The sequence below is a fragment of the Homalodisca vitripennis genome, chromosome 3, assembly GCF_021130785.1.
Source record: "Homalodisca vitripennis isolate AUS2020 chromosome 3, UT_GWSS_2.1, whole genome shotgun sequence".
Classification (NCBI taxonomy): Eukaryota; Metazoa; Arthropoda; class Insecta; order Hemiptera; family Cicadellidae; genus Homalodisca; species Homalodisca vitripennis.
Genome location: NC_060209.1, coordinates 113,932,012 through 113,998,303, shown reverse-complemented (window position 1 = coordinate 113,998,303; position 66,292 = coordinate 113,932,012). Strand labels below are relative to the sequence as shown.

Genomic DNA, 66,292 nt, shown 5'->3' with positions numbered 1-66,292 from the left:
TTTACATTCAGATTCACTAATGGAGTGTTCCTTTCCTCTATATAAAACAAAAAATCCATCTTTTTTAGTTTCCTTAGCCCTGATTAATAATTTTTATAAATTGAAACAACTCTTCCAGCAAGACCACTCTTTGCATGGTATGGACTACTGGTTATAGGTTCAAAATTCCTATCGTAAGCAAAACTTGGAAATTCCTGGCTACTGAAGGGGACATTATCATACAAAGATATCCAGTGAGCCAAATCTAGACAACATTGTTTTAAGCTTCTCAATTATTGAACTTGCTGATTTCGAACTATTTTTCTAGTTTAATCTAATTAGAATATGTATCAACAACCGTCGTATAAGTTTTTACGGCAAAATAAAATGTCACAAGAGATTATTTCCCAAAGCCTTCTCGGTTGTGAAAAAGTTAACAAAGCTCCTTTACATTTTTTTAAACTAAATTTTCACACACATTACAGGCTATCACAAGCTTTTCGAATTGAGAACTCATACCAGGCTAAAAAAACTACGTGCTCTAGCTAGCAATTACACTTGTTAAACCCAAGTGAGCTTCATGGACAAGATTTAATATAATTCCCCTTAGTTCTAATGGTACTACTATTTTACGGACAATAAATAATTATCCTTTTTCTTATAAAATATTGTCTATAACTTTCAAAAATATTTTTCTTCCAAAACAATAATTTACTATGGACAGGCGACCTTTCGTGTACATAAGTAACAATTGTTTTCAACATATGGTCTTGTTTCATTGCATCCCTAGTTTTGTGTCTTTAAACTCTGGCATGCCAAGCTGGTTACTTAAGCTATTAATAACAGTTGTTTTATCGAAGACTTTTTTGTCATCGGCTTTCTCACTTTAAGTATATCTCGACAATATTTCTGTAAGCTATAACATTACTTTTAACTGGAAGGTACTTAAATCTAACATCATACTTAATTAATTATAACTTCAACTTTTGTAGCGTACTTCAAGCATTATCCGTACTTTTGTCCATTATGCCCAAAAACTGACTTATGATCACTGTACTTAGTAACATAGTTATTTCACAATGCAATTGTGAAACTTAGTAACTGCAAAACACAAAGCATTCAATTCCTTATCAATAATGGGGTATCTTATTTTACTATCGTATATTGCTTTAGAGCAAAAAGCTACAGACGTTTAACTTTGCATTAGACCAGAACCTACGGAATGATTACCTGCATCAACAAAATTTCAATAGGAACTTCTGGGATCCATTATGTTTATAATTGCTGTTTTTATCTTATTTTTTAGGTTATTAAAGACTTTACTCTGATCCTCAGTTCACAGCCAATCGATATTATTTGTAAACAACTACCTTAAGGGCCCTGTTACTTCTACCATATTTGTAACAAACATACAAAATAAATTGGCTATTTCTACGACTGACTGCAACTCTTTTTTTATTAGTAGGCTCATTTAATGCTGAAATTGACTTTTCTCTCTTTGGGTCTAGTTCAACTCCTTTTTCAGAAAACACCAATCCTAAATATACTTCTATTTAACCTTAACATATTTATTAAGTTATATATTAATTTAATTTATGAATTTTCATTATTAATTAATTGTACCCACCATGTACTGCAATTTATTTTCATTACATTTCACATTACACCTCTAGCTCTCTACATTTCTTTAGTCAAAACTTGGCCATATTAGGATTCATTTCATGTAGCAATGATAGAATCATCAAAATAAATACCTAGGTAGCCTACTTTGTTTGTGTCTCAAAACGATTGTGTATTGCAACGTTGAAAACCTTTGGACTTACACAGAGCCCTAATGGCAATGTATTGAACCTATACTGTCCTAAGGGTGTTGTGCATGTTGTTAACAGACTACTTTCCTCCTATAACTCTATTTGGTAAAATCCATTCTTCATATCGATGACAGTGAAATACTTTTACCCCTAAGTAAAAGCTTTAATTTACTTGTAGACGAGACGGTATTGGAAACGAATTACTTTTAAAACATTAATTAACTATGCTAAGTCAAGACAAATTCTTAGACTCTTATTAGGTTTTTCAACAATTAAAATGTTGTTTATCAAGTTAGTAACATGATTTACTGGTATAATAGTGCCTTCATGCACCAATCTATCCAATGTTTTCTTTCAGCGTAGGCATAATTTATTGCGATACTCTGAGTACAGAACTGGAAACTGCTATTTCATTTAGTTAAAGTTAGATCCCATAACCTCAAAAGTCTGTCTTGAAGATTCTGATCTCGAACACCAAAGACAATTCTCGTCTTTTTTTAATGTGCCTCAGAAAATTACACAACTTCTCCAACAACTTCTGAATATCAGTGACGAAATTATCAATAGGGTACCCTTGCCTCGAGCACGAGAGAGAGAGGGGGGGGGAGGGAGAGAGAGAGAGGGAGAGAGACAATTTGTTTATTTATCCTGCCCAGGTTTAGACCGAAGGTCTACTCTTCCACCTGGACAGGCTGAACATATAAGTACAGTACATTTTACTTTGCAATTGAATTGCTATTGGTTTCCAGCATTACATATTCATTCCTTCTATTAACTACATGCACATGCATTATTATATTATACTACTACATGCATTATTCTAACTCACTAAGTCAAACTTTGTCAATACACTTTTTCTTTTTCTTTTTTTAACTCCTGTATTTCTTACATCCAAAATTACTTCAACTACATGCAAAAAAGGAACTTATCTTAAAGTCTACTCATACCTAAGTAATAATGAATTTCTCAATTTTCTCGCAAGAATTTTTTTCTTTTTCAGCCTTTTTTATATCATGTTCCAGGCCATTTATCAGTCTTATTGATGTGACAAGAAATGACTTATTGTATACTACAGTTCTGTGGATTGGAAACTGAAACAGTTCTTCACCATACCTCGTATTTCTAACATGAGCACTATGCATTACATGGTCATAAAATAGTCTGGTTTATTGTATTTAAAAATTTTTAAAACTAAATTCAATACACCTAATTCCCGTCTTTCCTTCATTTTTAACCATTTTAACTGCTTGTAGTATGGTGTTACATGCTCATCATATTTTAAATTAAAAATGTAACGTATACAAGAATTTTGGGCTTTTTGCAATTTATTATTTAGTTCCCCATTGATATCACAATATGCTGCAATGCCATAATCAATAATAGGAAATATCAATGACGAGACAAGTTGTTTTTTTTACTTCCAAACAAGGTTGAAATCGAAGACGTCTAAATTGGTATAAACATTGATAAATCTTTTGGTCACGTATTCAACCTGATTATTCCAACATAAATTACTATTCAATCTTAATCCTAGGTTAACAACATCTCTTTCAAGCTTTATAGATTGACCATTTATTTTGACTGGAGCCACTTCTTGTTCCCCAACACTATCGAGCATTCTTTTAGTTCCAATTATAATTGGTTTACATTTAGCAGTGTTGAGGTTCAAGCCATGACTCTTACACCACGAATAGATTGTGATTAAATCAACATTTAGCAAGTTAGTAATAGTATGATTGAGCTTATTTCTATCACAATGGATATATAGTTGCATATCATCTGCATACAGTATCGTATTACAAAACATTACATTTTCACTTATTCTATTTATGTACAGACTAAACAACAAAGCGGACAATGTTGAGCCCTGGGGTACACCGACTGTATTCACTCTCCAATTAGATGTAGATCCCTCATGTGTTTTTACCCTTTGCAGTCGGTTAGACAAATATGATGTAATCCATTTTACAGATTTATCACCAAAATTATAGGACTTCAAAATGGATATAAGCAATGGGTGGCTAACACAGTCGAATGCTCTGCTGAAATCTAACAGCATGAGCACAGTAAGTTGTCTATTATCAATAGCCCTCCTAATATCATCAGTCACTTTAATTAATGCAGTTTGTGTGCTGTAGTGTTTTCTGTAACCAGACTGATATTTAAGCATAATATTATTTTTGTTAACAAATTCATTTATTTGCCAGTATACAAGCTTATCAAGTACCTTCCCCAATACACACAATATATTTATTGGTCTAAAGTGCTTACATTCTAATGGACTTAATACTTTTGGCAGGGGCAAAATGTTAGCTTTCTTCCACTCATTAGGGTACACATTGTTACAGATTGAGTAGTTAAATATATGACACAATACATGCTTTATACAGTCGTAAATCATCTTAACAAATCTAACATGAATTCCATCTGGTCCAACCGCATTTGACGAAATTGTATTCAGAGCATGACCAACTTGCTCTTCTGAAATCTCCCTGAACATAAAATATTCACGATTGGGATTCATTTGACTTGCATAATAGCCAACCAAGTTAATATCTATGTCATTGTCAACACCACAAAAATAATCGTTCAACTCGTTCAGGTTGACCTTTGGTTCAATGCCCTTATCAGTATGTTTACCAGCACCTTGGCTTTTCACAACAGACCACATCTGTTTATTAGACTTGTCTGGTGAAATGAGGGATTTAAAATATTGGTTTCTTTCATCTCTTAGCTGCCTCTTAACACTATTTTTAAGTTTCTCATATCTCTCCCAAATATCAACATTTCTTGTTCTAGTATATTTTTTTATAGAGTGCATCTCTATCCTTCATCATAGCTCTAATATGACAATTTAACCAAGGACATGCAGGTTTCTTTTTACATATTTTCCTTTCCGGAACATACTTATCAAATAGAACTGCTAGACTATCACTAAGTACTTTGACTTTGTCATCAATAGACACCAGCTGATACAATTGATTCCAATTAATATTTGTGCACTCAGTTTTGAGCTCCTCCAATCTTATGTTCTTAAAATCTCTGACTAAACATATACTTTTATCAACTACTAGCGGACCCGGCGCGCTTCGCTGCGCATTTCAATAAGTTTCCCGCGGCTTCGCACGCAATTTCCGTTGAAAAAAACAGTACACTATATTCACTTATTCATTTTCTATCACATTCTAAACATTGCTGAGATAATTGATAGTCGTTCCTTCGTGAGCTTCTTGGGCGCATTATGAAGGTATGTACCACATTCCTGATACTTCTGTCAAAAAAAACAACTAAGGTTGATTTTATAACATTCTTTATATTTGTAGCCAACGTAAGATAGTAATTATGATATCTGCATTGCTCTTCTGATCAAGCATGAGCATGGTTTATATTAAATAAATATTGCAGTTAAAGGTGAATTTTTACGTCAAAATTTGAATTGTATTATCTGGATAGTAAAGTCTATGTTTAACAGTGATTGCAGAAACAGTTTAAACAAAATTTGTCGTTTCTCTTAAGCTTACTCTATGCTTTTAAAACTATAAGTGTAGTAATTAAATTATATATAAATATATTTTTTGTCGCATTATATATGTTTACAAAGAACAGCTGATTAAAAATTTGAAAAGACTCTTTCACTTAATAACATATGTTTGCTGCAATGCATTTCTTACGGGTATTTCTGTAACCAGTGGGGCGGAATCCTGAATCGGGAAAGGGATAAAAAGTATCCTATAACCTTCTACAGATCAAGACGAACAAATTAAAAAAAAAATTAGGCGAATCCGTCCAGCCGTTTGTGAGTGATGCTGTTACACACGAACAGTTTCATTTTTATATATATAGATCTTAACATTTAAGTCTATTTCTACATAAATCATATAGTGGTAAGATACTCCAGCTGCAGGAGTCTGACCAAAACTCTTAACCTTGCTCATGTCGTTACAAATAATATGATCAAGCCATGTATCAGAGTTTGGTAAATGATAAGTGGGCTGCAATGGCAAAATTGAAAAACTCAAATTGTTAGCTAAGCTCAACAACTGAGATTTTTCATAATAACACCTACCACAACTAAGATCTATATTAAAATCACCTAAGACTAGAATGTTTTTATATTGAGGAACACAATTAGCTAATACATCAAACAATTCAGTTAAATGGCTTGCTTTTGGTGGCCTGTAAACAACACATATCAATAATTTCCAGCCATGTGATACCTCAGCAATTAAATATTCTGGTTTTTTGCAGTAGGGTGGTTCAGAAGATGCAATTATTTTATAGATAAATACTTGATTTATGTACAAAGCTATTCCCCCTCCCTCCTTCCCTTCTCTATCGTTTCTAACAAAATTAAAACCATTCAATTTGTAAGGCAGAGACGATACCGCAGGCTTCAAAAAGGTCTCGGAAACAGCTATAACATCAAAGCAGTAGTTTCTCCACTAAGCACATAAAAGATTCATAGTGAACAATTTAAATTTTCAACATTGACGTGTGCAGCCTTAATACATTTTTTGAGCCTACCTCTCACTGGGATTACTTTTCCCCCATTAATTGAATTATCATACATACTGACAGACTATGAGCATTCGCAAAATGCCCTACAAACAAAGATCTACAGAAGCCACAAATAAACTCTTCAAATAAATATAACGAATACAATAATAAATACACAATAACAAATACAAAATACAATAATAAATACACACTACACTGCAATACAAACACAACAATTAGTAAACAAATACAAGCCTAAGACATTAATAATACAGGTTTTAAATACTACAAATACAAAGTATAATTTTCCCTGGAACTTCATGTGCAGTCATGCTAATTTCTCCAAGTCATTGAGGCTCTCAACGATTACATAGCGGTCCCCTTCACGTTTTCTTAGAAAAATCCGCCCGTTCTTCATCCACAAATACTCGTACTGCTTAGACTTCTTTACATCACGTGCAGCTCTCAGGAGTTTGCGGCGCTCTGACGTCAGAGTGTCGTTAACGTAGATAACATGTCCCTCTCCACCGTGGAAACCGAGGTCACGTGAGTTCAGATGTTTCTTCTTCCTGCGACAATCCATGAAACGCATTTTGTCCAGCTTGCGAACAAACCGAACCAAAATACCACCTGGCGTACCAGGATTTAAACGAGAAGATTTATAGCTGAAACAATTATCAAGCATCTCCTCTCCAAACTTGAAGCCTATTACATCAGACATACATTCTAGTAGTGCTACAATATTTTCACCCTCTTGAAACGGTATGCCCTGAATTTCAACTTCGTTTTCTTTCCTTTTTGTTCCAAATCATTTAATTTAACAGCCAGATCATCAACTGTCTTCTTTAAATTAATATTCTCATGAGACAGGGCTTCAATATTATTCACCACCGAAATCAGCCTATTTGCGACATCCTCAATTTTCTTTGTACTTTCCTCAAGCCATTCGGAATACTTCTGCATGACACACTCAAACTGTTGATTGGTTTCTTTCACTTCCTTCCGAAACGAAAACATTTCATTCATAATATCACGCAAGGTGATATTGTTTACGTCAATAGTGGTATTAGAAAGTGAGAACCCAATAACCGCATCAGTCTTATCAGTGGGGACAGATACAATAGTCTTATCAGTAGATAAGGACGCAACATCCATCTTTCCAATGGACGGAGGACATGCTGATGCAACTTTCCTCGTTGCCTGTTGTTTCCTGCTATCCCCGCACAAATGACAGGTCCATGAGCTTTTAACCTTAAAATAATCATCCTTGCAAATAACCGGGACTGTACACTTGAAATGATAAGCATGATTACAACGCACACACAGTGCTCTGTGGGCATTATTAGAGAAACCTTTCTTGCATTTATTGCACACTTTTTTGTTCGTACTGGATTCCGAATCTCCATCTGATCCGAAACCCTGCGAAAAATAGTCTGATTTTTGACCCACAGGTGTTAATGGTGTACTGTCACCGCGACTACCTTTGCTCTTATCGCAACTAGGACATTTCCAGTTGACCGCAGTACTGATAATGTACTCATAGTCTGCGTCCTTAATATTCGGTAGGCACACTAGGTGATATACAACACAACAATAAAAACATACCAAATGTTTTTCCTCAGGTGCAACCTCCTCACGACACTCAACACAATTCATGGCGATAGTGAACAACACTTTATAAATAAATTAAAACTCAAAACAAGTGTTGGAGGAAAGTAATTGAATGTCAAAACACTAACGGTTAGGTTAGGTTACGAAACACGTCCACTCTACTCCGCTGCAAGACCACAACTGAGAGGGGGAGACTACAAAGAGAGAGAGGGAGAGAGAGAGAGGGAGGGATATATATATATATATATATATATATATATATATATATATATAGAGAGAGAGGAGAGAGAGAGAGAGAGAGAGAGAGAGAGAGAGAGAGAGAGAGAGAGAGAGAGAGAGAGAGAGAGAGAGAGAGAGAGAGACCTGTTGTAGATACATTCTTCCGTGGTTTCACAGTACTGATCAAAAGCTTCCAACATTGGTTTTGAGATTTTGTGATCTCCAATTTTTTTAAACTTACATCAACTTGATTTTCTAAGGCTTCATTCACAATGCAATTTTAAAGCATTGCCATTTTGACCTCCTTCGTTTTCTTTTCATTACCAGAAACTTCTAAATAGTTCTCAAATTTCTGTTTGAATAACTTCTAGTTAGTCCCTGTACTTCGTGCTAGTCTTCCCAAATCAGGAAATATGATTAATCAAGACCGATTTCATTAAAAATTTTCTTCATTGAATTGATTTATCACGGGTTCAAATAATCCTGACACAATGTTAAATATTGTTGTGGATTAATTATGACAAACAAAAAACAAGACATGAATACAAAATGTTCATTTGTTAATAACAAGTCCACAGCAAGGAAGGCAAAAACTTCATACAATGCTCAAGAGTCATTAGCTTAGAGAACAAGGATTATTTACATAATTAACGTTACAGTTAGTTATATGAGCAATATCATACAAATGATATTAGTGATGTTCCGTTCCCGCCATACATTGGGTAGCACAGATATGTGTGAGTGATACGTTTTTACCATTTACTGTACCGTGTAAGTTCTGCTAGCAGCCAGCCAGAAGTGAACCCTCCTGGAGTTGTACATTAAGATATTAGTTCGGGACTCTTGTAGGAAAGAACAAATTTTATATGGATATTTTATAGCTGATTTCTAAAGGTACGCTAAAATAACCATTAAAATGTGAAATAGGTAAAGGCTTATGATTTTACAATACATTAATTGTTATTTATACTGAACATGACTGATGATAAGGAAGGCACAGCCTCAAGGTAAAATATTTTTATGAGAACATTATTGAAAGCATATCTTTTACAAAATTTGACCTAATGCATGTTTGGACAAACATTCTCTGGTTTATACCTTAAACTAGAGTTTATATTATCTACTACAGCGCCGGTCTTTTTTAAATACGTATTGAAGGATGCATTTTGAAATAGTGATTCTATACGTCATTCTAACTTAATGATTTCATTTTAATGTCTGGTAAAAAATAAAGAAGTCTTTGTTTTTTGTTTAGATTTTCACGCGATCCATAGAGTGTATACCTAGTATTATTGAATGTCTTTTTATCTGGTCGTAATTGCAATATTTTTGTGTTGCATACAGACTCGGCCCTTTTGGTTACATTGTAGAACATACAGTATTAATTTGCCTACCATGTTAGATCTTTAGTCTTTGTAAACTACAACCAATAACAATTTGACACACAACAATTGACGAAATATTAAAGGCATTGGTGATCTTTCCAGTGTAAACACATGGCTCTACGTGTTCTTCTGTTATGAATTTGTAGCTTAGGGAGACCGCATCTTTATAACTATGCCATTGTTTGTATAATAAAATACTTGAATACCTTTTATTAATCAACTTCATATAAAACCTTGGTAAGCTTATGTTATTTGTTATTAGTAAATAAGTTTCTGAAAATTCTTTTGTGCTCACGGAGTGCAGACGACTCATACTTTATTGGGTTAGTCCATTACTAAATCTTTTTACATTAATTATTCATACATAGGCTAATTAGAAAAACATTTTAATACAATATAGCAAATTAAATATTTAGTTACTGCAGATTTGTTATGTATTATTTTGAATATTAAAAATTAATTGTAAGTGAGTTAATCATCTTCCAGATTGCTCAAAAGAGAATCCTCTAGAAGCCCTAAGATAAAAAACTAGCCAAGGCCTATACCAATTTTATTTCATCATTCCCTACATTATTTTGTTAGTTTTTATCCCTAGTTGAGTTGGGATATTTTTTGTAACTACACAGGCAATTACATCACCTTGATTCATTATAAAAATTAATGCAATCTTAAATTTCTTTTTACAGCATAACCTAATTTACTATAATTACGGGCTGCAGTATAATAAGCCGCCACCTCGTCAGTCAAATCATCCACAAACAATCAATCATCGATACTTAATATTCACTTATCGAATACACCTTTATAAATCATATCCTATAGACAACCACAATTAGCCTATGTTTTAAATTTAAATAACTAATACAACGAACATAGTTATAATCACTCGTAAACAAACTATTAGAACTGGAAATAGGAAAAACTAAAAAATAATAATGAAATGATAACAACTTAAAAATCATTTATAACAGGAAATACAAAATATATACGTAATTATTTGTTTTCTCCAGTGTAGCAATGATTAACCATTTTCAAAAATTTTTTGAAGTATCTTCTCTAGAAAACCATACTTCTCTTGTGCACAAATACTCACAGAGATGATCTGCAAGCAAGTCAGCTGATATGCCACTTTTTAAACTTTGTTCCATGATCCTCCACGAGCAGGATAGACTTGTATGTTATCTATAAAACAAAATACGTCTATTATAAGTGAAAAAAGTGTTCATAGTAGATACAAGTTAATTATTATTCAAAAATCTGTATCAGTTAGTTATATGAAAAGTTATAATTGAGTAATATTGTTTCTCAATATCGATATAAAAAACCCTAGATAATCTATACTTTTATATGTAATAGAAATGTATTTATTTCAAATTGTATTAAATAACTAAACTGTATTTAAACCACTCTTTAATAGTGTAGTATTTACAATAACTTCACAGGGTAGCATTAAACAAAATTCTAGAATTGATCACCTGCTATTACTTCTCTTTGATGCATATATTCTGCAAGATGATCAACAATTCAGTCACTTCTGAGACCAGTTTTTATGGATTTCTTAGTAACTCCCCAAATTAAATTTTGTAGTTTGGGTGTTTGCAGAAGTTAGTGGATCTACAAAGTTTGTACTGTGGTTAGCATTAAAATGGTCGAATGGTCGTAACCTTTTATTTTTAAAATGTTCAAATACAATTTTGGCCAACATCAGCAATATCTAGAAACAATATCAGCATATTCATCTCCAATGTCCTTTTTGTTGTCACTAACCTACAACTTACTACTTACAAAAAATAACAATTGACAATGACGTCTAGCCTACTCAGTACATAATGAAATAAAATCAGCTGGCAATGATTAATTATGAATATCTGTAGGTTAATGTTGAATTCAATAATATCAATATTTAAAATCGATAATCATGATTCGATTGTGACGGTGGTTGCTTATTATACTGCAGCCGAACATACTTTATTTAAAGTTACTGTGAAAATATTTGTCACCATGACGATGTCGGAGAGAATGAGACCACTCTTACCCTATCTACTATTTGTTATTAGCCTATATAAGTAGATAAATACGTAAGTACATATTATAAATATAAAAAGTTATTAAGAGGTAACGTGAACTGAGCTTGAATTTAGGTATTATCTCCAGAGATGGTTTTCTTGTTTGAAATAGCGTGGGATGGCACCTTGGTGCCATCAAACTCCACATTGATAGCAAGTTGCATTTCCAATCAGTAATTTGAATTGACAAAATTTTTGTGGCAAATCAGTTTTTATTTTATAAAAAAAATTTGGCTAATAGACTAAATGAAAGCAGGTGACTTGCAAATTTACATTGTTGCTAATATTTGATATTAAGTACCATCCCAAAATAATATTGGCAAAGGACTGACAAGTAAACTGGCATAATTCATTGTGCATAAAGAAGTTTAACATGCTAATTAGCAATCTATGACAACTGTTAGCTGTCAGAAATAGCAGTACAGGTATTACAATCATGCTGTGAAGAGACAGTGTCACCATTAAACTTTGACTACATAGTTTTACTGACTTTAGAGGAAAGAATGATCATTATCTATTGACTGGTGATAAAGGAAGTTATAAATACGTAACATATATTTCAGTTCTAATGAAATTGATTTTTAGATTAATTTGTATTTATTGCTTGTGTTACAGAATAATGAAGACCTTAGTTATTGCGACAGCTCTAATTGCAGCCTTTTGTCAGTTGGCTGAGGGAATTGCCGTGATGAGTGTTGATTTAGGTACTGAATGGATGAAAGTAGCCATTGTATCTGTGAGTACAATAATGTGTTATTAATATGTATATTATTATAGTTTTTTATAAAATATAAAAAGGGATATTTAAATTTAGATTTATTACTTGAATAGGAAGAATATTTAACTCTTAAGTTAAAAAAAATGTCACATTACAGCAAAACTGTAACACACCTGTATATACGCACTAGGCTATTCCATCTGTGAGAAGTAATGAAAATATAGAAAACAAGCTTATTTCTTTGGATTGAAAATAAAGGTGTCTGGTTTATGGTCCTATATTTTTATTGTCCTCTGTGCAATTCTAATTCATAACGTACAAGGTGTGGCTAGAAAAAAATTGGACTGAGGCTGAAAGAAGACTTATTTACAAATATTTATATTTGGATATTATCCACTTTAATTTCAATGTACTTCCCTCCTTGCAAATTTTTCACTATGAATAGCAATGCTTCAGATTATTTTCCGTAATACCATTCATGCCAATTCAGGTTAGTAGGGTGGATAGTCTAAGATGGAGATATTGTGTTTGGGTAAAAGCATCTCGAGTGACAAAGCGTTGTTAGTGGGAGGATGGTTCTGGTGGAGGATCCATGACTTGTTTTTTCCACAAATAATTCCGTTTTCTCTGTTCATGCTCATGTAAGGTATTCAGAACACGATGTAGTAATGTAGTAATGAGGGTGTTTAGCTTCTAGTAGTGTTCGATTTCTAAGACTATCCAACTCTTGGGGCTGACCTTGGTATACTTTTTCTATTACACGTCCTCATGAGATTTTCTTCTGACCCTATAGTAAGGTCAAAAATATTTTAAGATTTTAAATTGTTGACAACTTTTTAACTCTGTGCTGATGTATGGTTCAGATCAGTAATCATGTTTCATACAGAATTATTTTAGTTTTGTTGTAATTGTAATTAATGTGTTAAATTAGTATTCTATTACTGTATTAGTAAATTACCAATATTGTTTTCTTTTTGTTGTTGTTTCTGTTCCATAGTATAAAAACATGTCATTGACCTGGACTTTTTAGTGACATAATGGTACTTTTCATTTTGTCACCGTAATAGGCTTATAGAAACCTTGTTGGTTCTACCTAGAGGTTAAATGTAAGAAAGGACCATATGGTCCTAATTTCGCCTCAATAAAGAAGTGTTTCCTTCTTTCTTTCTTACTTTTGTTCTTTAATTTTTTATCTGTAAATCAAGGACACTTAATGTATTGTTTCATGTTATTATTTAATATATTTTTGTATAGGCCTAGAACTATTTTTGGACAATAAATTGTGTAAATGTTTTGTAAGTCATAAGTTCTTATATATTTTTAAATTTCATAAATAAGCTACTAAAAATTAGTTTACAGTTGAATTGTGTTTGATTTCTATTTTCCATATCCTGTTCCGACTACAGACTGTTTGCAAAAGTGCTTTATTTTACATAAACATCAAAACCCCAATTTTAGACTATTAGCTCATTATTTGCTGAAAATGTAATTTTAATGCAAATATTTATTCTACTCAGTATACTTAAAAAAGTACCAAACAATACTAATACGAGCAGAATACTGATATTCTTTTAATATTTTAAAACCTAGTAGTGATCTAAATTAATCTGTATTTAATTTTTTGTGGGTAAGTAGATTGTTAGTATTGTTAAGATGTAATATTATGATTATTGCATATTTTGATTGTGAAATCCGCCATCTTTTTTGTAGCCGGGAGTGCCAATGGAAATAGCCTTGAACAAAGAGTCCAAGCGCAAGACACCTGTTTGCATTTCCTTCCGAGATGGTGAGAGGACATTCGGTGAAGATGCTCAGACAGTGGGTGTTCGTTTTCCACAAAATAGTTACAGTTACCTGCTAGATCTTGTGGGGAAAAATGTAGAAAATCCAGCTGTCAAACTTTTCCAGAAACGCTTTCCCTACTACAATATAAAACCGGATCCAGACAGAGGCACAGTCGTCTTTCAGCATGACAGGTAATAAAATTTTATTTTCCAAGTTACTAGATATCTAAAAGTGTGAAAAAGCTCTACACTTCTCATTGTCAAAATAATCAAGACCATAACAATTAATACTGTATATGTTTATAAAACGGTTTAGGTAATTTATTAAAACGTTCCTTATTTGTATATTCAATAAGGACTGTGATTCAGATATCATGAATTGACATGAACAACCTCCCATGACAAATTTTCATATAGGTGTAAACTTAAATATTTGATAAACTGACATTGCATTAGAATGTCAAGGGATAACTGTCTTCACTACACTCTTTTTGAAATGTTAAAGATGCAAAATAACCTTATTGAGAAAGAGAAAAATTAATGAATATTTTTGGATACATTCAAATAAAGCTTGTTACAGTTGAACCAAAGAGATATCTTTTGTAAATTATCTTGCATTGTTTTGTCAACATATTCAAAGAGTTTGAACTGTATGGCAATGCCATATCATCAGCAAAGCTGTAACACATCCATTAAAAATATTGTTTGCAAAAGTCATTAATAAATACTTTCTGGACAACCCTTGTATATATCTAGATTCCTATATGCATATAGCAATCCGTATTGTAAACACAAACTGGCTTTGCTCAATATATGCTGAATATATTTGCAGTGAAACTACATACAGTGTGGAGGAGCTGTTAGCCATGATCCTACACAAGGCCCGTCAGTTCGCACAGAGCTCAGCTAACCAAGCCATCAACGAGGCAGTGATCACAGTTCCTGGCTATTTCAATCAAGCTGAGAGGCGAGCTGTGCTCCAAGCTGCTCAGATGGCTGACATCAAAGTGCTACAGTTGATGAATGATTACATGGCCGGTATGTTTTATGTCTGAGTCCAAAAAGGTTTAAAATTATATATTGTAATTTTTAAATGTATATTTTTTCAAACTGTGGAGAAATATTTTGCTCTAGGAGGGTAGTTTCTGGAACAAAACGTTCTAGGATAAAAATATCGTATGATCTCTAGAGCATACGATAGAGCATGTCAAACGGCACGTTAATATATTATTGCAATGCAATTTATAGCTTATTCCTTACACTGTTGGGTTCGCTCCACCTCATGAAAGCCAGAAACTCAGAAGATTAGTCAGCCCTCTTTATTTAATTTAAAATTTAACACTGCTTTAAAAAATATCATTTGTAGCACTTTTTTATATTACAATATGTCTTGTTTTTATATTAGTATATGCTAATACAAAAATGTATTTTGTCTGGATAAACAGACTCAATCCAAATCAATAACAATTGATTGGTAACTGTATTCTAGACCCTAAAACAATATATTTTTTTTAAATATTTTACCTAGAAATAAAAAAAGAACACAATAATTAACATTTTCTAATACACACCAGTATTTTATATTTTGTACATTTACAAGGGAAGAAAGAAGAGCCACTCTATTCCGAGTCACTTGATGATAGCCTCCGTCAGTCATCCTGTTGATTGGTAGCATAAAATAAAACCTAACAAAACTGGCACTTAAGAGTAAATTCGTTCTTTCTCTTCCATGTGAGTCATGAATGCAAAACCTCTGCATACATACACTGTATACTTTGTGATAATGCTTGAACAACCTTTATTGATGGATATCCGGCGATCACTGATTCTAGGACACAAATCACACCTTTTTAATGTGTTATTACAATGATAAATACTATGTAATTTCTTATATTGAAATTGGGTATATTAATTAACCCTAAGAATGCAGTGGCCATTTTCAAAAGAATTTTCTGGAGGACAACGTATAGTTTTATTATTTAGTAAACCACATCAATGCAACAACAGATAATTTTAGTAAAATTCAAATGTTTGAGAAAACACACATTACCCAATGGATTCAATTTGTTATTTTCTACAATGGTGTGATACATATCACTTTACGCTTTTAAATATATTTAAAGTTGTTTTACTATTAAAAGTTTATTATAATTTTTGTAATTTTAATAATGAAAAATACTTTGTAAAAAGTACTGAGTAGTAATGCTGTTCCAAGTAGTCTAGTAGTATATTTCCCATACAATTTCATTTTTAAGATACTCGTGTTTTTGATATCTCAAATAATTTGTGAATATGTGGAATAATATATTTTTTTTTTATTTTAACGGTGTATATCTTTTTCCAGGTCTACTGTTTTTAAGTATTTAAAGTATTTCTATTTATTTTTAATGTAGTTATTAATTAAATCAAGCCCGTCAATGGACAATTTTTATTATTTTAGTTGGAAGAGAAAGAGTTAATGTGAAACTTAATCAGTAATCCACTGACTGATTAGAAGACTGAAAAATATGTTTAACTTTATTATCCACTTAAATTAATCACTTAATCTAAATTTAATTATTATTAATTCATCAACCAGTCAACAGGCCAATGACCATCATAAGAAAAACACATTGAATAACCTCTTGTAATTGAGATTAGTAAACAGATATTTACAATGTATTACTGTTACAGTTGCTCTGAATTATGGAATCTTCAGACGTAAAGACTTCAATGAGACTGCCCAATATGTAATGTTCTATGACATGGGTGCTTCAAGTACCTCAGCTACCGTGGTTAGCTATCAATTGGTTAAAACTAAAGAGAAAGGGATTGTGGAGACAAATCCTCAAGTTTCCATTTTAGGTGTTGGGTATGACATTTTTTCATTTTAGTTAATAGTAGTTTTGCCAAGTTAAATGTTAACAACATATTTGTAGTAAAATCTATAGATGAATTTCATTTAATACAATAATTTCTGATAAGCTATGCTAGTTTTGGTAGAGTTTTGAGTGTAGAAGAGATAAGATTAATAAAAATATTTAAAATATCACAGAAAAATTTTTTTAGCTTGACACACTAAAAAAACTAACCTTTATATGTAATAGCTTTATCACCATCAGCCAACGTGACAAGGCCAAGGAGGCTTAAATTTACTACTTTCAGCGAAATTAATCGGTTCTCGTTTGGTTGGCTGAAATTTTCTAAAAAATTCTCAAGATGTGCATAAACGAGAGTAAACCATATAAAAAGTAGCAAAAATTAAAATTTCACTTGTTGACTGTAGTAATGCAGCGTAAGCACATGAAAATCGTTGGAATGTTTTTAGAGACATTTTAAAAGTTAAAATTTAACTGTATCTCTGTTTTTTCTAAAATAACAATCAATATTCTCTTCATTTTGAGACATTCAAAACCCCTAGTGTAATTTTATATCTTACTATTAACAAAAATAGTTACTTGTAATTAAAAAATATACAAATCAGTGTTAAACATAATAATTATATGAGAATAATTAAGTCAAAAGTATAAGGGAAGCTGCTTTTTTTAATTGTGGAATACATACTTTTTATATTTTTACCCATTTTACTTACTGTTGTTCTTGTCTGCAGCTATGATCGAACACTTGGAGGCTTAGAAATGCAAATAAGACTAAGAGATTATCTTGCCAAAAAGTTTAATGAGATGAAAAAAACAACTAAGGATGTGTTTGAAAATCACCGGGCGATGGCCAAGCTGCTGAAGGAAGCTGGGAGAGTAAAGAATGTTCTTAGTGCCAATGTGGATCATTTTGCCCAGGTGACCCAACATTTATTTAACATTTTATGCATTATTATTTTTCATTTACATGTTATTGACTAGTGAGAACCTCAATAAATCACCTTCCAGGAATTAGCAGGCTTAAAATTTAAATAATTACACTAGTCAAGTCAAGTCAAAACATCTTTATTTATATTGCACAATCCATACAATGAATAGTGTCAAAATACATGAATATTACAATTTTTAAAATACACAATATTGTAAACTATTAAAAATTGAATTTTGTAAAAAATAAAATAAAAAAAGGATATTAATGAGCTTAATTAATATTTCACTAAATTGACTGTTACAATTTTAAGGCGATAAATGGGTTTTAACCGATTCTTTGTTTAAAAAAAAAAATTGCCCTTAAACCTTTCCAAAGTGAAAATTCCAACTCAATTTATTATCTTTGTAAAGGCTTAAACATTTTGTCTGTTCTGTCTGCTCTATGATTTCATCATGAATACAAATTTGAAAATAGGTATTCCGCCTATTTTGCTTAGTGCTGAATGATATAAAATTGGTTTTGTCTTGTTTATTAGCTATACGTGAACAAATCTTGAATGTTTGCCAGTTATATAAGAGAATCTGTAATTGTGTCTCTGTCTCTGAAAAGATGGATTAGTTTAGAATAATCTGCACAGAAACCCAGCTGGTTTTTAAAATGACTTAGTTCGGTTAGACATTTTAGCATATTTTTCAAATAGCAAGTGAATAACAATAGACCAAGAATAGACCTTTGGGGTACTCCATATACTCCACTGTCTGTGAATTTGACCGATACTTCAAGATGTGATGATTGTGGACATAAGATATTTCTGCATATTGTTTTCTGCAAGTTTAATAAAATTTAATTTCTCTTTCCTAAGTTATTTAATTTTCCAATCATTTTAAAATGTAAAATACTATCAAACTCTTTGGATGGATCCATAAAAATTCCAGCCACTCTATATATTTTCCATCATTTGGCTCAATTAAAGACTCTGCGAAACTATCAAGGCAGCTAGTTGATATACCATTAAGAAAACCATGTTGCTCGTTATTGAACACTAATTTATAACATTTTGCTACCCAATTCACTTTTACTGTGTGATTGGGGCACAATTGCCGCCATTACTGGATATACAATTTTTCATTCACTGTTGTTTGTTGATATTTTATTTTGAGTAATTTTAAGCTACAGTATATTAATTAATTGACTGTAATAAATTGACAGATAGAAGGCTTGCTGGATGAAATCGACTTCAAGCTTCAGGTTACCAGAGAAGAATTTGAAAATCTTTGCTCAGATCTTTTTGAGAGAGTAAAAAATCCAATACAACAAGCTCTCAAAACTTCAGGACTTACCATGGATATTATTAGTCAGGTATGATATGATGCAGCTTATGATGTAGAAATAAAGTGAGGGTTAGTGGATGCATTTAATTTACATACTTAGATAATGTTATCTACACAGCTGCTTTTTGTGGTTCAATCTTTATTGGAATAAAATTAGGCTATTGCCGCTTATACCAATTTAATGAATGTTCAAATTCATTTGGTAGCATGTTTTTATTTTAAAATTATTTCAATGTGTGTAAATAGGTCTTTTGTAATAATATGGTTCTACTTATACTTACAACATGGTGAAAAAAGGTTGCTTATTGTTGATTTTGGTTTTATATATCCTTATTATATATAACAACCCAAATATCAGTGTTTATTTTCAGTTCACTGTGTAGTATATTTAGGATACACAGATTTAGTAAAATATAAATACTAGTTCAACAATAAAGGAATATACTAAAGCTGTTAATATAATATGAGGGTAAATGACCATTTTGATTAGATATGACTAAATTCAGCAAACATACATTTTTTTAAACCAGAGTTGTTATCAACATAATATCTCTCCAATTCATTAAAATTTTATTTGAGATAGTTGTGTAAATAAATGAAGAATTCACTCTCAATGTTTCATACATAGCGTATTGTACCAAGGTTTAAAAGGTAAAAGATAATTGGTGTCTTATTTTACTAGGTGAAGTTAGGACTAAGAAGCCCTCTCTAACACTTCACCTTGGTTCCAACTGTGATAAATTTTTAATCCATCTGTTAAAAAAAGGAGTAAGAAGAATAAATTAGAAATATATTGTAATTGATATCTAAAGAAGAAGAATATAGACACCATTTCTCAGAACATAGAGTTACCATTTGTATGTAACACAACAAAGGTCATCTTTCTTTCTCTATTAATATAACTCTTTGTATATAAATTTTCTTACAATGAACGAAGGTGCTGAATAATCAATACATTTAGTTTTATAATATAAAATTACAATTTCATTATGATTTAATTTTAATTTAGTAATAAATTTAGTGTGAAGTATTTTTTAGAATACCAAAATATGAAATATAAACAGGTTCTAAAATACCTTTTTTTATTGTTTGTGACTTGAACTTGAAACGGGATGCAAATCAACTGATGTTGATTTTCTAGTTCACTACTGGACTTATATTTATGAATAGAATCTTTACAATGGGGCAACGAAGGAGCAATTTGCAAATTGCCTTCTTAAAGTGGTATAATGTTTTGTGTGTCATAATATTAATTACCCAAACTGAAATGCCTCATTAATTTTATCATATCACATTAGCAAACAATCTCCTAAAGTTCATTATAAATGTATTTAGTCTAATTAATCCCTCCCTTTCTGATTTAATAAATTCCTTGTTTTAGAAATTTTAATTCCAAGTCATAGAAACCCATAAATAGAAAACCCAACTAACTGATTATCATTTTGTGTTATAATCTATCAATTTAAATTTTATCATCAATCAAATTATAGTAGTAGATATGGGATACGACTTTGTTCTTAAAATATAGCTATATCTCTGAACCTCTGTAAATTCCTTTACAATAGAATTGTATTATTGGATTATTTTTTAATATTAAGAATATTTTTTAATATTATTAGACAGTCTTTAAAGCTTTAAGAATGATAAAAATTGGATTGATGGTACTTTGGTTTAAATAATACTTAGATTAAAAAAGGCTATATAAGAATTTGAAATTCAAGAATCAGTCAATTTTTTTAAGATTTGGAATTGGATTTGAAATACGAAAGCTCTGGATTTGCCGGTCACTATTCCAACTAAGAAATTTTAATTTTTTGATCGGCTAAAATTTGAGCTGATCAGACTACTTAAAAACAAAATCATGTAAAATTTCCTTGAAAATAAAGTTGTACTGGATTAAATTATATAACAATTAATATATTAAGTTGAAAAACATTTTTAAGGGAGATTGTGCAAGTAAACATGTGCAGTGCACCAATTTAGTCCAGTATATTAAAAAAAACTGCCAATCTGTTTATGGCAACATATTTGGCAATTTCAATGTCAATGTTGTTTCAGTACTGTTAGAAATTACAAAAATGTATAAATGGAAAAGAAAATAAACCTTTTTCTGAATCCCACTTTTAACTTTAATAAGGCATATATTTTTTTTCCTCAATAAAAGTAATGTTAGTCGTACATAAGTTTTTTCGTTAAACAAAAGTTTAAAAAACTGTTCTGGGTTGCAAGTTAAAGGGTCTGACTTAATAGCTTCAACTGTAGTCTATGGTTGAATGTCTTGTACGGAGCTTCAGTTGTTACCAGCACAGCCGTGGGACACAGCTAATCAAACTATTGTTGTGATACAGGTGGTGCTGGTAGGAGCTGGCACAAGAGTGCCCAAGGTGCAGGAGAAACTAACAGCTGCTGTTCATATGGAGCTCAGCAAGAATCTTAACACAGATGAGGCTGCATGTATGGGAGCCGTGTACAAGGCAGCTGATCTCTCTACGGGTTTCAAGGTCAAAAAATTCATCACTAAGGATGCAGTCTTATTTCCCATTCAGGTAAATTTTTTTTATTTGAAAATTTAATGTTGAAGTATAGTAAACACCAGCTGACCTCCCCACGCTTCGCTACGGGTTTTTATGATGGTGAAAAATGTCTATTTCAGGCAGTTACTATTTGCTTCCGGTTTAATATATTTACAGTGTCTAATTTGAGCTTGCTTTATTATTCTGACTAAAGAAAGTATACACATACACGGAAACCTACTTCTGTCAAAAAGAGTCTACTATGTCTCTTGCAATCTTCTTTCAGCCTAAGGTATTTCCAGTGCCATAGTTGAGTTTTCCTTGTCTTGACGAAGATAATATATATACTTAGGACTGAGAAGTGTACTATGGTCAAAAGACAACTCCTGGTATAAGGGGTAAAATATCCGATCCTACGAAAGCAGCGGGTGGCTTGGAAATTCCTCGAAAGGAATGGGTTTTATTGAATCGTTTTCGAACTGGGGTTGGGAGAAGCAATCACTGGAAATTCAAGTGAGGTATCACTGACGACCAGACGTGTGACTGTGGCGCAAACTCTCAGACAATTGAGCACATTGTAAACGACTGCCCTTTGCGATTGTTTTCTGGTGGTCTGGCTGGTCTGAGTGGTTTAGAGGATGGGTCTCTAAACTGGCTCAGTAATTTGGATTTAGCTTTGTGACGGGAGATTTTAATATTATTTTTAATTTATGACTCAAGAACTTTGTTCTTACGTACTTTTTAATAATTGTAATTTTTAATTTATTTATTTATGGATAGCTGCCTTTGTCCCCCATACGATATATATATATATATATAGGGGTAAAAAAATGTATGCAACATTTCAGTAACCATTTGTAATTGGTTTTGAGTTGTAGAAGTCTTGTTTTGGGGACTGTTGTCTGGAAAAAATGGCTCGTGGAAGCACGTTTGTGTAAAAATGCCACATCACAATGTCAAGAAAGCTTCTTAGTCTCCTGAATATCTACACATTCTTTCACATAAACATTCACAGTTATTATGAAACAAATATTATCATTAAAATAGTGGTTATATTAATTAAACATATTGTTGCGCTGTCATAAAACAATATTTACACAATGCAGTTGATTAAATTTAACTGAATATTTCAACTAATTTTCTCACAACTTTGTTTTTGTTTGTGTTTCTTTTTTTGATGGGATATTTTGCTACTTTAGTAAGGCGTAGACTGGAGGGATTTTCAAGATAAAAACTATCCTATCTTTTAAGTTGGACCAAACAATACATGTTTACAGAATTTAAATGAAAACGGCAGAAGTTTCGGAGATTAGTGTAAACGAACATCTTTACACGAGATTTTTATATATGAAGATTGTTCTTAACGTCATACAGCTGAGAAACATTTGCTATGGTGAACACAAGGATAACAATCTGGAATCTGGACACTGAAGATTTATTTCAATAAAATGTGGATTTCTCTCTTTATTATAACAAAATTATGTTTAACAGGTAGTGTTTGAAAGGGAGTCTTCGGAGGCTAGCAGCAAGCCAGTTAAGAGGATGCTGTTTGGGCCCATGAACCCATATCCTCAGAAGAAAATACTAACATTCAACAAACACCAGTCTGATTTCACATTCACCGTGAACTACGCTGAACTGGACCACTTGCCTGCTGATGAGATCGAGTAAGTGCTACTTATTTATATTGTAACAAGTAATGTAGTCAAATTAAATAGTATATGGCTGTGTAAGGTTAACAAGTATTATAGATAGATGTTTTGTGGTTGTCCTGAATTGAAGGTGTGAATATATTCCAATTATCAGGCTAGAAGTAATAAGTAAAATTACAAACAGAAGTCACATTCTGTTAATTTTAATTACCATCATATTTTATAAAAGCTACCATATTGAATGACGATTCTTGGAGCAATTGGAACAATTTTTAATTCAAGGCAACTAGTAATACTTACACAATTTTTCGTAGCAAAATATATAAATTTACATTGAAAAATTGTGTTATTATTACTAGTTGTATCAAACTACCTTACAGTATAAACTTATAAATAGCTTAAAATTTAGTTATAATCCTGTTCGGTAAGATATTCCTCAATAGAATAAAATGGTCTGTCCAAAATTATGTAATAGTTACAAACATGAAGCTACAACTTTATATAGTATGAAGAAATATTTAGTAATATAATGTTTATTTTTTTATCATAATTGGTTTTCTATGTTTAAATATCCAATTACAGTACGTTGCCTAAAGTTCTGTTTTAAACTTCATCACAAAGTTGTATGAAATATCTTTTTATATATTTAATAAGTGTGAATATGTATGTATATTCCTAAAATCGATTATTGTAATTGTAGATTTTTATTTTTTAAGTTTCAACAAACTATAAGGAACATAAATAAGTTTACAATTAATGTTTATAGACATAAACATGTTTATATAACTCTAAAATTACATTTGATCTAACAATGAGTTCATGTTGATCTCTTTCCTTAAAGTTGTATTTATTATTTATATAATGTTCAGTGTACTAAGAAAAACAATTAAAAATGTGTGTTGACAACAGGATGTTAGGTTCTCTGAACTTATCATCAGTGAGTTTATCGGGTGTGGTGGCAGCCCTAGAGAAGCACAAGGGTACGCACACTGAGTCCAAGGGGATCAAAGCCCACTGGACCCTGGACGAGAGTGGACTGCTGGTGCTGAACCAAGTTGAGCAAGTGCTGGAGCGATCTGTCACTGCTGAGGAAGCGGAGGCTGAGGAATCACCTCTCTCAAAACTGGGCAGTACCATCAGTAAGCTGTTCACAGGTATATCTTACATTCATCTTTTGCATTTGGTTGATTACAGTATATTATTTCAATCAGGCAACTACTTTGTAACTGGTTAATTTATTAATATTAAATCTTATTGATTACCTAATTTAAATTTTCAGTAAATGTTACAATATTGTTGTTTTTTTTTAGAGTTGGGCATTATGTCTGTGGGTTTATATTGTGTTATTGTGTAAGATTTACTAATAAAAAAAATCATACTCAGTTTCTAATTGTTAAAACAGTTTACTTGTCTTAAGATGCATTTTTAAACAAATTTAAAGTTTATACCGTATATTTCTAGCTGTGTTCAGGTCGTTTTGTACATTCCTTAGACATGTTGTATTGTGAAAAAGTAATTTTTATCATCTTCTTTATTAGCGAGCATCTTGTTCAGTGTTCAGTCATTCTAAAGTGACACTGACATGGCTAATGAGGTGGAGAGTGTTAATATTGCTGACCATTCAGAAGAACTCGTATGTGAAATGTCTTCAATCAGGATAACATTCGACAAGGAAATCATATTTAAACATTCTTGGGATATATCGACCACCCAGTGCTCCTCTTGACAATGCCTTGGCCCTGTTAACTGATACCCTCAGCTTACTTCCTTGTGACAACAGTGGAATTTGTATTGTTGGTGATATCAATGTAAATTGCTTGCTTCCATCAAGAGAAAATGTAGCATTATGCGAAGCACTCGCCACCTTCGATGTAACCAGAATACCGTTGCCTCCTACAAGAGTCACTAATACCTCTGCTACTTCCATTGACATTGTCTGCACCAATCTTAACACTGACAGAGTCAAAGTCATAGTGGAAAATACGGGCCTTTCAGATCATATGGGACAGCTTTGCTACGTTGACGCCCCAATAAAGAAAAATGAAGCTTTTAGAACTACTCACAGACAATTTAATCCTGACAACCTCCAGCACTTCAAGGACATCCTGTCACTTCAATCATGGGACAGAGTCTATCAGGCAGCCACAGCAGACGAGGCTTACATGAACTTTATTGATACCCTGACAATAGCCCTTGACATCACATGTCCACATAAAATTTGCATACCGAAAAAAAATAGAGGAAAAATTCTAGCCCTACACAACCCAGAAGCTAATAGCCTTAGAAAAGAGTTCATCCTGGCGCTTGACAAATATAAAAAAACTGGAAGTGAGCAAGACAAAGTGGATGCGTTTAACAAGAAAAAAATGTATGATCTAAAACTAAAAACTCTAAGACGGGAAGAAAATGAAAGCCTTATTGCTGAGTCAAGTAATAAATCTAAAGCCATCTGGAATGTCATCAATAGTGAGAGAATTTCAAGAAAAGACAGTGCAGGGGCAAGATGGCAGATTGATGTTGGAGGAAGGGTAGAAGAAGACCCAGACAAATTGTGTGAACACTTTAATATCTTTTTTTTCAATATAGCCGAGCAAACTCTACTGCAAAACAATCAATCAAGAGCCATTGTTATGAGTGATACTTCTTTTCTTGGAACTTCACTTATGGAATGGAAACTCACTTCCTTCAGTGAAGTTTTTAACACTATAATGTCACTGAAGTCAACATCTTCTTCAGGTATCGATGACGTGAGCTCTAAGCTGCTAAAGTTTTGCATTGGTGAAGTATTTTTACCCATTACAGATATAATCAACAAGTCTGTCTCAGGGAATTTTTCCTAGCAAACTCAAAATATCTAAAGTTTATCCCCTTCATAAGCAGGGAAGCAAAAAGGAGCTACAAAATTTCAGGCCGATATCCCTAATCCCAACTATTTCAAAAATCATAGAAAAAATAATTTTAACCAGAATTCAAAACCACCTTAAACTCAACAATCTCCTGCCTGATAGACAACATGGGTTTATCCCTGGAAGATCAACCACAAGTGCTTTTACCGATTTAATAGAACACATCATTGACAACTTGGAGGAAGGGAACACAGTTACAAGTGTTTTCCTTGATTTAAGTAAGGCGTTTGACTGTTTGGGCCATAGTTTAATTATCAACAAAATTAAATCTCTTGGTTTTGGAGGGACTACAGTCAAGTGGTTTGAGAGTTACTTAACGGGAAGAGAACAGGTCGTTGAAATAAAACAAAACCTGGATGGAACAGAGAGTACTGCAAGATCTGGGCCCTTGGCTGTTACAAGAGGTGTTCCCCAGGGTTCAGTGTTGGGCCCGGTTCTGTTTTTTCTTTTTACTGCAGACCTACCTAAGTATTTGGGTAATATAAGCTACCCAGTCATGTTTGCTGATGACACCGTTCTTGTAACGAGTGGCAATGCCATTGAAGACCTGGACATTTGTACCTTCATATCAGTCAGTATGGCACAACAATATTGCTCAAATAACGACCTAGTTTTTAACGCTGCAAAGACAAAATATCTCGCTTCTGGACGATTAAAAGAATGCTTGACTGAGCCCCCAGATCTTCAGAGAGTTGACAACACAAAACACTTAGGCCTAACTCTGGATCAAGGCCTCTCCTGGAGCAATCACACCGACCAACTGTGTTCAAGGCTTAGCTCTGCAATCTTTGCAATGAAGAGGATTAAATCCATTGGTACCTCTATCGCTTTGAAAGCCGCATATCACGCTCTGTTCGAATTACATGTTCGATATGGAATAACTTTGTGGGGAAGTTCATCTGCCGGCAACCTTCATCGTGTCCTGGTATTACAGAAGCGGGTTATGCGGATCATGGCAGGACTACACCCACAAGAATCTTGTAGAGAGGCTTTTAAATCTTTTGAGATACTCACAGTAGTGTCCATATACATCATCGAGGTAATCACCCACGCCTCAAGAGAAAGATTACCAAGGGTTGGTGACGTCAACAGCTACACAACAAGACGGGCAAATGATATATCCCTTCCAGCGCATAGAACAACCCTTTACACCAAGAAGCCTTCCTATAGCGGTGCAAGACTCTTTAACATGCTTCCAGAAAACTTCAAAACATGTGACTCTAAAACTCTGAAGAAAAGACTGCACAGCCTGTTGATAAACTCTACAATTTATAGTTTGAATGAGTTTTTTAATTCTGTTAATGCTATTATTTAAGACATGCATGTGTATGTATATGCATTCATATATTTTCTCCTCATATATATTTTATTTTACAGAAATGTTAGTTAATATCAAATTTTAAAGATATTTTCTCTTTGCATTTATAATAGTTTTAAACTAGTTTACCTACTTCTTAATGACATCAATTTTTACTGCATGTGTTGACTCTGTAACCATTCTTGATGAATGTGTGAATAAAGATATTATTGAATTGAATTAAAATATGCTGTGTAATTCTTGTGCATCTTGATCTTACTTTGTTTAAGATTTTCAGAAGTGTGAGATTGTATTACTTCACTAATATTGTTCTACAATTTTTCAGGTCCAGAAGAAACTTTGAAAGAAAATTTGGAGAAACCCGTCCATGAAGAACAAGAAGAATCAAAGGAATCGGACTCAACAGGAACAAAAAAAGAGGAAGAAAGCGAAGGAAACAAATCTGCTGACAGCAGTAGTTCAGGAGATGAGAAGAAAAACACTACCAACAAGGAAGAAGATAAAAAGAAACCTAAGGTGGTTGTGATTAAAGAGCCTATTGTTGTGAACGTGTCAGAGACTGTGGTTCCTGCAATGGGTGAGGAACACCTCCAGCAGTCTATTGCCAAGTTAGTATTTTTTCACCTTTAATATGCATTATAAATTGTTTTAATTAAAAAATGTGACAATAATAGTCATATAATGAACTGTGATCAAATGTCTGTGTGGATTTGTTGCATCACAACTGTTGTAGTGTAAATAAAATATCACTATGATCAATGTGGCTTTTATTGATTGTAAAAACGATACAAAACATTATTAAAATGTTCTTACTTCTAAATAGATTTGAAAATATACAATATTTTAGATATATAGATTTGCCATGTCTTGATGACAGTTTTTTTCAAGTTTAATACATGCAATTAGCCTTCTGAATTAGTTAACAGTACAGATAAAATATTTAAAAGTTCTGCTATAACAAACTGTATTAAAGTATGTCTTGAATGTATTTTCCTATTTATTAGTGACTGCATGTATAGCTGTAATCACTGATATAAAAGTATTGTACCTTATTACATGCACATGGTGCATATCACAAGTGTCTGTCTACAAACAAAAATTTGCAGATGTGGTACTTCCGTGGTATTACTAATCACTCCAAATTTTTATTTTTCTTTATGAGACTTGATTTATCAAGTAAAACTGCATAAGAACGTAAAATCATACAGAAAAATTAAAATTGGCCTTTTCAAATACTAGTTGTGCTCACAGATTTACAGTCACCAAGTTTATATATCACTTTGTTTAATGATAGAAAGTCAATACTAGATACAAATCTATAAAATGGGGGATTTTAGGATTTCTGCTGGTCTGATCAATTTAATTTATTTAAATCGGTTTCCCTATAACAACAAAATATGATACAAAACATTAGTTCTAGTTTCTAACAGTTGTATTGGTGAATGAATTTAAAATGGTTCTATTTAGTGTCCTGTTTTATGTTGTCACCTTGTGACACTTGTGTCCCACATACCTCCTTTTGTTTGTATTCTATTGTACCATGTCTTTTGTTCATATACACCTTCATGCTACATACTTTCATTCATTCTGTGTCATACTACTTCTTTTATTTGTTTGGTTCTTTATTCTTGTTACTTCTGTTATATCTTTTTTTTATGGTTTGTATGAAATAATGAAATATCTATCATTCTTGAACTCCTAAGTTTTTTGGATTATGTGTTCAGATTCTAGAAGCCAATTCCTTTTATCTGTAATTAATAACTGGTTTAATTTACAATCCAAACTAATTCTAAAAATTAAATTCTAAGAATTTAAATTTACTAGGAAATAAAGACTATACAACCTTAACAAAAATATTAATTATCGTTTATTACCCTTGATCATAGGCATTTAATTCACATAAAACGAATTTTGAATTAAAATTATTTTGAACCCTAATGGTCCTAGATGTACAAAGAAAACTTAAACTAAAAACAATAGGGTTTTCAGTGTAATGTATTGAGAATTAAATGTCTGTTTGTTCTCAGAATTGATGCACTGAACCAGTTTGATGCAGAGAAGTCAAGAAGAGAAGGTGCTTTAAATGCTCTCGAGAGCTTTGTATTTGACGTGAAGACTAAACTGGAGGATGAGGAAGAGTACAAATCTGCTGCCACTCAAACTGAATTGGAATCAATAACTAAACTGTATACCGAGGTGAGATGAGTTTTCAGAACAGGGTTTTGATATTGTATTCACATGCTTTATTCGGTGTTGAATGTTTCAAGTTTTAAACTAATATTTTAAAGATAATTACGAAATGTTTCAGATGATGGAATGGCTGGACGATGAAGGCCTAACAGCAGATGCTAACAGCTATGAGAAAAAGCTGAGTGAACTAAAATCACTCACTAAGCCAGTGTGGAAAAGAGTCGCTGAGGCGAATGAGAGGCCAGAAGCCATCGCAGCGCTCTTGGCCACTATCAATGGGAGCAGAAACTTCCTCACAACTATCAAAAACATGTCAGAGGCTCAGGTCACAGACCCTGCAGACCCACCCATGTTCACACAGATTGAGTTAGATACTCTAGGAAAAGTCATCAATGAAACACAGGTACATTTAACACTTAAGCCTCTCACTAGCAGATGAGAAATGTCTAACAGAAAGTTTCAGTTCTGTACAAACTGTTTCTGCAAATGTTTGGTGGTAAGAAAATATTTAGGATAGTGGATATTATTTGTGTGTTTTAGATGTTTTGGTTTAAAAACATGCCATTTGACTGGAAAACAATAGGGTTTTCTTTTTGTATTGTTTTGCCTTTTGTGGCAGTAATTGTGGTTATCTGATGGATGTGTTATTTTACATCTGCTATTGTTTTATGAATAAAGATTTAGTTTGTGTTTTCCTTTTGTTACATTTTAACTCAAAGTTGTTTTCCATAAAAATTACACTTTGTAAGAAATGAAAATGAACACATAAATACATCTATTAAGACTAGTATGTCCAAGAACTAGGGACTGAGTAAGCATGTATGACGTTTGAAAGAAAGAGTGAAATTTTTATTATTTCTTCTTAAAACGGCAGGATTTCATTGCTTTAAAATGATGCTTAATTCTCATTTGGAATCATTTTAATGTTGCCTAACATATTTAATTGGTACTTACAGAATCACTTTTGTATTACTCAACTTTCATGTCTATTTAAACTGTTTGCTGAAACATGCTAAACCATATTATACGTATCTTTATATCAATATAGGTTATAATATAACTAAATACCTGTATTCTATTAAACATGAGATAAAAATAACACACACTACAAATCCACGTGCTGACTTATTATAAATAATTAACCGGAATTCGACCTTCACCATTTGGTCAATGTTGACCATTGTTACTAAGGAAAACTATCATGCCAAATTACTCCCAATCAAAACAAAAACTTGAAATTAATCTAAAAATTAGTTGATCATAAAATCCTTTTAATCTTTTTAATCTTAGGGCCATAGTCACCAATCTTCACTTGATCTTGTCTCATACCATCCCCTACACTAGGGCATATCGATGGCTTGGTTTAGATTCAGTTTTGGCAGGATTCTATGTACACAGATTTGTCCGTTTATTGATTGATTGATTTTGAGATAAATTTGTTGACATAATTCATATCGATTGAATTTTCATCGGAAAATTAACAGTTTTACTACAAGCTTACATAGCTGAAATGTGAGTGAGCACAGACTTACATTTCAGCTATGTAAGCACAGACTGTCAGGTCCTAGGTAAACTGCTAATTAAAACTTAAAATATTAATTATTTTTGTTTAAGGAATACAAAAAGTTAAAAGTAGTTTTGTATAAACTACTTTTAGATCATGAAAAAGGAATAGTGATGAAGTGTAATATTATATGGTAAACTTTTAAAACTCCATTCCATTACTTGTTCTGTCACTTTCACTGTTCATAATTTAAATGAGTCATGTGGATTTTCTTTGAATTGGTTTTCTAAATTGTTTTGTGAACCGTAAATAATTTTCATGCAGCCTATATTGAGATCTTTAAAAGAAGATAATTAGATCAGATAATTTCAGATAACGGTCATGCCAAGAATATTTTATATATTTAATTTTTTGTTATCAAGTAAATTTAGTACTTACACACTTTAGCAATGGGTAGATTTTCAAAAGAGGTTCTGCATTGACAAAAATCAGTTTTTCAATCTTCAACCTCAATACTGAATACTGATTGTTATTGGGTTATCACAGCAATACAGTAGGTCAACAGACAAATGTTATGTGGTTCTAACAAAGTAATGTACTGCAGTGTAATTTGGACAAATAACTCGACACTGTTCTCGCTAATTTATTTAATCTGCCCAAGAAAGATGAATTCCATCATCGATAATCTATCTAAGGAAGTCAAGAATGTGTCTAGTAAACTTCTTGAGCTAAAAAAACTTCTAGTAAAACCTTGACTACTGGCGGCTGAAGAAACTATTGCTACTGTTGTGAATGATATTGCTGCGTTTAAGCAAGGCCCGCACACTGCCTCTACAACTGCTGAAGATATCCATGAAATTAACAACAGATATAGTTGCGTTAAAATGTCATATTGCACAACATACTTGAAATTCGGTTTGCTGAACCACTGAAGAAGAAAGAAGACGATATTTGCCATCTCAAATCAATAGATTTAGTTAATTATAACCTGTAATTGAGGTAAAAACTGATTCTTTCACCTTCTACAGACTTGGAAAGTACACCAATAAGAAACTTATTCTACAAAAGTAGTTTTTAATGCCGAAGCTGAAGCTTTAGATTTTATTAAAGCCATGTCCCAGACCAAATTTGGATTTACCAGATGTCTAGGGATAGAACTGCTAGTGAACAAGGTAGGTCCTTCATGCATCGCTTGTTACAAAAAACTGTTAAACCCAGTGGCTTATAATAGATTTTCAACTGTACATATACAATGCAAAAGAACATATTCTGACTTAAAATACCAATTGTATTCATGCCTAAAAGTACATATTTATTCAGAAAACTTGATTCCTTAAAGTGTACTACTGTAAATGTAGAATCTAAAGCATTTGTGTTTGAACAGTTGACTGCAAGACTTCAAACACTCCTTTTTTTCACGTTGTAAGGACTAAAGTGACCTATGTCTGGAGCACACGTGATATCTTTGGTTCTATATGTGATTCTCAAGATAAATGTTGGCATATCAACCATAATGCTCTATTATTAGTGCCAACTTAACTGACAATTTATTATCATTCTACTTTTTTATCAATTTTAGTCATAAGTGTTAGGTATATAATATAATTAATTAGTAATTGTGCATTGCTAACTTTTATATGTGTTTGTTCGTAGGAATGGCTTGACAAAATAGTTGTTGATCAAGAGAAACTAGCACCCCATGAAACTCCAGTTCTAACTGTCAGGTCTTTGGTTGAAAAAATGGGCACTCTTGACAGAGAGGTAATATAACTGTAAATAATACAAATTCTTTTTTAAGTGTAAAAAATTTACTTGAAATTTAAATTGTACATAAAATGTTTGTTTAATACTAAAACAAAATAATTTAATTTTAAATTATAAAGATCAGTTGAGTTATTATATCTAAGAATTGTAAGATACATAAATAAACAATTAACATTTATTTTTGTATCTACCATCAACTATCAACTTTGTTAAACAAATTATAGTTTATTAACTACACAAACTCTAAGACATTATCTCCCATACAGGTGAATGGTTTTTATTGTAATTGTTTTACACAAATCCTAATTAAAGATTCCATTCATAAATCCAATGAGAGAAGTGAACTGAAAGTTTCTATTATTATATTTTATGATTCAAGCTGTAAACAACTACAGTAGCTAGTCACCTGAGGTACATATGGTGTTTGTGAGGTTAAATTTAAGAAGGGACCATTTTAACCCATTGCGGATCGTATTGTTTTGGCGCGCGGGCACCAGTGGGCACGAATTAATTTACGGTCAGCGGCCGCACGAACAGCAATGGTGCGCCACATCGTATCACTCGCTATTGTATACTAGAAAATTCAGCTGTGAAGGTATTCGTTCAGATAGAACATGGGCCTGCTGGGGTATCCATGTTGTAGAAACGATAACATGCGAGCAAGGTGCCGGGGTGGCAGGGATGATGTCTGAATCATAGTCTAAATAAAGCGGCTCGGGCGAAGCGATTACAACATCCGGGCCATTGTGTAGACTAAACCCTCCAACATGTACGTCTGCGTTGTTTAGTTCTGTGTCACTAACCTCAAAAGTATTATAATAACAACTGAGGAAAACACCCAATCAGAAGCGCTAAAAAGCAGAGCGTAAACTCATATGAATGATTTTTCAACTTCGACATACAACTGCGATCTATAGGATATTTATAAAACTTTTGAAAACTCTAAACGTAGACCATTGTTAAACACTGTTCTTAGAAGACGATCGCCCGATCTATCAGACGTTAATAGAACTATTTGGAGGGAAATTTAAAGCAGACTGCTTTTGCGACCTGAGCTCGTCATCGTGCCGTTAGGCCCGGCCGCTGCGAGACGAGCCCAGCTCGTCAGTGATCCGCAATGGGTTAAAGGTCAAAACTTTCGGCTCAATAAATAAATATTTTCACTAATTCACCTTTGGACCATTGTAGTGAATGTTTCAGTTTAGTCATTAAAAGAATTGAAATATCAACTTTGCTTAACAAATTATAGATGCTAGTTTGTGTATGAGAATTTCTTATTGCACGAGGCTTCATATTTTGTTTGTTACTGTATATTAATACAGTGCTTTAATACAGCTTAAAAAATATCAATCCAATTCTGTTTTTAAAATTAATATTTATTTTAAAAATATATCATGGAGTTAAAGTTATTCTTTCCACCTCTTTTAAAGCAATTTAGTAATTAAAATCTGTGAACAGTTCAGGTGTTTTATCAGTGTCTTAAAGTTTGAATTATCAAAGTTCCACTGTATTATAATAATATTAACTATTTGTTTTCTTTTTAGTTTATTTTCAAAGGAAATCCTACCTACTGCAATCAGTACCAAGGCATAACTAATCTATTAAATTATTTCTTATCTTTATGTTATATCTTCTATATATGAGACTATCCCCAATGAATTACTAATTAAAAAAGTGTATATACTACTAAGCTTATACAGGGTGTTACAAAACTCTTACTACAAATTTTAGGATATAATCAAATGGAGCCAAAAACTAATGCAACAAATGATTTGTCTCTTTTTGTTTAATGTCTGTCCATCTGTTTTTTTGTCATGTTTTTAATACAGTACTAATTAATGAACTTAAAATTTTGTAAATTCATTATGTGGAGAGGATCTAGTTATAAGCCAAGTTGATAAGCAAAGTGTTATTTTTGTAGACATAGAACTAAGATCTTATTTCAGAGTTCTTTCTATTAAAAAATATTCTCTTCTTTTATAATTTGGTTATGATTGTATGATTGCAGGTTAAATATCTCGTAAATAAAGCAAAAATTTGGAAGCCAAAAATCAAGAAAGAAGATTCAACTAAAGGTAAAATAGTAATTACTATTCAAAATTAATATATTTATAATGAAACAAAATTTTGGTCCTATAATTTATTTTCTTATTTTTAGAGTGTGCTCTAATATTATTTAATATTGTATTACTATACTGTAATTTTTAGATGCTACAAGCAATAAAACAACTGAAAAAGAAAAAGAGGACAGTAAATCAGAGAAACAGTCTGATAAGATCAAAATTGAAGAATTTAAAGAAGAAAGTGTTCTTGAAACTGAGGAACTAAGACCCTCCTCCGAAGAAAATATAGAAAAAGGTTGAACTATAAATTTGTTTACTAACCCAATTAACACCAAACATTATAAACTAACTAAATGTTTTGGTGGTGGAGGTGCATCATTAGTGGGAGTGGCACAAATGTACAGATTGAATGGTTGATTATTTTGTTATAAATAGCTTAATTGCAATGTACAGGTATTAAGGTTTACATTAGAATTGGTGGTAGAACTGAAGGTGTTGGTTTTCAGTTTTGAAATTTCTGTGTTTGTGAAAACTGTTATTTTTACATAATAATGTCTAACATAATCATGCCTAATTAACATTTTAACATCTAAGTGTTGTCATTATTTTTAGAGTGAGTTTAACATTGTACATTGAAACATTACAGTTATGTATGTGAAATCATGTAATCTGTTTCTTCTAGAATTTGGTCAAATTCTATATGATTATTCTTATAGCATTGTTAATAAAGATTGAATCACAAATAGTACTTGCTCCATCAGGACTCGAATTCGATGGTCGAGCATATATTATTTCTACACCACAGAGCCCTTACTTTTTATGATTCTATTATTGTGTATTTGACCACTTAAGAACATAAAACCAGGGTGATTTCTTAACATTGATTGAACAAAATTAGAAGACTAGAAATCACGATTTCAGTTAATCGTCTATTCCTGTTCTTGCCACTGACAACAGCCAATGGTAACCAATTGAAATTCTGCAGATGTATTATCCTACACAAACCACATGCATAGAAACAATGATCATGGTAGTCTGATTTAATCCCTCAATAAATTATTTGTTCTCATGAACAGGGAGAAATAAATACATGTTTGGCAACAGGTTATTTTTAAAATCACTGTTATTAAAAAAAAAAAAAACTTTACCCTTATATTTCCATGTTATCCTGGTTTTCTTGGTCAGTTTTGATCAATAGTAATTTTATTTGTTTATGTACCTTGCTTTTTTCCAAGGCCCGACTTGATAGTTCAGAATCGCTGGTGTATTAAAATAATTAAAAAACATTCTTTTAGTTTGCATATTGGTGAAAGCCTTTGAATCCCTGTTATAATAATTGAAGTTTGTAATTACTTTTGCCTCTTTATTGATAGCAATTGAAACGTTTGCAAATCTTTATTTATTTGAAACTATAAATTATGTTATACATTTCTGCCTTAACAGAAAGAAGACACAAGTATAACACATGGTTCAAAATATCTAATGATTCTCATTCAATTCTATAAAGAGAAAACCTCGTACATGGGGAAACAGTTTCTAAATCATTTACCAATTGAATTGAAAACTCACTACAACACTAATAATTTCAAAAGTAAACTTAACTAAGTAAACCTCTATATTCATTCCAAGAATTTTTTGAAAGGGGTAACTGATTAGTTTAGTTCAATATATATTTAATAGTGGTCTATTCTACAACTTATTTATTACCATAATATAGAATATTTTATATTTTATAAGTTAATAAGAGATAATTCGTTTTATCTATGGATTAACTATAATGTTCTTTATGTGACTATTCATTGTACATTATTTGCATTTGTTTGTAAAATTATTCAAAATAAACAATTTATTGATGTATGTGTTTTAGAGTCGAGTAATTTTACTTCAAGTAAAGAGAAAGTAGAAGATGATAGAAAGACTGAGAAACCTGCAGATGATAAAGAAAATGAGAGAAAAGAGGAAGAAGAACATAAAAAAACAGAAACCCCAGAAGATGTAACTCCCAAAGAACCTAGCACAACAGAAACAAGTGAGTTAGCTAAGTGATTTTAATTGTAGATTTTCATTCATTACCATTAGTTTTCATTAAATAGTGTAAATATTATAACCCCTATCATTTTACATACAATAACTTTACTTGTAGTAACAAAATAATACTATGTTTGTTTTTAATTTATAATTAAAAAACAGACAATAATTTGTTTTCAGCAGTTGAGAATGCAGATATTTGGACTTCTGCTGTAATAGTGCTTGTCATTCACTTGCTGTTCGTCTTGATGTATGTTCCTCTACAGTTCTGTCCTTTCACTAACCTTGGGGCCTGTGGTCTTCACTAATCCATTTCTTGTTCAAGAAAAATTAAACGTCAATTCAAATACTTCAAATAGAAAACATTAGATTTATACTGGTAAATGGTATTATAGTGATATAATTTTTGTATTTTAATGGACTCCATTATCCCTTAGCATGTCCTCAGTTCTGCATGTCGAGATGAGCTCAACATAGACTGTCTACGATTACACCTTATCTGTTTTTATATTTATCCCATTTTTAATTTAACACAATCTCATTACTGTTATATATATATATATATATATATATATATATAGCATTATTAGTCTAATAGTATATTATAAACAGGTTTTATGAATTAGCTGTATTGTTGTAAATTTAACTTAAAAAATTGTGGACAAATATAATATATATGGAGTTATTGAAGATCTCTATCTTCAGTTGAGGTACCAAAATGCAAAGATTTGGTACATACTTATGCATTTCTCACTCCTACATAGAAGCAAAAGAACTCAAATCTATATAAAACAATTATTTTAGTGCTGACACAATTTGATACTTTTTTGTGGTGCCTGTTTCAATAATATAAAATGAAGTGTTGAATTGTAATTTTTACATTTTTTAATGTTACAGAGACAGATGAAGACAAGCACACAGAACTGTAACAAGAAGTTTGTTTAGATCTTGTGTATGACAATTTAAGGTGAGAAATTACACATCAATAGTTATATATTTTTATTTTCATTAGGACTAGTTTTCATTTTTAGTGAGCTTTCTATGTACAAATTTTGTCTGGAAAGTATCCAATCTCAAGAACACCTTGACTCTGGTGATTACGTTACACACTTGCCAGATCTGTCACTTGTTCCACCACCTCACTGGCTACTGTGCTCTGGCTCAGTACAAATGCGTAAACTTGCATCAAATTTTAGTGTGATACCAAGATAGGTCTTAGAAATGGCCCAATAAAAGGTCAATTTTGATGGTTTAAAGATTGCCACATTTAAGTCAAAAGTGATTTCCATTCTGACAGACATGTAATGGTCAGAAATTCCATCAATGTTGAGTAAGTGTAATTATACAGAAATCAACAAAACCCATTTGTAAAATGTTACTTGAATTTTATGAGTTACATAGGTGTAAGAATTGGCTCTCAAATTCTGACAGAAGATCGAAAGAATTGTCAGGTAGATATCATATTTGAAAATAACCCCAGAGTGCTTAAAAGTTTAAACTGTTGATGAATAGAGCAAAGGACACCAAATTAATAACATTTACCGTTAGGTCGATTGAGAGATAGCATGATATTTGTTGCAGGCTAGTATTGAGAACTGTTTTTACAAATACTAGTAATTTTATATAGTGGTGGTATCTAGTAGCAATTTGTAGATCTATTTTGCAAATAAGATGTTGGCACACTTTTGTTTTCCAATGGTTTATTACTGGTAAAATATACATTCAAGGCTAAATATGGCATGCACATCAGGTTAAAGAACATCTTCCAGTGATAAGTAAATGTCTATGGTTATGACCGAACCAAAAGCTCTAATCTCAAAGTGACTCTTAAAGAGAAAATACCAAAAGTACTACTATTGACGTTTATGTATTGAGAATAATCACAGTGGTTTTAGTTGTTCACAATGAATATGTTCCAAGAGGTCAGAATGAAGAATGTCATTGTGAAAAAAGTATACAGTGCAGTGAGATGAAGTTAAGAATGATTGGGGGTATTGTTGGATGAGAAAGGCAGAAGTGACTTTTCCTGAATTGAAATTTACATTTTTATTAAAATATTCTATTTTAGACTTACTAAAACTTGTTTTCGAATCAAAATAGGAGCTGAAGTAGTAGTCTCAATCAATTCTCACAATTTTAGAAGCTAAACAATTCTTCCAATGTTTATCTTTTTTTGTTCACATTTGGGTGGTAGAAGTCAATGATTTGATAACTTTTCTCCCAATGTTGATCTTATTGTTCACATTTGGGTTATGTATAAAGTCCTCAGTAGTTATGTTTCATTCCCTCTGAACTCGTATTGTATACTGTTTAAACGTACGAGCCTGAGCAGTCACGCATTGTCTGCAGGTGTATGTGCGTGCAAGTGCGAAAGGAAAGAGAGAGAGAGTAATCTTTATTCCATAAATATAAATACATTAATATTGTTGCAAAATGCATATGAATATATCTTTATTTAAAATAAGGTAGTTTGGTATTTAGTTAGCTTCTATGATGAAAAAATTACTAATTGGTAAGTGATCTCCTTAGGCTCCACAAGTGCATTCTTTCACACATATTTGCTGTGCCAAAACACACAATTATGCGCAAGTCATCAGTATTATTTATTAGAGTATTGTTTCAGTGTTAATAAATATCACTAACAACAGAATAGGTGTTAGCTTATTGTTGCTGTGTGTTTATATTTGCATCCCCTGGACTCGGAGTGCAAAACATACACAGCGTTTATCAGAGTTAAGGCAGGACGATTGCTGCATGCTGACTTTGGTTGATAGGGATCACCTACCTAGTGTATGAACCAGGAGCAGAGAACCCCTGTGTTCACACCTCATCTGGGTAATTTTAGGGTTATTTTGTAGAAGTGCAAACGTTCCCTTCTTTAACCTTTATTTAATTAGATTAATCTAGTGTTGTATTTTGTACACTTAACAATCCTCATTCAGCATCTAGATTTTCTTTTTAAAGAGCTAGTGAGACATTTTCAGTTTAGCTCCGTAAAAACTAGTTAAATCTGAAACATGTTTATGCTCTTATTTTTGCCACAAAATTAAGATATTCCATTTTAAAGATATATCAATCTGCATAAAATTTAGAATATTTTTATTCTGTTTTAATACAAAGCAAATTGGAACTCTCCTTCTGGAGAAACAGCAAATATTTCTCAACACTAAAAACAATATCTTACAACAGCTACCTGTATGTGTGAATATCTTGTGTTCTTGTACAAGCTGAACATGAAACATGAAGAAGTTATGGAGCAATCAGAGCTCTGTTGGTTTCACCTAGATATTGGTATTCAGGTAATATGTTTGGCACAACTTTGTACCTGACTTGTGCTCAATACAGTATTTCTGAGAAGACTGCAAGTGGTACTAGTTTCATAAGGGATATTTATGTTACTATAATAAAGAACATTACCCATTATCCCTTCAAATTATTTATATACAATTATGCCGTTGTTACAGGAGGATATGTGCTGTCAATCAAGGCTGACTACCATCAAGTATTAAAAAGGACACAAATATCCTTGTTTATTCCGAGTGTAGTTTTTCTTTCTGTGGACTGTGTACAGTATGTTTATACAATTTGTGCAACTTGCGCATTATTTTCATTTTGTGGGTTTTACCACAACTATCCCTAGTTCTTATAAAGTTATATATTCCTAACATGAAATAGTGCCACTACCTCAGTTCAGTGTTTGCATTTACAGTTTTACCACAATTTATAGAAAGTGTTTCTGTTCATTACATAGTTTGTAGTAACAAACGTACATGTTACTATAAATTAAAATTCTTGTTGGTCAAATTAAATTAACTGTTCATTTTACCCCTCAGAAAAGAGGTAGTTTTCTGGTTTTTAGGTTGTACTTAGTTCATATGGAATGATCATTTACTGGTGCATGTGATGTATATTTGTTTGACAAAATATTAAACATAGTGTTATGTTTTAAGTTATTTAAATTGTATATTAATGTTTGCTTATCTTTCCTTACATTTCTGTTATGAAATATAAAGACCTACAGTCATTCCACGATTTGTTTTCTAAGTTACTCTCTACTCATATTTTTATTTATTCTTTCTACCAATGTCAATTTATTTATTAGTAATATTTATGTTGTAGTAATTTTTATATAGTAGTGGTTTTCAGTGATGTCAGAAAAGGTTTTATTTGTTTAGTGTAATATAATATGTTGCATAAAAACACGTATTGCAAGTCCTTGTTTGTTATACCTTGAATTCTATACAGGGTGAGTGACCACCCGTGCAGTATCTACAGCTGTCTTAATAACTGACTTCCACACTTTTTCTATCTCTTTTCTCCATAATTTGGCCTCTCCGAATCCGTTAAAATTATTTTCAATTTTGAAAAATGCCCCTAAAGGGCCCAATTTGGGGGGTAGGGGTGCTTTTTGGGGAATTTTCAAATGTAAACATGGGTCGTGTGATACATCAATTTAAAGGTCTAATTACACCGAACATTTTGGCGCAAAACAAAAGTTAATTATCTTTAACCGTACGTACAGGGTGTACCAAAACGTTTTGAAATAGGACTTTAAAATAAAGTACCGTGTTACCCTATCTACAATACGGAACAGCTCCAGATTTTTTTCCTAACTTGCTATTGACCTATTTTTCAATTAAATATGTGGTACGGGCATTTTTCACTGGATTTTCTAGATTTCAAAATTTAAGAATACAAAAAATCCTAACATTCAAAATTCTTAAATAGCAACATATAATAAATTTTACATCAAATAAAAGGTCTTTTTAAAACAAACATTTTTTGTATTTAACTTTTTTTCCTATCTCTTACTGTTTCAATGGCAGCCGAAAAAACTGAATTATGTATGTCTGTTTACAAAATGTAATAAATTATTTTTAAATTATATGAAATAAAAATATGTCCTATAATTTTTAATTTGCTTAATAGCTCTGAATTACCTCTGAACTAGCCATAATCTTACCTTTCATTGATTTTGCTAGTGCAGGTGCTCGAATTGTAGTCCGTCATTTGCTAAACACAGTTCTAATCTGGAACTTAAGCTATCTACAGCTCGCAACATTTCTTCGTGGCTGATTGAATTTATAGCATTCCTGATTCACTGCATCATATCTTCGGGTGTTGTCGGTCGTAAAACATAAACTAAGTCTTTCAGCCTACCCCATAAGTAAAAGTCCATACAGGTCAAATCAGGGGATCTTGGTGGGTAGTTAACTGGACCACCTCTTCCAACCCATCTTCCAGGATATTGTTTATCAAGCGTTTGTCGCACGTTGTGCGAGTAGTGAGCCGGAGCAGCACCGTCGTGCATAAACCACATATTGTCAACAACTTCGCCAGGTACATCTATTAATAAGTTAGGCAAGTGATTAATTAAAAAATTGTTATAAGTCTCTCCATCTAGGTGTCCCTCAATGAAAAAAGGACCTACAATTATCCTGCCAACAATACCACACCAAGTATTCACAGTCCAGTACCTATGGTTGTCAACCTCTCGTATCCAGTGGTGGTTCTCGTGAGCCCAGTACCTCATGTTGTGACGGTTAACTTCGCCGTTGCTCCGAAATGTAGCTTCGTCACACCATAGTAAATTGCGAAAAAAAATGTTCATTTTGTAGCAACTTTTCTCTTGCCCACAAACAAAAATTCATTCTTTGAATGCCATCATTACCATAAAGTTTTTGGTGCAGGGACATCTTGTAGGGATGCATTTTATTGTCTTTCAGGATCCTCACCACTGAACTTTGGCTCATACCAGAAACAATAGCTATTCTTCTGGAAGAATCATTTGGGTTTAGTTGCACCGCCGCGAATACTTCTGGTGCCCTATATCACTTCTTACAGGCCTTGCAAGTGTTTTTCCTTTATTGCTGTCAGGCTGTACCTGTCCTGTTTCACGAACTCGAATAGCAAGTCTTTGAAAGGCCATTAGTGACTGAGGTTCTCTATTTGGAAACCATTCGGCATACACCCTCGCAGAAGCCACATAGTTTTGAAAACATTTGCCTAACACCATTAGCATATCGAATGCCTTTGAATTTTGTGTACGGCATTTCGAAAAACTACAAGCTGTCCTTAACAGCAGACACCAATGAACTGACTAAGGGTACAATTATCACATTTGTCAGATAAAGATGTCTAGCCAGCATAACGCGAGTGACAAACCTGTTGAGGGTGGTACAAAGTACTTTTCTAGTCCAAGACTGCATTGAGATTGTGCATACATGAATCATTGTTATCTTTAAAAGATAAACATGGAAACTACTACAAAAATATTGGGCCACATTGGAAAATTAAAACATGTTGAATTTTGGACTGATTTCATAACAAATTCTTTTTATTTAATCACAAAAACCTGTTTGTTAAAAAAAAAAATAATTTGTTACATTTTGTAAACAGACATACGTAATTCAGTTTTTCGGCTGCCATTTTGAAACAGTAAGAGATAGGAAAAAAGTTAAATACAAAAAAGGTTTGTTTTAAAAAGACCTTTTATTTGATATAAAAATTTATTATATGTTGCTATTTAAGAATTTTGAGTGTTAGGATTTTTTGTATTCTTAAATTTTGAATATTTTTGAAATTTAGAAAATCCAGTGAAAAATGCCCGTACCACATATTTAATTGAAAAATAGGTCAATAGAAAGTTAGGAAAAAATCTGGAGCTGTTCCGTATTGTAGGTAGGGTAACACGGTACTTTATTTTAAAGTCCTATTTCAAAACGTTTTGCTACACCCTGTACGTACGGTTAAAGATAATTAACTTTTGTTTTGCGCCAAAATGTTCGGTGTAATTAGACCTTTAAATTGATGTATCACACGACCCATGTTTACATTTGAAAATTCCCCAAAAAGCACCCCTACCCCCCAAATTGGGCCCTTTAGGGGCATATTTCAAAATTGAAAATAATTTTAACGGATTCGGAGAGGCCAAATTATGGAGAAAAGAGATAGAAAAAAGTGTGGAAGTCAGTTATTAAGGACAGCTGTAGATACTGCATGGGTGGTCAGACTCACCCTGTATTTACAACAATTTTATTAAATTTATAATCATTCAGAATTTGTCTTCTGAAACTAAGGGCAATAACTGCCTACATGACAAAACAGTAGCGTCTCTATAAATAGAAACATTAGTCATGTGAAAATACTGGCACTGTACCGTCAAGTGCACACCAGCACTATCTGCATTGTAGTCTGTCATGTAAATTAATGACATAAGCTTTTCTCAGGAAAATTGTAATCATTAGCTCCATCCTTTTTGATGCATTATTTCAAACAAGACAGGCCTATTTTTGAGAAAGATACTCCCACCCCAGTAAGGAAAAATCACATGATTGCTAGAGAGATAGATTGTTGTGGTTTCAGCTGAAAAACTTCTATAATATCAGTTCCTACAAGAAACTATGACACAGACATTGTGGCAAATGTTTATTTTAGACTTCTGATTGCCACCATGTCACCATTCTTATTTCCTCACTAGATATTATCATGTAGGACAGTTCATTAAAAATTTTATTTTTTTTAATTTGGATTATTAATTTATGCTTATCACAAAGAGCTGATGAAGGCTTAACTTTCAGTGAAATCCATTATTGCATACAAAGTGAAAACAAATTAAAATTAACCTGGTATTTTCATTTTTAAATCTGGTTTTATACATGACTTTGAGATTTTTCAGATTGATTATTCCTCATTCAGATGTTTAACTCTTTTAGGACCAACAGATCTTTAATAAATTTGAGGTGTGACATTTTTATCAGCGACAAGCAAATCACAATAAATTTAAAACACAATTTATTCAAATTTGTATTGAACTGTATAGAATAGTCAGCATATATTAAATATCTTAACTTAGTAACTGTGACAACTGGGAAACAAATTTTTAGGGTACTTCAAACTTGCCCAATACAAAAATAAAACATGACGCTTAAAAGTCAAATAGGAAAACAGGTAGAAAGCGTGAGACTTTATACTGTGACAATAGTCACCAAATGGGGAAATCCAACTGTAATGAAATACACGCCAACATTTATTAAGAAATAATATTAGTTTAATCAATAAGCAAAAACATATATTTATTTGTAGAACTCGTGTTCAGATTCGTCCTTCTTGATATTGTTCTTATAACCTTTCTCGAAGTCCTTGGCCAGAACAATGTACCGATTCTCTCGTACAGCATGCATACCAGCCTAAAAATATCAAACAAATTTAATATTGACAAAACATAGCCCATCATGTTAAAGATTATAATTAACTCTTTCAATCTCAGCCATTTATGCGAAATGTATACCAAAAGTTCTTTGGGATTTACTGCAATAGATATGCTTTAGACTTTTGTAAAAAGAATTATTTCTTACCTTTATTAAAATAATTTATTTTTGTCTCTTACTTACCTTTATAAAAAAGTTATTTTTTACTTAACCCTGGAACTGGCAAACGCCCGATATCTGGCCTTTTAGTCGTATCCTAGATGGCAGCGCTCGATATCGGGCGTTTTAACATGTCTTTTATTTCTCAATATTACGTACTTAAAACACGATCAAAGAGTATCGATATTGATACCAATCGAAAGACGAAGGTTCAATTTATGTAAATAATACACTAATAAATAATTTTATCGTTTCGTTACACGTCCATACGTTTTATAATCTCTGAACTTTTTGGTTATATTCTTCCGCGTACCGCGCTAGTTGCGCGTGCAGCGATGAGTCAACTGGTTCATTCGGCTATTGCTATTTCGTCAGCTGCATGGTGTTCTGTCTGGTTTATTGTTTGTTTGAGTTCGTTGTAATGATGGCTGTGTATATGACGTGATAATAGTTTTTTTTGTGCGTGTTTACGTAATGGATCGTAATTTCCGCGATCGTTCAAATGACATTCGACATGACTAGTTGAACATTAAATAAGCAACGATGAGGATTCTGATTTAGACATTCAATCAGAACACAATTAAAAAAATATAATATAATAAAAAATAGAAAATTAATATGAACTAATAGTTAAAAGATTGTACAAATCCAAGTGAGCTTTGAAATTCTTACTTTTGTTGGTAAGAAGCACTTTCGAATGTCAGCGTATGATTTTTGTATCGTTTACCACATGTAGAAATAAATACCTTATAAACTACATGTTGTTTTATTTTTACTCAGAATTAAATGCTTTTTCTTTTGTATATTTTGGATTTTGCATATCACTAACAACAATTTTACAAATCAAAAACTTTGAACAAACTTTTATTTTTTATACAAAAAATTTTCTTCATGAAGAGGCGGAGTAAGGATATTTTTTTGTTATAATTATATTTTGTGAAAAATGTTCCTTGAAAAATGCTGAATAAAAAAATATAAAATATGACATATGTACTTTAAAGTAAACATGTAATAATAAAATAAATATAAGGCAATGTATGAAGTACTAAAAACACACTCCGCCACTGAGAGAAATATGACCGCCAGTTCCAGGGTTAACTATCTATAAAATATTTGCCAACAGCATGAAATATACAAATTATACTTTAATAAATCGATACAACGGACTACCAAAGGACACAACAGAACGTACTAAAGAGTTATCCCACAAAAACGGACAACCAAGCCAAAAATGAGAGCTGTTCACATGTGGCTTGGATTTTCAATTAAGCACTAAATAGTAATAATAAAATACTAATGCTTGAATTATTGCCATTTCATCTCTAGATTATGCCATAGTAATGGGTTTTAGCAATCAGTTGTCTGTTTCAGCTTAGGGTTGGGGCATTGTAATCTACTAAAAAAAACCTTTAATTTGACGTGCATACCTACCTAAGTTTACGTTTCTGATTTTCTTCTGACTCCATGTGGGCCGCCCCCCTGAGGAAGTAGCGAATCACTAAATATGTGTTAAATTAGATTTTAATGTCCGGTAAGTCTGAATAAAGTTTTGTAGCTCTTTCTTAAATTTTTTCAAAAATATGTATTTGTCCCGGCATTTTTCTTTTAGACACTTTCCATACATTATACATCATTCTTGCAACTGAATATTAAATAATCTAGAGCAATACTTGGGAGGAGGGGAATAGTCGTCATCAAAGAGTTTTCTGAAGGATAATTTGATTTTTTTCTACATTTATTAACATAATTTATACAAATGATCCTGAAAGATGTGCAACATGATTTCTGAAATGTGGTTTATCTCTTCATGTTCGATGAATTTTGTTAATCAATTTATGATTCTAAATCTTTTTTGAACACTCAAAATTCGATTTCAATTCATCACTGTTAGAAAATATGATTGTATGCAGTCAGCATTTGTTTCGCATTTATTTTACAATATTACTTGATTATTTTTGTTATAAAACAGACAATTTGCTATACACGGTTTTTTTTTACACGTGTAAATATCCAAAATTATTTGAATGTAGCTTAATATGTTGAAATAAAAAAATAAATACTGAGACAAAGCAAACAGAAGAAATTAATCAGTAACTTTCATTACTGTTGTACATGAGTAGTGGGTGTTGTGAGAGTGGATTGTAACAATATACAGCCCATGGATCAGACAGACTAAGCAACATACTTGAACATTTGCAAATTTTGCTATAGCTCTAGTAGCTGATAATATTCCTCTTCTGTCCATTTTCCACAGGATATCTGAAGAACATTAAGCTGTACCCTTTAATATTTCGAATAAAACTTCAGCATAAGCCTGTTATGCTATGTGATGTGGCATTCTCCTAACTTATTCAACATAAAATATTGAACTTTTTTAAGATTATGTGTTGACTAGTCAACATTATCGATTTTTAAACTGAAAGTGAAAAAAAAACACTAATTATTTTTATTACTTTAAAATAGTAATACAATGTGTTAATGTTTTTTATTATTTGTTTACCATTATTCAATTATTCAAAGACACAATATGTAAAGACACTATTTGCTCAGCACTTGTTTTGAATATTTAAACTGTGCTATAATGTTTATAGAACCAATACTATTTGTTAAATGTTTTTAGCCTTTAGATAAAGGCTACTAACAGAAATAAAGTTTTCACATTTGGAGGTGAGCATGTATGTATGTATGTATGTATGTATATATATATATATACACACACACACACACACACACACACACGCACACACACACACACATTAAGGAAAGTGTTCTGATTCACGAGTACTGACCTCCTGGCAAATGGCATTAATATCTGCACCAGAGATTCTGTCTGGCCGAGCGACATAATCCTCCAAGTCCACTTCTTCACTCAGATTCATGCGGCCTGTTATAGTGGAGAAGACCAGCCGTTTCTGCCTGCGATCTGGCAGTGGGAATTCAATTTTACGATCTAAACGACCAGGACGCAGCAATGCAGGATCTAATGTGTCAGCTCGATTTGTTGCCATTATTACCTGTAGAATATTCACAAATGTAGTAATCTTACTTTAAGGAATGTGGAGATAACTTACAACAGATATATCAAATTACACTGAATACACTTGTTTCATGTATGCTTTGCATTCAACATGTTTATACTAATAAGGATTTAGATGCGTCTAAATAATTTGCATATTAACACTTTTAGTTAAGCATAGTAACACCAGTTTCTAAGATAAGAGGGCCCGGAAAGTAAAGAATAATTACGCAGCATTGATCCCCCTCTCCAACAATTCCATGCACATCAGAAAGCTTCATCTCTTGCCACGGAGTGAATTGAGTTTTGTCACTACGCAGTAACGTTTTTCATCAGAGATCTGTCAAATGGCTGCAATATATCATCCAAAATGAATGACACTATGATATCATATTTGGCAGAATTTCAATGAGCACAGCCATTTTAAAAGGGCGAAAAACATACGAATAAGTTGAAACTGGGGCAAGCAACTGGAGTGCATGCATCACAGAGGAGGGAGGGACATTAGCACTGGGCATGATGCATATTTTTTTTATTTCTGGACAAATTTTAAACAACAAAAAATTAAGTACGTTTTGAAAATATACCTAGTAGCACTAACCACCTGCTGACATCAACGCATAAAGATTAATCTCTCCCACAAAAACAAAGCCAAAATGTGCATCAATTTCCATGATACAATAAGCACTAGAAATAATACTCCAGGATGGATGAAGTGCAACAACAACTTATCTGCACTGTGACTTAAGCGAACTCACCGGTGCTAACTCATATGACAGAGGACCAAGGAAGTGCTGACATGTCATAGAAAGTGCGAGAACTACTCGTATGATACACGGTTGTCATAGAAATGCTACTGCAATATTATGGCAGACAACAAAACAATACTAAACAGGAACAATATAACAGGGTGTATGTGAGTAGCACACTTTTAATGCAATCACGATAAACCATGAAGGGGTTAAGTTAAATTAAAACACTAATAAGTTTATTCAACTAATAGAAATGAGACAAATATCTACTCTTACAAATAATTACTGCATAACTGAAATTGTTATGCGTTGGCTAAGTGTCATTAAAACTAATAAAAATGTCAATTTACTTTACAAAAAGAATAAAATAGATCATATAAGAGTGAATAGAGATTATACAGCAAAATAGATATCAATAAATCTAAATTTCGAAACTACATTCTGCCAGTGAAAACTAATTGAAATAAAATGCCTGAGTCAGAGGTACATTTCAGGGCAAACCAAAGTGCAAAGAAACTAAGAAGCGTTATCGAGAATACTGGAAATTAAATGCATCCGAACTAAGGCAGAATCCTCCTGTAATATATGTCACAAAGTCAAGTGTCTTGAGGAAACTGAGGCAAGGTATTGAGTGATGAATTCTTTGTAATACACTGTATATTATTTCATACATTGTAATTTATTGCAACTCCACAACAACATACAATTGCCATCAAACCAGCTACTTACCTTAACATTGGTGGTTTGGTCAAATCCATCCATCTGATTGAGCAGTTCCAGGAGTATTCTCTGTACCTCCCTGTCAGCACCAGTCTGAGCATCAAACCGCTTGGTTGCTATTGCGTCTATTTCATCTATGAAGATGATAGCAGGAGAGTTTTCCTTGGCAAGTCGAAACACATCACGTACCATTCGGGGGCCCTCACCCAGATACTTTTGGACAAACTCGGAACCAACGACTCTGATAAAAGCAGCTGGAAATATGTTGTGTTTATTAGTTTCCATAAAAAAATAATTTGTGATGATATAGTATAATGATAAAATGAAACTCAGATGAATAATGAATTTTGAATTACAACATCAACCCAATCACATAAACTAAATAAAATACCTTGATTCTACAAAATATTGAAATTTCTTCCTTTTATGACATGTTCAGTGCTAAAAATATTAATTACTATGCTAGCTGCTCACTGGAATTCAATATCACACTAATACATCAAAAAGCTCTAACAGAGGCAAACACAGCTACAAAGTAGGAATACATCTTGAGGAGCGATAAAAAATTTAACCCATTGCGGATCACTGACGAGCTGGGCTCGTCACGCAGCGGCCGGGCCTAACGGCAAGATGACGAGCTCAGGTCACCAAAGCGGTCTGCTTTTAAGTTTCCCTCCAAATAGTTCTATTAATGTCTGATAGATCGGGCGATCGTCTTCACTTGTCAACTAAGAGTGTTTTAACAACGGCCTACGTTTAGAATTTTCAAAAGTTTTATAAATATCCTACAGATCGCAGTTGTATGTCGAAGTTGAAAAATCATTCATATGAGTTTACTCTCTGCTTTTTAGCGCTTTTTTTTTTTCCTTTCCTGAGGGAAGAGGACAGTTTGTCCCCGTGCTTAGTCCTAAAAGGACCTTTGCGCCTCCCTTACTTTAATTTTGTGCCCTCAAAGACTGAGGCTTTTGCAAAAACTAATCAGATTTAAAGGGTCCAGTTCTCTAATGTCCTTGGGGCTGAGGAGATATGCTCCCAGGTATCTTTTCCGAGTCTCTACGATGGCAGGACAATCTAACCAAATGTGCTCCACTGACTCCTCCTCCTCTCCATAGAGTCTACATTCGCTACTCTGACTAAGGCCTACCTTCATAAGGTACTTCCTCAGAGGGCCATGTCCTGTCAACATTCCTAATATCAGTCTTATATCCTCCTTATTCTGGTCTAGGAGAGCTGTCCACCTTTCAGCGCTTCTGATTAGGTGTTTTCCTCAGTTGTTATTATAATACTTTTGAAGTTAGAGACACAGAACTAAACGACACAGACACAGATGTTTGCAGGTTTAGTCTAGGCAATGGCCCGGATGTTGTAATCGCTTCGCCCGAGCTGCTTTATTTAGACTATGATTCAGACATCATCCCTGCCACTCCGGAACCTTGCTCGCGTGTTATCGTTCCTACATCACGGATACCCCAGCATGCCCATATTCCATCTGTGCGAATACCTTCACAGCTGAATTTTGTAGTATACAATAGCGAGCGATACAATGTTGCGCACCATTGCTGTTCGTGCGGCGGCCGCTGACCGTAAATTAATTCGTGCCCGCGCACCAAAACAATACGATCCGCAATGGGTTAATATACTAGACCAAAGTGCGAGGCACAATGAGCTCACAATACAACAATGGCAGTATGAGAGGAATCCCTTACAAGTCTCTGGCGATTTGCTGCCATGGGTGGTACAACACACCCCTCATGTGCACTGAACGTGTTAAAAGACAAAAAATACATAATTTCAGGATAAATATCGAATGTTATGATGTAATTTAATAAAGTAGTTTTAGTAGTAAAATATATTAACCTTTCCAGGACCAAAAAATACTTTTTGGAGTCTTTGGTACTTCTTGAGAGCAAACTGTTTTTTTTTTTTTTTCAACCATTGTGAAATATCTTTTTTAGCTGTCATTACTTCAAAATGCCATATGAGATATGAAGAATACTCTGTTTATAAAACATGCATGTAATGAACTCGTTATACTATTCATGTACAAATAATAAAGTGAATTCAATTTAAATTTGAGCAAAATTGTTGGAAAAACTAATTTTCTTGAGTAGTTTCTACAGTACAAATTTAGAGAAAAGAATAACAAAATTTACATTTTTTTATATTGTTAATTAAAACCGTCGCATTTGGATATGAGAACATATATCATTGTTTCAACATGGAATGTTACCACACAATTACAATGATACCTCCACTGCTTGAAGATAAAGCTTATATTGTTATATTTTTTAACCATATTAGGTTTTAATATCTCTTAAAGTCTGTGAGAATTCTATAATGGGAATAATTCAGATCTAACAGTAGAGTCGAGAAACTAATTACAAGTTACATTTCTTTCTCATTCTGGTATTTTTATGGCATTTCAGTTACTGTAGTATTGAGCAGACACTAATATTGTGAGGTGAATATATGTTGTGTTCAGAAAGTAAGAACCGTTTCATTCTACTGCCACTGTAGTGCTGCAATCGGTGTTCTGACACGCACACTAGTCGTCCTTGTTCACTGCCTCTCGACTCACACCATTTTAGATGATCTACTTTGTGTTTTCAGTTTTCTCTTACCGTTTAAAATGTTTAAGACAATTAGTGATCCCGCCGATCGTGAGATTTGTTCTGTAATAAGATTTTTTAATCCAAGGAATGTGAAACCGGCTGAAATTTATCGTCAACTTTGAGATGTTTACGGGGAAGATGTGGTGAGTGAAAGAATGGTGAGAAAGTGGATTAGAATTTTCAGTTGCGGTAGAAAAAATGTGCATGATGACAATTGGAGTAGACGGACTTCTCTCGTCACCAATGAGGGGTAGTTGATGGAAAAATCCAAGAGAACAGATGTTTCACTATGACACAGCAGTTAATGGAGTGGCGACACAGAAACAAAAATTCAAGATGACAATGTGTGCACAAAAAATATGTGCACTGTATTTTGGGATCGGAAAGGTGTTTTGCTGATTGATTTTCTTCCAAGAGGTGAAATCATTAATGCGGCAAGATATTGCGAAACCTTAAGAAAACTAGGGCGGGCAATTAAAAACAAACGGGGAGGAATGCTCAGGAACGGAATTGTGTTGCTTCATCATAATGCTAGGCCCCATACCGCTGATGACACTCAAACATTGGTTTGACAATTTCGTTGGGAGCAGTTCAATCACCCACCCTACAGCCCGGATTTGGCACCATCTGACTACCACTTGTTCTTGCACATGAAGTGTGAGTTAGGCGACCGAAGCTTTGAAACCGACAATGAAGTGAAAACTGCTGTGGAGTCATGGCTACATTCTTTGGCAGGAACCTTCTACGAAGAGGGTATAGGCAAATTGATCATCCGCTATGACAAGTGTTTGAATATCGGTGGAAACTATGTCGAAAAATAGTATAAGATTTGGGCTTTTACAGTAGAAATAAAATTGTGTTTTTTGTATAAACGGTACTTACTTTCTGAACATGCCTCGTACAATTCTATTACATCCTGCTATACAAACAGAATTTTAGTTATGTTCTAAATTAGAGCCAAATTAAAAACAACAATACCTAGAAATTGTTCTATATTATAGTTAATGAAAATATTACCTGTAGTGTGGTGTGCCACCGCTTTGGCCAACATGGTCTTGCCACAACCTGGCGGTCCATACATGAGTACACCACGCGGGGGATCAATGCCGATCTGCTTGTATAGCTCAAAGTGGGTCAGTGGCAGCTCTACTGCCTCTCGAATCTCTTGCTTCTGCATATCCATTCCTCCAATGTCGGAGTACTGTACATCTGGCTTTTCATCTGTTTAAATTATAAATACATTTTAAAATATTTCTTTAATACACACTTATGCTATAAACTTAATTTCAAAAATATTTTTCTACATAATTGTACAATTTAATGTTGGTATTGGCCTGAATAGTACTTAACAATATTTAACTGTATGCCACATCGTCTGGGTTTCAGCTCTGCAGTTGCAGGATTCAATGGAAGCCTGACACCACCTTAACCCTTTGAAGGCCAAGCCATAAATTCATTTGTACTTCTAAACACCCCAGCCATTATATCCAGATTACTTGCCAAAAAGGCCAGCCTCAAAATGGCACTTTTGACACACTCCTACAAACACTGGTGTAACTCATCTATAAATAGTAGTATCTTAGTGATGTTTGTTTTGTTTTATTTAGTAGTATATATAAAAGCATCAAAATATATTTTTGTAACAATTAAACTTTTTTATTATTATTATTTTTATTTATTTTTTTCAAAAAAATTAGGATGTTTTTTTTATTTTTTGTGTTTAATTGGTGACAACTAGGATAAAAAAAAATTATTTTCAAGGAAAATCCATTATTATTATAAGAAAGTATACATATTTTCAAACAAGTATAGAAAAAATCATATGGATATCTTCAGAAATAAAGTTTTTAGAAATATTTTTATAGAAAACTACAACACAGCCACACCATGCGAATCAACATGAAAGTTTGGTATAACAAGTGTTTACCTTGTAACTTCTTGTTTGTCCATAGGCCATGTGAATTACTGTAGAATGGTCACCTTATAGTTTTTCTCTTGTTTTACACAATTGTCTTCAAACACTTTATACATGAACATTTAAAAATGTATAGTAATAATAATTATAGTTAACAAATCTATATACAATATTTACACGGTCTTTTGTGCTTCTTTATGCACATTTGTGTTTATGGAAACACTCTGCATGTACTCCTTTGGTACATTTTAAACAATGCAGTCTTGTTCTCCTTCTTTGATTTTTTGTACTGCAGACACAGCAATTCTTTTCTTTCTTTTCAGGAATCTTATCCATTCCAAAACCGACTAAGGGGCATTTGGCCATCACCTCCTCCTAAATTAGCTGGAATGTTCTTAGCAATTAGCCAGTCTTGAGCAAGTGTCTCAATAACATTTATTGTGAAATTCAAACGTGACTTAGGTTTGTCTTTGCAGTTCATTTTGTATAGAATATAAGAATTCAAAATCATTCTAGACAAAATATTGAATGTGATCTTACGCACAATATTTTACGGTACGCCTCTCGTCTAGATATGAATATAACATCTGGTCCGTGGTGTCGATCCCACCCATAAATTTATTATACTGGTGGATCATGTCTGGTTTTGTTTTTATTACCACTTTTGTTCCCTTATTTCTTGCTTACTTGTACGTTAGCAGCTTTGCTATCAGAAGACACAAGAATCACCTGACTTTTTTGAGATGACTTCTCTCTATAAGCTAAACCTAAAATTTCCTTACTCCTCATGTATCTTTTATCCCCTACCTTGTATTTTCCTAACAATTCATCAGGGATTCCTCTCCTATTCTTCCTGATTGTACCTGTTACAAATGTCATTTTTGAATATAAATATTCAATTAGAGGAATGGACGTGAAAAAGTTATCAGTATACAAGTGATAAGCCTTGTTCAGATAGTTCCCCATGTCAATAATTTTTGTAACTACAGTAAAAGCTAGACCTCTTTTTCTTATGTTTTCCTGGTCTTCATTGCTTTTAGCTCCTTTATAACAAAAGAATGCTAAGCAATAATTTGGAGACGGAATCACACAGCACCCAAAGTTTGATCCCCCATTTGTGGTGCTTTTTGTTAGGCATATACTGCAATAGTTGGGTATGATTTTTGGTTCCAACTAGAGACTCGTCAATGCTTAGATGCTGGTTAGGGATATAATATTGACGGAAAAAACTCTATTAGCATGGTCTACAAGTGGCTGAAATTTTGCTGTGGGGTCATAATATGGAGGTTACCGTGTTTTGCCATATTTTTTATTGTCAACCATATGAAAAAATCTTTAAAATATCTTCAAATCTATTTCTGCTGAACAATCGAGAATACCATGGTGTAACCTGAGAAGAAGAAGAGCTCCAGTACATATCTATAGAAGGTTTTTTATTCAGTCCCATATTCAAATTTGCTGCTATGAAAGCTTTCATTTCCGCAAAAGAAACTTTTTCCCATACCCTGTTCATTCCACTACTATTTATGGCATCTTGAGCATAGCGGTTGGTCTCGGTAACAAAATTTTCAATAAGGTTATTAGTGAGAAAAAGCAGCACATACATAATGGGAGCTGAGTCTGGAGGTGGGCAATGTCTTGGACCAGGAATCTCATTGAATGAAAAATCATGTTTAGGCCTAATAGATGAATCATCATTTTCACTGACAGGAACCCATATTCTTTCTGGAGAATAGGCTAAGTCACTATCATTAGGAGTAGCATTAAGTACTACACCTTAGGCCTACCTCTAGGCCTTGGAATATTTGTTACACTAGGGCCTAAGCTAACATTTTGCTCAGAATCAGAACTAGAACTCACATCAAAAAATCTAGGCCTAGTTTTGTAGGGGCAGACAAATCTGGTTTGTGATGTAGACGGCCCTAAATTGGCAGGATCGAACGTAGGATCATCGTCCGTATCGTCCAAGTCACTAGTGCTGTCTTCAGAAGAAAAGAGATCATAATTGGAAGTGTCATTACTAATAGTCCTTACATTAGCATTTTGAAGACAGGAAAACAATGTGTCCTCACTTACAGCGATGCTTCACGACGTCTTTTGTTACTCATTGCTAAATGTAAACCAGAAAAGAAACATTACTAAACTTCACAGCAAATGTAACATAACCTCACATTACAACGTCTAAGAACAAAACCAAGTGTACAAAGCCACAACGAACAAACAGCTGCTACCAAAGAGAACCGAACATCTTGTTTGACACGTCACTGCCTTCTGAATTGCATCTTTCTACTGAACAAAAAAAAGTAAAAAACATTTTATAATAATTATAATAATTTGAAAGGATATATGTTTACGTTTCGTTTGATATTATATTACAAACCGAAAATAAAGAGGTAAGGGAATAATTTAATCAAATGAAGGGTGCCGATTTCTCGGCGCGATGCCGTTTTCGAACTGATTTTTCTATGCCGATATCTTGGCTCACGGCCGTTTCGGGGAAAAGAAAATTCGAGAGCCAGTATATCGGCCCGTGGCCGTCAAAGGGTTAACTTTCCAAGACACTCCTACCCACATCAGTACGAAATCTATTCAACAAAGTCCATTTCCTCCAAGGGAGTTAAATACCTCCTGCTATTTCTGTTGGATTGGGAACTTTTTCTACCAAACGCATCCCAATACATTATAAAGCCATTTTTTTATGAAAATTAATTCCATGTCATGAGGATGTCTGTACTTCCGCTGACCTCTGTCATGTGGGAGGTTCTGGTAATGTTCAAGAATCAAACTAAGTGAATTACACAGCAAATTAAAAAAAAAAATAATTAGAACTTACACACAATGCAATCAGTCTAGACAGAGGCTTTTTGAGAATTTATCCAGAATTGTGTTGGATGCCACACAACGTCCCCTGCTAATTAGGTTGGATCCTCTCATCCATTTGACCATGGCTGCTCCAACCAGGTGACCTACTCCACCACAGCCTGCAAGAACTCTCCAATGCACGCTTCAAGAAAAGATTCAAAGAATCTCTTCTAAGTCCAAGACCTTTGGGACCTTGTGAGAAATAATTTCTCCAAGTTAAAAAGAAATCCTGACTATGCAGACTATTGTCATTGTAATTGCACTAATTTCAATATTTTAAAGTAACATAGTTACTTATGTATACAGTATAGTTTTTTCATTAGTAACATTGGAGCCATTCACTACTAATTTTATGAACAGATGATTCATTTGGTGCAATATTACAACCAAAGATTTGCACAGAGCCTATGTAAACCTTTCATATAAGTGATGGGATTCTGAATCAAGTGTAGACATGATATGAAGCCATTAAAATCAAGCTTTACTACAGACTTGCCCTTTATTTGATAAATTAGGAACCCACAAAACATTTAAGTAAGTACATTAGTATTTCTACTTACTTTTTTGGGGTGTCTATTAAATTCATGTTTAATCTTACTTGAACTTAAATAGTTCCTTATTTAAATCAATAGTATATTATACTCACCAGCCTGAAGCATTGAAATGGATGAATCAGCTTCCGGTGGCAAAACATCAACTAGAGCATTGCTGTGCTTGTGGAGAGCAACACTGGCAGATGGTTTCAACAGTTCACGATCAATTGTTGACAAGATGCGGACATAATAGTTGGAACCTATATTAACATTAGTCATCAATGATTTATAAAATAAATGATTTGTTATGAACATATCTAAAAACTCTCCTCATTTAATTACTCCTTTTTAGTTCAAGGTTTTGATTTGTTACAAGAAGAAAGGCAACTTGTGAAACATTGCAGTTACAGTCATTGTGGGTTCAGAGAGATATGTTTATCACAGAAAGTTGGTGACTTGTGGGACATTAAATATTGAATTTAGCAAGATATACTTAGTGGTTTTTGAAAATAAATAGTTGTTCATTCAAACAAAAATCTGCAAAAGGATTTAACCCTTAATTGAAAATCAAAAAGTATGTGATTTATAGAGAAACTTTTTTTAAAAATTAACTTGATCATACAAATGTTTGCATGGTATCGAAATGAAAACAGAATACCTATTGTAAAAAATTAGATCAACATGTATCTTACAGGTACTGAAAAATACTTTGATATAGGGAATAAATACATTGAGGATGTTACATACATATACCCAGAATCAAGTGTGGGGGGGATCAAGTTATTGTCCTTCAGGTTGTAATATATTTCTCAACCAATCACTAAATGGCTCTAGATACTTCTCGATTTTTACACTATTTCAGTACGGTAAATAACTGTTTGTCACCCTACCTAATTTTGTTTTTTGTTATCACTTTTTATAGTCCTTTTTTAGTAGGCAGCTGCTTCACTAAGATCACTTTTACCAATAAGTTGGATTTATACTGGTTTCAAAAATTATATCTGTCTAAAAATGTCAACCAGTTTCAACTCACAAATACGTTAAAAAAGACCCTTATGGTCCGTACATAAAACCTGATTGATGTCTATTAAATATACATTATTGATATGTTTGACAATCAGTTTATTCTTTATCATTTTCCAATTCATAAGATGATAAGATTCATTCATAAGATGTTCATGCAACATTTTTCAGAAAAATTATTATTATTTATGTTAATACTTACATTTTACATTACATTTGATATGTTAATTTTTCTCTTTATTTGTGCTTTCCATGAAATATTGATAGTTTTTGGAATGCTATTTCATGTTGTTGTATATCAGCTGTTGAAACTGTACTAACCAAAAACTAAATCCCAAAAAAATAAATCTTACCATTGAACTTCAATTCTGTAGTGTAGGAATTAGTCAATTAGCACCCCCAAAAATTTCAATGTAACTAATTATTAACTGTCTGTATATGCTTATGTCTAGTTACTCAAAGACCTAAAGTACCAATAAGTTATTTAAAAAATACGCTTTGGTGTTAATTAATATCCTACTTGAACAAAAATATGAAAATGGGTGAATGTCTTCAAACACAAACAAAAATAAAATAACATATACACAACTTATGTAATTTGGCAATAAACAGCTTCAATCATCTCACGAATAGTAAACATTTACAATAATTAAATCATTGATAATCTAAATAAAGCGCTCAAAGCAGAAAATTAAAACACAAAGTGTTGTACTTTTTCATTACTGTACCAACAAGGGATTACAAACAAATGATGTTGAAATTGCATAACTATGCTAAAAAGAATTAATGGACTTCTGAATTCCAACCAAAGCATGGAAATTTGTGATGAGACCCAAGACAATACAAGACCTAAGACAATATGAGACCCAAAATCAATCCTTGTAAATAAGTTTTTGTCGAACTCCGCTTGAATAGGTTTAGTTTCATAGAAAATATCACTAATCCTTGTATGATGTGTTGTTCAGATAAAACTAGTCACCCTTCAAACACAACATGCTTTTCCTCAAGCACTGCTAGAGAACTTTGTTGATTTCCACTGACACATTTGAAAGCCCTGCTAAAATCAGCTTAACAATCCATAACTGTCTTTCAAAATTCGTGTTCAAACTCCAGAAAAGGTTGTTGAGAGCGGTTTTTGGAAAACCGTGTAGAACTTGTAGGTCGCTTTTTAGGGAGGCCCAAGTTCTAACATTCCCATCGATTTATATCTTGAACTTTGTGACATTTGTTCACAAAAACCTCCTCCTTTTCAAATCTGGCTATCCTCAACATCGTTACAATCAACGTCACTCCAATATAATTACCATTCCTGCCCATAGAACAAGTTTTTTTGAAAGGCATTAGTCAGCGGCATTAAAATATATAATGCTCTCCCAGGCCTCATGAAAACAAAAACAAGTCCTTTTTTTGAGAGGGAAGTCAAACTGCATTTGGTACAGCAGGCTTATTACAATGTTAGCGACTTTGTCGAGTGCTCTGGTCAGACTAGCTTATATTGAGCTTTGTATTAAGACTAGCCACCTGTATAAGCTTTAGTTTATTTTAGCATTAACAAAAACTTTAGTGCTATTTTAAATCTGACATTGTTTTTATATTTAATTAAATTAGGTTATTCTGAAACAACGAATGTAATTAACTATTACATATTATTGTTGACGCTAGTTTGCATCTTTGTTTTTCTGTCTGTCAATAAAGAATTTCTGATTTCCTGTTTCCACAACATCGCAGTAACAAAATCAATGTCTGAATTATTATCTATCCTGATATTAAATAGATAAAAAAAATGCCTCTGGTTCAAGACAGGCTGTCACTTGGTCAAAGAGCACTTTTTCTTCAATTTTAATAGCTGAAGCCATGCAATGGGGGTAGTAGCCAAACCCTTCCTCAGTTACAAATCAGATAAAGGAATGAAATATCTTAAATCTCTCTCTTACTTAAAATAATTGGTGATCAATAAAAACCCTACTGAACAAATAAGTATATATGGTGCTATGTTGTTAGCGATATAAAACTTGTTTTAGTACTTTTCAATCTATTATAACTTTGAAATCAGTTAAGTTCACAAAATTAAATTTTTACAGGATAATACTCTTACTTAGTACTAAATCTGAGCCAAATTTCAAATTTTTATTTTCATGCCCAACAGAGATAAGCTTCAAACTTTTGAAATTTTGAACATTTTACGATTTTGAAATTTTCTATTTACGAGGGGGTACCCAAAAGTAACCGGAATTGTATTGCTGGCAGCCGGCAGCGTGTAGTACACATTCCTGCCGCTAGGCGTGTGTCGCGCAATCCATTGCGAGCTCAGTGAACCCAGTTCCGTTGTTCTAGTGCATTCTGTTCGTTCGTAGTGAGTGACTGTTTTCGCTAACCCTGTTTTGTTCTTGTTTCGTTTTTTTGTCATGGCAAGTTTAAGTGAACAACGTGCAGCTGTGAAATTTTGTTTTTTACTTGGTAAAAATGCTGCAGAAACTATGTTAATGTTGAATACAGCTTGCAAAGATGATGCTATGGGGAAAACTCAGGTCTACGAGTGGTTCGCTCGATTTAAAAATGGCGACATGTCGATTGAAGACAAACCTCGTTCTGGACGTCCATCAACCTCTCGAACGGACGAAAATGTTGAGAAAATTCGTCAACAGACAATTGAGGAACTATCAGAGAGTAGTGGGTTAACTTGGAGCTCGGTTCAGCGAATTTTAACAGGAGATTTAGGACTGAAAAAGGTTGCTGCCAAATTTGTTCCTCGACTTCTGACTGACCATCAAAAGGCACATCGAGTTGAAACTTGCCGCCTTCTGAAAGAACATCTCGAAAATGATCCCGATTTTCTAGAAAAGGTAATTACTGGTGATGAGTCATGGTGCTATGGTTATGACCCAGAAACGAAGCAACAGTCAAGCCAATGGAAGTCGCCATCTTCACCTCGTCCAAAAAAAATGTCGGCAAGTCAAATCAACATCAAAACCAAGTTGATTTGCTTTTTTGATGCTAAAGGCATTGTTCATTCTGAGTTTGTTCCTCCAGGTCAGACTGTCAACCAAACATTTTATTTGGAGATTTTAAGAAGATTGCGCAACAGTGTTCGCCAGAAAAGACCCGATTTGTGGCAGACTGGAGACTGCTTCTTCCACCACGACAACGCACCGGCACACAAAGCCATCTCAGTTAGGCAGTTTTTAGCCAAAAACGGCATTGTTCCGCTGCCCCACGCACCTTACTCGCCTGACCTCGCTCCATGCGACTTTTTTTTATTTCCACACATGAAAAGAGGCTTGAAAGGTCAACGATTTGACAGCCATGACAAAAAACGAAACAAGAACAAAACAGGGTTAGCGAAAACAGTCACTACGAACGAACAGAATGCACTAGAACAACGGAACTGGAGTCACTGAGCTCGCAATGGATTGCGCGACACACGCCTAGCGGCAGGAATGTGTACTACACGCTGCCGGCTGCCAGCAATACAATTCCGGTTACTTTTGGGTACCCCCTCGTAAAACCCTATGCAAGTCCACAGCTTGAAACTTGGGAGTACCCACCTATATCTATCAGATAAAAAAATAACAAACACATAGTCATTTGTATAAAAATATGTTTGAAAATCAATTTTTGTAATCTTGTTACATTAAACTTTGAACTAGTATTTAGATCAGTATATTTAGTTTTAGATGCATATTCATAGGTCCTTATTAATTTTCAGATCTTTCTGAAGAGATAGGTTTTTATTTTGATGTTCTAGGATGAATAGAAGCTGAGATATTTAATTTAGCGCAGAGCTCTGAAATCCCTGGAAATAAGTGTTCAAACGATGGAACATTACTACCATCGTCTTAAAAAATGTTTGAAAATTAAAATAATTGTATTTTTATACTTCCAATGAATTGTAAAAATATGAAATAAAATAAAAATCTGGAAGCAACTACCTCTTGACCACTTGATATGGATTGACCCTATAAAAAATTATTGAACCATGACTAGCAGCTTATTTGTAAGAAACAATTTTTGAAACTTGTAAACACTGTATACTTCCAACTCCAACACAGATAAGATTAGGCTTTAAATTAATATCTCCAAAGCATTAACGTAGGACAAATGTTTATCGTCTTGTCTAAAGACAGTGTTACACGATAAAGGGTTTAATAAATAGTGGGATATACTTATTTCATATTTAGATGGGATAAAACCAACATAAAACTCTCATAGAGTTTATTATCTTAAAATGAATGAAATACTGCTCAAAATACATTATTCCCTAACCAAATCATAAGAGAAAGTTTAAAATAAATTGTTCCTTAAAATTTAAATGTTTGAAATATGCCACTCACCTGTAGTGCTACCAACTATGCCAGTATTCTGATCGACAGCTTCCAAAAACTGCCCAATGACTAAGGGCACACTTTGAATTCTTTTAACTTCTTCTTGTGCATGTAAATATTCTTTTTTTAGATTACGTTGTTCATCTTTTATATACTCTTCTTGGACAGCTAAAAATTCAAGCTGCCTTTGCAGTTTCTAAAACAATTTCATGTTACTAATCTTTACTGTTATAATTGTTTGAAGTTATCAACCTGCTGATAAATTTTACACTACAATATATTTGTTTACAATTAATACTCATTAACAATTTTATATGTAACTTGTAAACACTGGTAAAAGAAATTAAGATTTTAAATAAAAAATAGTTACAACAGAATGGGGTTCCAGGTTTACTTCCAATCATGAAGCTTGGAAAATTTTGATTTTTAATCAATCATTTGTTTGTTTAATTTAATTTGTATTGTAACGGAATTTTAAATTTGTTCAATTGTCACCAAATTATTATTATTAACCCTAAGGGTATGGTTTTCAACTTATATTTGGTTGTTCTCTCAACCATGGAAGCTACAATGAGTGGCTCTCCACAATTTTCTAGTTTTTGTTAGGCCATGTGTAGCCCACTTTATTACACAATTAGAAAAGTCAATCTTTATTTGAGCGTGGTTGAATCGTGCTGTAATCTCTCATCCAATAAAGGAACTAAATTAATATTTCACTATTCATAGCACATACCCTTCCACACATCTTTTCAAACTGTTTTTTAATCCAAGTGTCAACACTATAGCTACCATAGTATATCCTAGAAATTTATTGAAATACTAGTCCATTTGGTGGAGACAAACATAAAAATATAGAAATATATTTATACTCTGTTGATATTAGAGATCTATATGATCCTAATTGTATTTTTATATTGCAAATAAAAATATTTAAACATACAGCTATAAACATTTTCAGTATTTAGGATTGCTTTTAAATTCCTAATATGTAAAAGGCTCAAATACAAAATAATTTAACAATATAACCAACAACAAAACATTTTAACAATGTAATAAAACAACAAAATAACAAGTAATAAAAATAACAAAATATTTACTCTACCTCAAAATATTTACACCTGAATTAACTAACTAACAAATGAATAGTCTCCTACCTTGTACTTCGTGTATAAATCATAGTACTTTCTAGGTCATCAACAACGAGGACCAGAGCCAGTGTTGGTTTTGAATCTGGCTGTTATCTTCCTGTAAAGGAAAAAATTATCCTTTTCAGCAATTAAACCCTTTAATGCATATTTATAATAAATGTTATAAAATAGTAAAATACTAGTACTTTTAAATGCTAGGCCTATAAAAAGGTGTTTTGAAAATACCTAAGTTACAATCTTAGCATAATTTTAGCATGGGGGTGGCTGTTTTCAAATAACCTTGCTCCCTTAGAAGTCGTTCAAAAAAACTATTATAAAAGTAGCTCTGAAGCGAAATCGCTACTTATCCAACCAAGGAGAATTTAAAGTTTTTTAACGTCTCGCAATTATATATCTGAACATTAATTTTGTACATTTTTCAACAGCGAGATTCAATTTTCATTCACAGTAACCACCGCCATTTTACGTGTTCTTCACTTCATAACAGAATTTTTGTTCCTAGGATACTCGTTAAAGCCTTTAATTCAACATCATCTCACTATATTGCTCATATAATTTTCTCAAAATTACCATACTTTAATAAAAAAACCCAAGACTGCTTGCACTATTAAGTACGTACAAAAAATTAGTCAATAAATGGGTTTAGTAGATATGCTGGGCGAGATGGATTTCGTCAATTATTTTTCCTCAATCTACACCTAGATATGCTTTTTTATGTATTAAATTTCTGTTATATTTTTGTATTACAATTCAATGTTAGTATCTGAGTGTTTGGTGAGTTTGTACAATCGTTTTGACTGCAGCCAACGAGGACGTGTGGTGCGTGCAATGTGTGCGTGAATGTCGTGTGTGTGTGTGTGTGTGTGCGTGGGTGTGCAGGTGTGGTCCAAATCTCTCTCTACTTATATCGGCTAATTTTTAATTAAGTTTTCTGATTGCTCTTTTTTATGTAAGTTACAAGTTTTTATAAATACATTTTTAAGTCTTCAAATTATATTTTCTAAATAAGTACATTCCTTTCAAATTTTAGATTATTATTAACTGAATTTACTCATGTATTCCATGCTCTGGCCTTGTATGTTTATTTGTTTAATGAAACTGTTTTTATTAATGACAATTCATTTCCTTATTTTAATTTAAGTTTTTTTTGTGCATCTGTTATTGGTAGTGCAGACTGAGGAACTCGTTTCCCCACACCACAGGCTGATGCCATGTGGGGATAATTTCCTATAAGATATTTGTTATGTATTCTATTTTACTGTACATAAATTTTGGAAATTAATAAATAAATCAATCAATCAATCAATAAGTAAAGTAATAAAACACAACAGCCTGGACGTGTTAAAGTACGCCTAGATTGACAACATATAACAAAAAATTCAATATAATATTTGAACAATAATTAAATTAACACAATATTTATTATTAACACACAATATATGTATATGACTATTATACTGTAACTAGACTAACTCAATCACACTCATGATGGCATAGCTTGACCGCATGGTAATCACTAACTTATCAAACATTTTTACATTTACATTTGTTTTTTTTAGGTCTCGATATTCAAAGGCACTATTCTTACCAACTTATAAATGGTTCGATCAGTGAATTCTCTTATTCTGAAACTGTATCATTGCTGACACGCCATTAAGAAACACCTGTAAGTTGGATTATAATTCTATCCCAAGATTTATGGATTGATGGGATCAAAGATGCTGGATGGTTGTAACAATGTACTGAAATCTCTTGTTAAATCGAATTTAGGGAAAAACAGTGTCAACTCCAGCATTTGATATATTAACAAGCGTTTAGGAGAACAATAAACCTTTCAGAATATTACATTGCTGGAAATATTAGAAATGAATTTTACATATGTAGATAAAACA

The 66,292-nt window shown here is 32.8% G+C and overlaps 2 protein-coding genes across 3 annotated transcripts; one reads left to right on the top strand and one right to left on the bottom strand.

The window, feature by feature from the left end:
- Positions 1-9,581: 9,581 nt before the first annotated feature.
- On the top strand, positions 9,582-41,340 carry LOC124357331 (hypoxia up-regulated protein 1). Of its 2 annotated transcripts, XM_046809022.1 has the most exons (19): positions 9,582-9,739; positions 12,184-12,304; positions 13,997-14,262; positions 14,903-15,108; positions 16,744-16,921; positions 17,660-17,846; positions 19,069-19,218; positions 21,539-21,736; positions 23,195-23,370; positions 24,265-24,509; positions 27,905-28,187; positions 29,607-29,775; positions 29,888-30,172; positions 32,927-33,034; positions 35,046-35,112; positions 35,246-35,395; positions 36,968-37,129; positions 38,026-38,095; positions 40,593-41,340. In XM_046809022.1, the coding sequence occupies exons 2-18, from the start codon at positions 12,188-12,190 to the stop codon at positions 38,055-38,057; spliced, it is 2,979 nt and encodes a 992-aa protein (XP_046664978.1). In that variant the 5' UTR covers positions 9,582-9,739; positions 12,184-12,187; the 3' UTR covers positions 38,058-38,095; positions 40,593-41,340. The 2 variants fall into 2 exon arrangements, with proteins under 2 accessions (XP_046664978.1, XP_046664979.1); XM_046809023.1 differs by lacking the exon at positions 35,246-35,395.
- A 3,816-nt stretch (positions 41,341-45,156) lies between these two features.
- LOC124358321 (26S proteasome regulatory subunit 6B) lies at positions 45,157-65,908 on the bottom strand. Its single transcript, XM_046810620.1, has 8 exons — positions 65,874-65,908; positions 64,407-64,437; positions 63,262-63,448; positions 58,021-58,167; positions 53,615-53,818; positions 49,995-50,239; positions 48,287-48,511; positions 45,157-45,317 (listed from the first exon to the last, which is right to left on the bottom strand). The coding sequence occupies exons 1-8, from the start codon at positions 65,906-65,908 to the stop codon at positions 45,204-45,206; spliced, it is 1,188 nt and encodes a 395-aa protein (XP_046666576.1). The 3' UTR covers positions 45,157-45,203.
- Between the last annotated feature and the right edge of the window lie 384 nt (positions 65,909-66,292).

Coding starts and splice junctions, on each gene's coding strand:
- LOC124357331 (XM_046809022.1), top strand. CDS start 12,188: ATGAAGACCTTAGTTATTGCGACAGCTCTAATTGCAGCCTTTTGTCAG. Junction 12,305..13,996: donor TGAAAGTAGCCATTGTATCT/GTGAGTACAATA, acceptor TCTTTTTTGTAG/CCGGGAGTGCCAATGGAAAT. Junction 35,396..36,967: donor CGAAGAAAATATAGAAAAAG/GTTGAACTATAA, acceptor TATGTGTTTTAG/AGTCGAGTAATTTTACTTCA.
- LOC124358321 (XM_046810620.1), bottom strand. CDS start 65,908: ATGCGGTCAAGCTATGCCATCATGAGTGTGATTGA. Junction 50,240..53,614: donor GGTGGCACACCACACTACAG/GTAATATTTTCA, acceptor ACATATTTCCAG/CTGCTTTTATCAGAGTCGTT. Junction 45,318..48,286: donor TTAATGCCATTTGCCAGGAG/GTCAGTACTCGT, acceptor TGATATTTTTAG/GCTGGTATGCATGCTGTACG.